Source organism: Apodemus sylvaticus, chromosome 4, assembly GCF_947179515.1.
Source record: "Apodemus sylvaticus chromosome 4, mApoSyl1.1, whole genome shotgun sequence".
NCBI classification, from domain to species: Eukaryota; Metazoa; Chordata; class Mammalia; order Rodentia; family Muridae; genus Apodemus; species Apodemus sylvaticus.
This window is the reverse complement of record NC_067475.1, coordinates 100,928,966-101,000,069: the sequence shown is the minus strand read 5'-3', so window position 1 is coordinate 101,000,069 and position 71,104 is coordinate 100,928,966. Positions and strand designations below refer to the sequence as shown.

The 71,104-nt window shown below is 45.7% G+C and overlaps 1 protein-coding gene, 1 non-coding gene and 2 pseudogenes across 2 annotated transcripts; 1 reads left to right on the top strand and 3 right to left on the bottom strand.

Annotated features, from left to right (window-relative positions):
* Positions 1-5,492, bottom strand: part of LOC127683672 (60S ribosomal protein L6-like) — a 14,107-nt pseudogene extending 8,615 nt beyond the window's left edge.
* Positions 5,493-29,331: 23,839 nt separating this feature from the next.
* Positions 29,332-29,460, bottom strand: LOC127683925 (small nucleolar RNA SNORA17). Its single transcript, XR_007977702.1, has one exon. It is a non-coding gene; the product is annotated as a small nucleolar RNA SNORA17 (small nucleolar RNA).
* Positions 29,461-38,239: 8,779 nt separating this feature from the next.
* On the top strand, positions 38,240-59,732 carry Mfsd1 (major facilitator superfamily domain containing 1). Its single transcript, XM_052180386.1, has 16 exons — positions 38,240-38,448; positions 40,175-40,227; positions 41,121-41,233; positions 42,998-43,040; positions 43,610-43,677; positions 45,688-45,796; positions 48,574-48,676; positions 50,294-50,392; positions 50,648-50,759; positions 51,416-51,472; positions 51,864-52,020; positions 53,232-53,329; positions 55,202-55,314; positions 55,865-55,912; positions 56,775-56,832; positions 58,074-59,732. Exons 1-15 carry the CDS (start codon positions 38,289-38,291, stop codon positions 56,825-56,827), a joined length of 1,386 nt encoding a protein of 461 aa, XP_052036346.1. The 5' UTR covers positions 38,240-38,288; the 3' UTR covers positions 56,828-56,832; positions 58,074-59,732.
* Positions 59,733-69,606: 9,874 nt separating this feature from the next.
* On the bottom strand, positions 69,607-70,696 carry LOC127683671 (P2Y purinoceptor 3-like; annotated as a pseudogene).
* Between the last annotated feature and the right edge of the window lie 408 nt (positions 70,697-71,104).

Sequence of the window (71,104 nt, the reverse complement as noted above, 5' to 3'; positions counted from 1 at the left end):
CAACTACCTTTTGGTACTTTACTAGCACATGACTAGACTAGTACATTATAAACAACTCTGTTTGAACTTGACAGAATCATTAATGACATTGGCTTTGGTCATTAACTGACTCATCCAGAGCTGCCTATCCTGGATACTTTATTCTGTACTTGAGAAATGGAAAGGAGCTGCATTGGTTGTGAACCAGGGAGTCTGAAGATTTTCCTCTGGCTTAAAAGAAAACAAAAACAAAAACAAAGCAACACAAACTATATAATCTATGGAACATGGATTGTACAATTTTCTCCGCTGTGTCATTACACATTACAACCTGTTGAGCACACTGCAGCTTATCTGATCTCCTGGCATCCTCATAGGTGGATAGAAACTGGGGTGGGTCCCAATTCAGGATTATAATCACTTAGAATGAAGAAACAAAGTAACCACAATGTGCTATGTTTGGGAGAAGTAGGAATAAGCTTGGGTGATTTTTTTTTTTTAAATATAGAAACACAGGATTTCCCTTTGACTTCCTGATGAAGGCAATCATTTTGTGTGCTGAAGGCATTTGACTTCATCCTTACTACGGAGTCACACTTACTTTAGTTTAATCTACCGGAGCCCTGAACTCCACTTACCTGTTGACCCACTTATCCTTCTAAGGATGGGTGGAAATTCTCCCCAAAGCAGGTCAAAGGTGTTCCGTCTCTAGTCTGCCTCCCTCCTATCTGCTCCCAGCTTCTCCCCCTCCCCTAACTTGCAACTGCACCTTGTTGTTTTTGCCAACATTATTCCTGTCAATCAAATTAATCCTCAAGTGAATGAATTTTAGTGCTTGATTGGCAGGATTGTCTGCTTATCCTGACCTGTAGCCTCAGACACACATTCTTCACAAGGTGAGTGTCCCAACAGCTAGAGCAGAGAGGTCATATCACCAGAGAGAGCTAACATTTGCCAAGTATCTGTGCCAGGCACCAGACTAAGAACTTTGGGGTAGAGTCTGTGAGCTCTGAGCAGGTCACTTAGCCTTCATTTGGAGCTTGGCAAGGCCCAAGTCCTTATGATCTATTCTGCTACTTCACCCTGTGCAAACCATTTCTCACACGTTCAGCCTGCTCTGTTCCATAATCTTGACCTGGACATGTTTAGGGACTTGAGAGAATGATTCTTGGGAGAATCATTCTCTTGTGAGTGTTGTGAGAGTTTCAAATGCACCAGTGTTGAAAGTTGATTCAACAACTTTGGGAGATGTTACATCCTGAAGACTCTCCTCATGAGTAAACTAGGAAGAGGATTTGCTATGTGGGTGTTAGGTCTTCTCCACTCTCATTCTCTTCCATCCATCTGATGCCTTCAACGGTGTCACTGTAGAACAGCAACACCAACATCATCATCATCATCATCGTCGTCGTCGTCGTCGTCAACAACAACAGAACCAAATAAGTAAAACCCTGGATTAGTTAGGCTTCTTGTGATGGTTTGTATGTGCTCGGCTCAGGGAGTGGCACTAGTGTCACTGTGGGTATGGGTTTTAAGTCCCTCATCCTAGCTGCCTGGAAGCCAGTATTCTGCTAGCAAATATTTATATTTGAGTTGCTTATAGCCAAACAATGGCTGTCTACTAATGGAAAGACCAAGAATCCAGTAGTTGTTCAATCCATGAGGCTGGATGTCTCAGCCCAACTTCAGTAATGTCAGAATTCTGAAGAAGTAGGCTCTAGTGCCAGTGAAGGAATGGACTTGCCACAAAGAGTGAGGGCAAGCAGATCCCTAGGATTTTAGTTGATTCCATATGTAGTTGACAACGAAGAATAGCCACCGTAGCGTCTCATCAGATGGTGAAATTCCAGCCTCTATCACCGAGAGACCAATAGACTTCTGTTCACTCTAAATCAATGCTAATCGGACATAGAGCCAGCCTCTTTTCTATTGCTGAAATGAAACACCATGACCAAAAAACAAGTTGGGGAGGAAAGGGTTTATTTGGTTTACACTTTCACATTACTGTTCATCACTGAAGGAAGTCATGACAGGAACTCAGGCAGAGCAGAAACCTGGAGGCAGGAGCAGATGTGGAGACGACGGAGGAGTACTGCTTACTGGCTTGCTCTCCATGGCTTGCTTAACCTGCTCTCTTAGAACCCAGAGTCTTTGCTTAGTGGTGGCCCTACCTACAATGGTCTGAGATCTCCCATATCAATCGCTAATCAAGAAAATTCTCTATGAGCTTACTACAGCCTGATCTTAATGAGTCGTTTTCTCAATTGAGTCTCTCTCCCGTGACTCTAGCTTGTGTCAAGTTGACATAAAACTGTCTAGCACACAACTCAAACAAGCTTCACCTTTGTTTTTTATTCTCAGCTAGATGGCAGTAGATGTTTCATCTGACTAAAGGCAAGGATCAAGGCTCTAACTTGAGGAAACTCCGTCACACTAACTGGATCATTCAATATTTAGCTGACAGGCAAACTATACAGATGAGATAACCCTTTAATGCTGTATGTAACTCCGCATGGGTTATGATAATCAACATTTATTAATACAGTCTAGAGAACATTATGTAAGAGAAAACTCCAGCTGTGTTTAAGATAGAGGTTTGTATGATTCTCTCCTGTGCTGGAGTGTTTAGGAGTAAACTTGGATCCTCTATTTATAAAGGATGGTTTGTCACAGAAACATTTATCCACACATTAAGCATTTACTGAGAGATTCTGATATGTTTGCGCCAGGCATTAGGAAATAAGACAGTAATCAAAGCCAGGCAGTGGTGGTGAATCCCTTTAATCCTAGCACTTGGGAGGCAGAGGCAGGAGGATTTTTGAGTTCGAGGCCAGCCTGGTCTACAGAGTGAGTTCCAGGACAGCCAGAGATACACAGAGAAACCATGTCTTAGACCCCCCCCCAACAAAAGACAGTAATCAAAATACATGTGGTAGAAATCAAAGCTTAGTGTGTGTGTATGATATTAACAAATAGTCATATATAATTGTATATTATGATAAATTCCTGAAGGAAAGGCCATCGGTTCTAGGAAAGGCAAACTAATCTAGGGCAAGGAGTTTCCTGAAGAGAAGTGACATGTGCTTATGAGACTTAGGTAAAGGGCGTGGGGAAGGGAAGGGGTTGCAGGTAGAGGAGCAGCCTGGCTTCGTGTTCAGAAAGCAGCCACATGGAGTATGTGAGGGACTCACAGAAGGCTCGTGCAGGAGGGACAGGACATGGAAGAACCCAATAAACTGAATGAGTAAGAGTCACTATGACTGCAGGCTGAATGTTTGTCAACCACATCCCATTTCCTCCACTCCATGGAGCTGGGTGATTAGGGTGGGACTTTCATGAAAGCAGTCAGTGGCCTTACACAAGATTCCTAAGGGAGCTTCTTTGCCTGTATGAGATTAATAAAGATGCTTACATCTAGAAGGAAGCCTTCACCAGACAGCAGATCTGCTGGTGCTCCATACTGGGCTTTCTAGCATGCACAGCTGAGTGTAAAAGTGCCTGCTGTGTGTAAATGACCTAAGCTAAGGCATGCTGTTAGAGCGGAATGAATGGCTGGACAGACATGAAGCTGGGAAGATCCTGTTAGGATGTGACGTGGGCTGAGATCAGCCTGTGTCTTGAAGGCATCTCATGGGCTGCCCTGCAGTGAACATGCACTGCTTGGTCACAGTGAACATGCTGCACTGCCACTCCAGAGGCTGCTAGAGGCTCAGTGAGAACGGGACACTTAGGACACTCGGTGAGGGGGAAGAGGCTCCTTCCTCTCTATGCTCACCAATGTGGATGGCACCAAGCCACAGGACATCTGGAGAGCTTATCCTCCTCAGCAGCTTGTGGGTTTGCAGAAAGGGTTTGAGGGTCTTCTAAGGTTTCAAAAGCTCCACAGAGTGCTAAATATCGTTACTGCCTTATGGAAGTGAGCCTTCCAAATCCACATGGGCCCATGTCCTGCTTCCCCCAAGTGCTTTTGTGGAAGTGGTTTGTTTGAGATTTCTGCAACTATACTTTGGCTTTGCTTGAGAAAAATCCTATAGCCCAAAGGGGCCTGACCTAAGACCACATCTCCAAAAATCTTAGTACTTCATGGATTATGAAATCCATTCCCAGTCTCTGTTATTGACCTCCAGGGCTTCTTACATCTTTGGGGATTAGTTATGAATTTTCTGGAGACTGCCAAGAAAACTGTCTTTTACATTTTAATAGTGGAAAATGCAGTTATTTTATCTAATGGAATGGTTAGGTTATAATTTTTGTAGTGTTAGTTTTTAATCACTATTAGTATGGTACTTCTATAATTTAAAGTTTGTTCTAGGAACTTGATTTTAAATTTAAAGAGACTGTGATAACTATGTGTTGTATTCAGCAAGTAAGAATCTTATGTGAAGACACTTATATTAAAAAGCACTTTGCTGCTCTCTAATTAAAGGGAGATGCTTGTTGCATCCGAAGATGTCTCTTTGACTCTTTCTACCATTTTGGGCCTTATGGAGACCTCCCAGAGTAGGAAACAGCAAATGTATTTTGAAGGCCGTGGTCTGAGGCTATTTCTGCTTTTAGTAGGAGCTCTGGAAGCAGAGAAAACAGGAAATGGAAGAAAAATGAACAAGTGTCTCTTTTTGGAATGGAGATGACACTAAATTCTATCTGGGCAAAACATAAAGGTACAGTCACAAAGAAAAACACAAACTCTCAGTGGCAAATCAAACAAAACCAGAGCAACTGGAGAAAGGAGCTGAGCATGGATGGAAAGATCAACAGGATTCACGCTAAATTCCTAAGCTGCCTCCCTGCCAAGGCCATTGGGCACAGAAACCAGGCATCCTGTGTACGCCAAGGTCTCAAATTCACGGAAAAAATAAGCAAACGTGCAAACTCCCTGTCTTTTTAGGACGGTGTCCAATATCTGTGTTGAAAAGAACAAACATGAACCGTGGACCTGTAAGGTCAGGGTGTTAGACTAAGCTCCTCCTCCTGGTCTGTCCTTCAGGTCCTGTGGGAGGTCTGTCCCCAGGCCACCTGCTCGCTTTCCCAGTGGGTCACCTATGAGCTGCTTTGATCTAAGTGGCCTTTCATCAGATCTAAGCTGATGGTTCTGGAAGAGGTGAGACCCATCTTCAGAAAGAAAATTTGATCAGATGAAAATGTTAAGCAATTAGCTGCTTGAGGCCATGACAGTGAAAATGGATGCCCAGTTGTTTTTTTTTTTTTTTTTTTTTTTAGTTTTGTTTTGTTTTCAATAACCATTAACAGAACTGGGTCTCCTCAGGCAACGTCTTCACAGCTCTTCTGGAGCTGCTCCGGGAGCTCTTGCTCAGGGAAGAGCACACATACGCTCCTGCTGCTCCTTCTTGAAGTGTCTGACTTGACTACAGCCTCCTGTTACCGGCTGTGGCCTTTCCCATGATCTCCTCAAAGACGCTTCCTTCTGCTGCTGCTTCTCTTCTGCACTGCCACACCCGAGTCGACACGTCTTGGGGGTTCAGAGACGGCAATCTGTCTTGCTTATTTCCCATGTTTAGATTGTTTCATTGCCTCTCGTGAGGCAAAGCCTCTTCACAGGGCCGCGGGGATCGGCCCTCACTTCTCGCGTCTTACCCACACTTGTTTCCTGCCTTTGTATTCTCCCAGTTTTACTCCGATTCTGTCTCTGAGGGTCCTTGATACTCGTTGCTTTCTGCTTGTTCACTGTAGCTTGATGACTCCTTGTCTTGGGGTTTTACAACTGTGAACAGACACCATGACCAAGGCAAGGACCAGTTTACAGGTTTGAAGGTTCCGTCCATTATCATCAAAGTGGGGACATGGCGGCATCCAGGCATCCAGGCAGGCCTGGAGCAGGAGGAGCTGAGCGTTTTACATCTTCATCCAAAGGAAGTCAGGATTGGACTGTCTTCCAAGCATCTAGAAGGAGGGTCTCAAAGCCCACTCCTTCAGTGACACACTTTCTCCAAGGCCACACCTACTCTAACAAGGCCACACCTCCTAATAATGCCATCCCTTAGGCCAAGCTTAAACAAACTACCAAGCTCCTGGTCTAAGGTTTCGGCTCTCTCGGGTTACTTTGTAGCAGTCTGGACCATTGGCCTCTCTTTGTGTCTCGGTAGAACCCTGCAGCTCCCAGCTTCTCCACGGGACTATGTTTCCTGGATGTAGGGATTCTGAATGTCAGTTGCCTCTATGTGGAGGCTGGTTGGAGCAGGGCACATGGAGACTATTTTGCTGTGAGTTGAGACTATACAACAACATTCCTACACATCAAATCATATACCATAGAGTGTGGGAGAATTGTGAAAAATCACAGCTAGAGCCTCACCCTCTTGTTGGGTACCTCCTAGAGGAAATCGGAAAGAACAGGCTTCACGATCCCCCAGACCTGAGTCTCAGAGACACTACATTATCAGTTCTTAGGGCAGGGGCAAGCAACATATATGAAGTGAAAATATGCTGATGGAATGGACACACCCACTTAGAAAAGAACTCAACATAAAGCTTCCTAACTCTCTTCGAATGGAATAGGTAAGTAAGATATTGATGACCAGATGCAAGATTTAAAAGTTTTCTTCATTTTAAATTGCCTCTGGTGAGTCTACTGGTGCGTCTGAGGCATGCCAAGATCTCTATTTAGGATGCATGTAGGAAAAAAAAACAAACACATTCCAGCACATACATGTGCAAGTGCTAATTCTCTCTCTCTCTCTCTCTCTCTCTCTCTCTCTCTCTCTCTCTCTCTCTCTCTGTCTGTCTCTTTCTAGAGTTTACGAGCCTTGGAAAGATTGTGCTGTTCTTTCAGGCGCTTTGCAGAGTTCAGATGCTGGGATATACTTGCTAAAGAGAAATATTTATAGAACAGTAAGAACATTGATTGTAGCTCCTGATAGTTCAGGAATGGGAATGAAAGCAGAGCATAGAAGTGGGTGAGGTGGAGGCTACACCTGTGAGAGTCTGAACAATTCCTCATCGATACCGAGAGTTCTCCCAAAGAGCTGGACAGACCTGAACTGATGGGCCCGGTACTGAGTCTTGGAGACTGGGAAGGAGGTGGTGGTGGTGGTGGGCTGTTGTTGGTGTGTACCTGGGGGAGTTTGGGGGTGGGTGGATATACAACATCCCAAAGCTAGAGATAACCAAATGGAGCTATACAAATGAAGGTTGAGTATAGGCATTATCTTAGTGGAAAAACAAATACTCAATCAGCAGCCACTAAGGAGTGGACAGGACAGGCCGGCAGCAGGCAGGCGCCCTTCTGACGTCCATATGCTGGGAAGAACAGCCATTTCTCTGCTTCAGCTAAAGCACAAAATTAAACATGAGAAAACTTCCGGGATGTCAGCAACAGTGTCCCTTGGTGGAACACCACGTTCCCACCCTCGGCATGACCATAATCCATGAGAAAGACGCCAGATTTCTGAAGCCAGTTGTGGGAAGTCTACACCTTTTCCAGGCCCCACTGAGGGGACAAGGTCAAGGCCCACAGATGTTCCATGGCTGCTTGGTCATACGTTTATATTTATTCACATTTACACAGTACCATTGAGTTGTCATACCTTTGAAAGCAGAGGTACCCCTTGAACATTACAGATGCCTACTTCATATATAACATGCTGTATAATAGGCAAAGGGACTTGAATTGACACAAGATGCACCAAGATCAAGTTCTCAGCACCAGGAAGATTTTCTTGACCAAGAAGGACAAAGGACAGAGAACAAGAGACAAAGACAGGAGATACAAGACAAGGGAAGAAAAAAGAGGGCAGGGGAGGGGAAGGCTATTTGCCATGGAGGGACAAGGGACTGCCTCTGGATAGAGAGAAGAGAGCAGTGGTTTATAAAGGGAGAAAGGAAAACCCTATGTAAGGACAAGTTGGTTTGTTTTGATTGGGCATGTTAATTAGGTGAGCCAAAAGGGGGCTTTTGATGGCTGGGCTTCAATCCTTTGAGAGTTGGACCTTGGTGGTCAGCCTTAGAAAGAGGAAGTGGCCTAATAAGGGAATAGACCCTGGCGGCTAGCTTTAGTAATGTAATCTAGCAGTTTAGCAAGGCAGAGGGAATGGGGGAAGGGCAAGACCTGTCAGAACAGTGTCTGCCAGGCTCTGGCCTTCTAGGGCCCTTATAACCTAGTAATGCTCTAACCCAGGCCTTAGGTTTGAGCATTTCAGAGAGAATCAGAATGAATGGCTAGAGCCAGAGAGTGGGGACTTCGCACCAGCCAAACCTCTCAGTGTGGGAAGGAGAGTACCGTGGTCGTCCCTTTATCCCCTCCAGTCCCTCCAGTCCCTCCATTCCCGTCCTTACTTATTCCAGCTGGTAGAGAGTTCTCTGTCAGCAGACAAGGTGCCCACAGCTCATCAGATTGGTAACAAAAGCCTGTGGAAGATACCTTTGTACTCATCCCCACAGCAGTGCCCCCTTTCCTGTCTGTCCTGACACTGTTGGATTAGGAAAAAAGGATCGCCAGAGTTCATCTGGAGTTTCTAGTGCTGGTTGTGAAATCCCTAGAGCTTGAACAAAGTCCTCAAGGGAGGACTTGGACAGATCTAGGTGACTCTGAGGGAGAGACTCCCAGATGTGTGGGCTTTGTTGAACAAAACACAAAACAAAACAAAACTCCCCGTGGGCTGAAAGATGACCTTCTCCCAGCCATCGCCTTCAGAGAAACAAAACCAGTTTCAACAGCTCTGGCTTCTGGCCACTCATTTTATGCATGCATGCGCGCGCACACACACACACACACACACACACACACCCTCATTCCCCCTGCCCCATTGAATCTTCAGATTTACCATGTATGGACTCTTTGCTTCCTTCTCTGAAGGGTGAGATTTCACACCTTGCTTCTCTCCCTTCTTGCAGTGTTTGCCTTTTGTTTGTTTTTTTGCTAAACAAACCTTCCAAATTGACACACTTGGGGTTACTGTAAATATTTCCTAGCTAAGTCCTGAACTGAAAGCTGATACTTTTTTTGTCAACTAACATTTTCTTTTTCTCATTGGAGTTAAAACCACTGCTGTGCTTTAATTTCCACATCACCTAGCTCTGCTCTCATGGTTCCCGGAACCGTGGACGCCCTCTCCACAGTTCAAACGCATCAGGAAGCCCACCGGTGTTTCACTGGTTAACACTCCCCACTAGAGGCCCCTGGGCCTGTGGCTCCTTACTTTGAATCATCTTTGCTGAGTCCTGTGTTAACATTCTCTGCTCTGTTCCCACTTATTTTGGTGAGTTGTGTCTTCTGGTTCCTCCAACATGAAGTACACTTGAGTTCTATAGGGTTGTCCTTTGTTTGTTTGTTTGTTTTCTTCTGATATGCCTCTCCCTATGCCCCTATTATTCTCTCTCTCTCTCTCTCTCTCTCTCTCTCTCTCTCTCTCTCCCTCCCTCCATCCATCCATCCATCCATCCACCCATCCACAGATTGAGACACAGAATACCATGTATCCCAGGCAGGCCTCAAAGTCACTACGTATCCAAGGATGACTTTGGCTTGCAGATATTTTTACCTCTATTTTCCAAGTGTTGGATTATAGGTATATTCCACCACACCCCTCTTAGGAAATTCCAGGGATCAAACCCAACACAAGTGCCCACCTGCGTTCAGTACACCATGTCTTCCTGTACCTGTCAGGGCCCTCTGGGGCTAGCCTGTGAGCATTTGGAAACATTTTCAACACACCTGTGGGGCACATGAGAGTGGAAGACACCAAAATGGGGGTCTTAGTACCTCACACATGCAAATAATGCACACACCACATATGAACATAAAGAAACAAACGTGGATTTTGTTTTGTTTAACTTTGATTTCTGGTTTTAAATGGGAAAGATGCAGCCAAGTGGTAAACAGCACTACCCTGAATGCCCAGTAACTGCACAGTGGAAAAAGATTCATTTGGAGCATTCAGAGGGAACTGAAATAGGATAGGAAAGGCGGGGGTGGGGGTGAGGGTGAGGGTGAGTGGGTCCGGTAGGTGCTATAGGAGGACAGAGATCAGAGCTGCCACTAAGAAGCTCCCAAGGCAAGAACAGCCTAGGACCTCTTAAGAACAATGGCTACTGTTGTGATCATAAAAAGAGAAAGAGGTTTAGAGAATATAATATACGGTGGTGAGGAGGAAGGGGGTGCCTCAGCGGGCCGTGCCGAGGCATCCCTTCCCCCTGAGGGACCAGACACACACCAACATAGTATAGAACTGAGTTTATTCAGGGCATGGATGGGAGTTAAGGGGGTAGTAGAGGCAGAGAAAGGCAGAGAGAGGGAGAGAGCAGAGAAGCAGAGGCCAGCCATGACCGCGTGGAGAGGGGGCAGGGGAGGAGAGTCCAAGAGGGGGCAAGAGAGAGGCTAGGAAAGTGTGAGAATAAGAGAGGCAGGAGCGATAGGAGAGGTAAGAGAGAGAGAGGAGGGGCCGAGTAATCTCTTTTATAGTTGCCAGGGAACTGTGGGGCGGGGCATACCTGGCTCTTGCCGGGTAATAGTGGGGTGGAGCTTAGAATCCTAACAGCTACCATTCTTCAGTTTCAGATTTCTGGGCTTTGTTCTTTCCTCTCCGTATTACTCCAGAACCTACATGGAGAGTCGGCCCTATCTGGCGAATTTACAGAGGATTTACACATTTTGCACAGTGTGTCAGTTTTGAAGCGATTGCACTAGGCTCCTCCCAGGGACCTAGCAACAGCTTACGTCATCATCAGCTGCTGCCAAACCTGCGCTGGAGGTATGGGCTGCGGACTGTCCATGGCTCCAGCTCTCTCTCTCTCTCTCTCTTCTCCCCCTCCTCCTCCCGGTTCCCACATGTTCCCACGTGTTCTCAACCGGTCACTCTTTCTCCACTCTCCCCCTTTCTGTCCTCGGTGCTGCAACCTTTCTCTCCACCCTCATGGCTTTGCTTCCATCTTTCTGTCTACATGTCCACTTCTTTGCCCCCTCCCCCCATCTCCAGGTCAACATTCTTCTCCGTTCCCCCAGTAAACACTCTTTATACCATATCTCTCTTCCCTTCCACTCTGGTGTGGTGTGGGATGCAAGGCTGCACCAACTACGTGGCTGATATTTTGCTTTTCGCTGGGTGTGTGCCTAAGGTCAGACATGCCTCTCTTTTTCTTCCTTTCCACCTCTTTAAGAAAAAGGTGTCTACCTTCCACATTCCCGCCCTTCTGGCTGCAAAGGAATCTGGGAAGTGTAGTCTTTTATCAGGAAACTAGCAAGGAAAAGGGAGGGTATGGAAGGAGTCTTGGTCACTAGTGTCCATTCTTGCCCCAGGCTGCTCTGTACTGTACTGGGAAAGCTCTGCTCTCTTCCCTGGGAACATAAGTGGAGACTGGGCCTGATCTGAGAAATGTTCCTAGGAGAGGCCTAGGGCATTGAAAGGAAGTCAGCGAGGCAGGAGACCGAAGGGGAGGAAGGACATCTTGCAGGACTCAGACAAGAGGGGCAGTCTGGCTGCTAGGAAAGGGTGGATCATGTGAGACCCATGATTCCCTGAGATGTTTAGAGAAATAACTTAATAAAAGATCGAGTCTTGGGCCATAAAGGTGGTGCATCCTGGACTCATGCTGTTGTTTTACAGGCTGATGTGGGACCTGATTGGGAGTCAGAAGTTTTCAAAGCTAAACCATATATCTGCAGAAGTTATCCAGTGGCTAAATCTCTTTCATTTCCAATATTCAGGAGTGGAAAGATAGGACACGTCTAGGCCCACTGTTCCTCTCATGTTGCTCCACTCACCCCTGACCACGAGACTGGCTCATTTTAATCTTGGGCCTGCTTCTGAAGGTACCTGGATCATCGCATTGAAAGGGAAGCTCAAAAGCCAAGTGCATTGGGGTGCACTTGTGGTCCAGAGCTGGGGAGCTGGAGAGGGGACAGTTTCTGAAGCTCACTGGGAAGCAGCCTAGCTTGCTGGTAGACAGAATGATTCAGACCAAAAAAGAAAAAGAAAAAAAAAATAGGCAGTTCAGGCTGTTGAGGATGTGGAGTAAGGGGAACACTCATCCACTGCTGATGGAACTGCACGCTTGTACAGCCATGGTGGACATCAGTGTCGTGTGGTGGTTCCCTGGGAAGCTGAGATTAGATCAAGATCAAACTATATCATCCCTCTTGGGAATATATCCAAAGGAGTCGCCATCCTACTACAGAGACACTTGTTCAGCCAGGTTAATTGCTGTTCTGTTCATAATAGCCAGAACTTGCAAACAGCCTAGATGTCCATCAACGGGTGACTATTAATCAGGAACGTGTGGCACATTTACCCAATGGAATATTATTCGGCTGTTAAAAGTTGAATTATGAAATTTACAGGTAAATAGATAGAGCTAGGAAGACAAATCATCCTGAGTGAGGCAAGAGAGACCCCAAAAGCCAAATGTGGTATGCATTCTCTGAAATGTGGATGTTAGCTTTTAGTCTTTGAAGGCGCGGCACATCTGAATACTAGAGAGGCTAGAATAAGTAAGGAGATGAGAGGGGAGGACACGCGGGGAAGAGGAGACAGAATGTATAGCTGGAGAAAAATGGGGTCGATGGAGACTGGGATGGGAGTGTTAAGTGGAGATGGGGGAGAATGGGGTGTAAGGGGGGAAGTTTGGGAGGGACAGTCAACTAGAAGCCATTTCTGACAGCTTATATGGAAACCTACGGCAGTAGAAGGCTCTCTAAATATATACATATATGAAAGAAATCTGGATCTGTAGCAGGGCAAAGCTTTCCCCATCTTGCCTCAGCTGGAGCCATCTTTGGTTTAAACAGAAACTGACTTCCTCCCCTTTCTCATTGCACCACGAGAAGTCCCATAGGAAAGCACCCAACCCTGTTCTAGAAACCCGGGGTTGAAATGCCCCAGCTACCTGCATGCTCCCCCTGCCAAGGCCAACCAGGATGTCGCTTTGCTGTGTTCTTTGCCTTTAAAATCTCCCTGTAATATGCATTTGGCACTGCTCACGCTTGGAGATGCGTTTCTCTCCAGGCAGTCACTAGCTGGCTCAATACAGACTTTCAATGTGAACTTTGGTCATGCTGAGAGGCTTTGGGAATCTCTACTCCAAACAAATGGAGTTGCCAAGTAATGGGAGAGGCAAGACCCCAACTAGACATCTCTCGCCACCAAAAGAAACCTCCAGTGTTAGGAATGGGTTACACCTAATTAAGTTGTTGGCCAAAGGGTTCCAATGGAAACCTGCAAAAAACTCAAGTGAGTGCCAAGGCTTCTGGTTGTTTTCCGTAAACTGATGGTAAGGCTCTATTGCTAAAGAAGATATCTAACTAAATATCTCGATGACTACAGAGAAGCTGGAGCCTGACTAGATCCTTCACCCGACCTGCCTGCAGGATAAACTGAAGGAGAAACCAACCACTAAATGATTGGATTCAAGGCCCACTCCATGGGATGGATCCTATGCTGACACGACTCTAGTGGCCAAGAATCTGAGACTAGATAGGCCACGGACCTAGGAGAAAACCAAATATATTGTTCTGCCAAGGGAACACAGCAATAAAGTGACTCTTTAAATGTTAATTCAGCTGCACTCATACATCAATGTCTCATTCAGCCATCATCAGAGAAGCTTCCTTCCATAGTGGATGGCAACAAATACCCCTGGAGCATGTGCAAAGCCTTGGGACACTCAGTCCTGAATGGCCGGTCTCTCTCCATTAAACCCCTCCCCTCGGGGCTCAGGGAAGAAGAGGTGGAAAAAGCAAGAGCCAGAGGGGGCCGGAGGACCCCAAGGAAACAAGGCCCTCTAGACGCAGCAGGTCTCACACATATGAACTCACAGAGACTTTGGCAGTGTGCACAGGGCCTTCAGAGCTCTAAGCCAGGTCTCAGCACTGAGAGGAAGAGGAGACTCACATCCCCAACCAAGGCACTATCTCCGATTAACAACTGCTCCAAAGGAAATCAGTTTCTCCAATGGAGTCTCAGTGGGTATACAAACCACACTTCGGAGTAGGCCCAGCAGTAAACAGCTATCACCAAAGGAACTCAGTGGTGTTTTATAGATGATGATGATTATTATTATTATTTGCCTCATATTGCCTTGATTAGTCATTTAAAAGAAACAAACAAAAAAACCTTACAGTCTCTGCTTGTGTACTGTGGTTTCTGAATTCTTCATGTGCATGTGGACACGCATGATGTATACGTGTACACGGCACTCACACATACTCATACACAGGGTAGACTCACATAGTGCTGTTTGTTGACTTTTAACTCAATAGAATTTTTTAAAAAATATTTGGGTTATTTTATTTTATTTTGTATTAGTTTTAGATCGACACCATTCCTTACCCAATGAACTTTGCGCCCTTTACATAGTTTTAAGAAAAGAAGAATAAGTAGGTATACATTTCACAACTAGCACGTGACTGACTCTAAGCTAACATCCCGCTACATGCCAGCGTCCCTCAGCCTCGCGCGAGCCTTCTGGGCCCTAATGAGCAAGTGAAATTGCAAATGAATTGCAAATGAAGAAATCTCACCCAGGGGTGATTTCTTCTTGGGCTACCAATTAGGCTGAACAGACCTCGGTGCCAGGGGAAGGCCAGAACTTGTCATGGAAGGTGAAAGCTGGGAGAGGGTAAAGCGAGTCATTTCCTGTCCCTGGAGAAGGGGATTGTGCTGCGGGGTAAAGCGCGAGGGTAGCGAGCGTTAGGGAGCGGGCGCAGGCTCGCTGCGTACGTGCCTGGTGTGCTAAGAGAGCCTCCAGAGTCAGCTGCTGTTAAGGCACAAATTGCCAGTGACACCGTGGAACTGAGTGATGGTCTTGCTGGAAGGAAAGCGGTATTTATAAAAATCCTATCCATATTTATGAACCTTTTCACTCAATCCTGGGGTCTTCACCGTTCTGTCTGGCGAGGGTGCTTGAGTGGTAAGGAGCAAAAATGTTTATTCTAAAAGAAAATAAAAAAAATGGACTTCTTTTTTATTCTTGAGGATTTCATGCATTTATACAAGGAAATACCTTAGCCATCACCATTTCCTTCCCCTCCCCCAAGTTCTTCCGGACATGCCCGCCTCCCAGCCTCATGTCCTCTTTTTCCTTTTTTAAAACACCTCAAGTCCAATTAGTGTTGCCTACATACATATGGGAGTAGGGCCGTCCTCTGAAGCACCAGAGATCTACTAGTGGCTACACAACAAAAATAAAAGTCAAAGGGTCGGCTCCTTCCCCAGAGCTATCAACTGCTAATAGCTCTTTGATAACGGATGGATCTTGGAGATCCTATCTCCATGCACGCTGGAATTTTGGCTGGCTTGATCTTTTAAGGTCAGCACAGCTGGGCAGGAGTTTGCATCCACAGCCCTCCTGGTTGTCCAGCCCTTACCATCTTTCCTCTTCATGGATGTTCCTAGACCCCTTGTGGCGGGTGGCGGGACACACCGTTGAGAGAGATGTCCCATCCAGAGTTGAGAATCCAGTCACTTACTCTCTTACCCCGGGCGGGTTCGGCATCTCACCCTGACCGCTGCCCATTGCGAGAAGAGGCTTCTCTGACCACGGTTGAGTGCAGCCCGCGGACATAGACGTAGATATTTAGAAGGCTACTCGACAGCAAGGCAGTTTAGGAAGTGACAGCCGCAGTCTGTACTCTGGGCCTCTGACCTCCCAAGCCATGGGATTCTGACCAAGTTTACCGTACTAGGCTTCAAATTCCTACTGCGCTGCTCCCAGCCTGCCTGCCCATCACCTCTGGCAATCACTGCCAGGTATTCTGACATCGACTCTCGCCCTTTGGTTTCTCAGAATGATCGCTTTTGCCATATATACTCTTTTTTTTTATTATTTTATTTTATTTATTTATTTATTTATTTATTTTTTTGGTTTGTTCGAGATAGGGTTTCTCTGTATAATCCGGGCTGTAGGCCACCAGGCTGGTCTCAGAAATCCCCCTGCCTCTGCCTCCCGAGTGCTGGGATTAAAGGCATGCGCCACCACCGCCCGGCGCTGCTCTCTTTACTCCTGAGAGCTACATCCTGTGTCTCAGTTTGAGTTTCCAACACCATTGCACCTTCTTTCAATTCCCAGTCAATCCTTTGAAAGGAAAATTCCCTAATAAATTTAATTTCACCAGGTTATTTCAAGAGTCGGCGAACATAAGCACAATATAAGTAACTTTTTCCTTAATTAAAATATAATCACTCAGGCGGGAAAGATGGCTCGGCGGTTAAGTGGCTAAGAATGTACACTGTTCTTGCAGAGGAGTTTGGTTTCCAGCACCCTTGTCAGATGGCTCAAGTTCCAGGGCTCCAACGCCCTTGTCTACCAACACTGGCACCCCTCCGTGTGTGTGTGTGTGTGTGTGTGTGTGTGTGTGTGTGTGTGTGATACACATACTTTATGCACACTTTAAGTCTGCACACACATATTTAAAACTAGAAATGAATCTTTAAAAAATGATTACATCATCGCTTTTCAGCCTTTTGGCTAAGATCAAGTGTAAAAACCAATTACATTCTGCCCACATCTTTTTTCTTCAGTTCAGGGGATTCAGGTCTTCGCACACTCAGGCAAGCATCTGGCCAGGGAGGGACTTGCTCAGCTCCACTTGCTTCCTTGTTGACGTACTAGCTATGATATTTTCAACTACAAATAAGAGGAAATCCAACTTAAAGTGATTTAGGTAATGTTACATTCCAAGAGTCCAGACCCAGAGTTTCTCTAAGCATGGTGAAGTATTCAGCAACAATGTTTATGATCCAGGTTTTCAGCTCTGCCATTCTCAATGTATGTAATTTATCCAACATCTTCAAGTCTCGTGATTGCAAGATGGCTGCCATCCATGATACCTGATTGTACTTAAAACCAGCAAAAAAGTAGTTTCTTTTCAGAGAAGTTCCTTTGATTAAGGAAAAAAAAATTTAAAAAAATGTTTTAGTTTTTCTATAGAGCCATTACTCAGAATTAGCTCACATGTCTTAATTGCAAGAAAGTTTTGGAAATGAATGTGTTTTTAAATTTTTCATAGAAAGATGTTTCATCCAGCAGGAAAATAGTATTTGGGAATATTGCAGCCCATGGAGGAAGTCCCTGTGTTAACTACTTTTTGTCTTCTCGTCTTGAACTTGGATTCATAGAATTATTTGCTTCCGAATGCTGCACTTGAATGGCATGTGTGCAGATTTCCAAACAAAGGTAGCTGTCCCCTCTTGCTGCCTGCTGTCCCTGGCTCTTTTCTGTTCTCCATCTTAGGAAGAAGCACCACTGTTCACACAGACGACTCCAGGAATTCTGCTCTTGTGTTTGGTTTTTTTAACTTCTCCCCCCTCTATCTCCTGTAGAGCCCTCATAGTGCTTCTACACCTAACTTCCCTGTCTTGCCTTGCCCACTGCAGAACTGCAGAGCAGAACTGGAGACAGGCAGAGTTCTCAGTGAAGGAGAACTAATTTGGTTTGGGGAGGCAGAGGTGCAGAGGAAGACTATACAAGGCTGAATGTTTTGACCTTGTGGGGTCCTGCAGGAGCCTGCCCTCTGTCCTGTGCACTTCTGGTAGGAAACAGGTTCTGTCTTGGAGGTCACAGTCAAGTCACTAAAATTCTGAAGGCCAATTTTCATTCTCAAGTGCATTGGCTATGGAGAATTTCCAGTGGACGTGATGGATCAGAGTAATGCAAAAGACAGGACCTCCAGCCCTCGGCTTTTATGGCGCCCATAAAATACCTTTTACAGTTTCTGCTCAATTTTATGCTGTTAGGCTAAACATTTGACATCATATGGCACTTTGAGCACATTGATGTATGGGTAGTCGGCAATTGCATCTGTAATAAAAAGTCCGAAGTACGGGCTTAAAAAGTAATCTACTGTATTTATTATTGACATAAACAGTTACCTGTAGTTCATTTGAACACCATCTTAGGTTTAACTCATGTATTAAAGATATTATGCTTCGCACTCAGCAAGGTCACAGCCAAGGTGAAAACTGCATGTGGTTGAAAATGAAAAAAAATCAAATGTATAATGATAACTATGTAAAAAGTGATATATATATATATATATATATATATATATATATATATATATATATATATATATGATTTTCATCTCTGGAAAGCCTCGATTAATAATAGTATTCTGTTTATTCCTCTTACTGCCACCCTTGACCCCCAGATCTTCAAGCCCGGTGAGCCACTAATCTATTTTCCATGACTAGAATTTTGTTCTTTCTAGGGTGATATATAAATGGATCAAATAGGTTGCAGCCTTTGAGCCTGGCCTCCTTATTATTTTAAACTCGGTATAAGTCCCTGGAGGTCTGTTTAGTTTTGTGTGGTTTGTCTCATAACCCGTTTCAGTATCATGGTCACAGCCAGGGCTGAGTAATTGAACTAACTTAAAATTACTTCAACACAACCCAGAGCACTGAAGTCAAGGTGGTTTCCTAACAGGAGAATGCTACAGTAAGTTTTCACAAGTTTGTAGCTGGTCCAGCTGAGCTAGCAAGCGGGAGGCTTAAACAACACCTATTTTCCTAACACTAATTTAAGAGATACTTTAGTCAAATATCGAACAAAAGTTTGGAAAAAGATTGTTCTCATTTTGCATTTGATAAAATCTATACATTTCCCATTATAATCACTTACTGATGTCATCCGTTTCCACACAGTAAGTCCAAAATTGATGGAGAAAACAAACCTGGGTGGCGAATGGGTTAAGTGGTCTTTTGGTGTATAAGAACGATTTTCTTGCTACAGTTCTTGATATATTGCATGTGAGATTAATGTTTTTCTAGTCACTAAAATGAAAGTTGACAAAGAGAATTTCTTTCAAAAAACCTCAGGGGAGGAAGGTCTGAAGTTTGGCAGATGTTTCTGGGGAGGGCTGGCAGGTAGTGTCACAGGTCCTTAAGGCCATCCCAGAGGGTCTCCAGGGGGCTCCAAGGGGCCCAGCATAAATTATTCTTAGGATTGTGGTGGTGGGTTACAGAGGGCACATGCTGGCTTCTGGAGGAAGCAGGCAGAATCCCCACAAGTTCTTTTTGGTGAAGGACGCAGGACACCTCCAACTTTCACAACAGCAATTTGCAACATGTGTGTAAAAAGCTTCCAACCTATCTCCTTGGATGCCCCCGACCACGGTCTTCACTGGAGGCTGTCACATAGCACCCCCAGTCTTACGTATGCCTGATCCCACACTAACACAAGGAAATCGGGTGTTCAGTATAAACTCAAACTTCACAGAAAGTGTAGCCACAGGAGGTCAGGCTCACCAGTCAGCAGTGGCAGCTCTCTGGAAATCTGCATCAACAGATGCCATCGAAGGACAGACACTCAGGAGAGCACCCCAGGCCTGTGGTGTAATGCTTCCCCACACAGCCGTCCAGCCCTCACTTTGCTCTTCTCTCTGCCTTAGTTAGATTCAGGAGGGTGTCATCTGGGATAAGTGAACAAAAAGAGCACCTAGGCAAATGTGTGTGTGTGTGTGTGTGTGTGTGTGTATGTGTGTGTGTGTGTAAACACAATATCAACACCAAAACCCCCACTGCACTTACTGACTAGGTCTGTGTTGTGGCTATGAGACATTGATAATGACAAGACATTCAATTCTTTTAATAATTTATTTTATGTGCATTGGTGTTTGCTTGCGTGCATGTCTTTGTGAGGGGTCAGATCCTGTAGTTACAGACAGCTATAAGCCGCCATGTGGGTTCCTGGAATTGGACCCAGGTCCTCTAGAACAGTCAGTGCTTTTAACTACTGAGCCATCTCTCCAGCCCCAATAAAACACAGAAAATGTTGTTTATTTAGCTTACAATTTCACTTTCAAAATTGTCTTATCTATGTGTGCTTCATTGTTACAATAGAGATTAGTTATATAGGTACCAGAATAGATTTCAAAACTAAATAAATACATGGTTTAGGGATGTGTAATCAAACATCTCACAAAGACTTCCATTCTCAAATACAGAATGTATTCATTCTCGAACACCAGTATTAGCCTAATAGCAAAGTCACACAAAGATTTGGCAAAAAAGAAGACAGTGGACCGGTCTTTCTCATGAACACAGAGGAGAAAGCTAACAGATCACTGGCAAGCCAAGCCCAGAAATGCAGAGGAATAACTACACACCGTGTACAAGTAGTTCGTGTCCCAGCAGTGTGGGATTAGCTCAGTCCATGAATTCAAGTAGCACACTATACTGTAATAACAGAATAATGGGAAAAAAATCAAATGATCATTTCTACCAACAATAAAACATTCTTTCAAAATAAAAATATCACCAAAATAACTAGGAAAAAAGAGTTCTTAATACAATAAAGGGCATGTATTACCAACCCCCCATGGCTAACATCTTACTGGATGGTAATATAAGATGCTGCTCCTTTGTGCAGTACTGTACTGGGTTCCAGCCAGGGAAGTCAGGCATGAAAAAAGAATAAAGGTTTTCAGATTGAAAGAGAAAGCAGAGCTAGGGAGATAGCTCCGTGGCAAAGAGCACTTCTGCTCTTGCACAGGACAGGGGTCATTTCCCAGCTGGGTACTCTTGGGTAAATAAAAACAAACATCAAAACCAAAACACTTTGGAGGGATCACAATAACTTATTCAAAAATTTATTATAAAACACTGTAAGATTGTTAAAATAGTAGGAATATCTATTAATGAGATATGATTGACAGACAAGAAATAAACTGTGTTATTTATAGTTTACTGATTTTTGACAAGGGCGCTTCGACAACACCAATGGGAGAGAACAGCCTTTTCAACAAGTTGTTCTGGGTAAAGTGAACATGCAGTTCCATGCATGCAGAACATGCATCAAGAACCACAATATTTTTTTTATATAAATTTTATTCTGAACCAAAAGAATCCTAAAAGCCAGCTGGGAAATCTCCAAACTCTGCATCTTCATGTCTAATGTCAAAGCATCCTTCAGATCTCCAACTCCTTTCTCTTTTGTGCACTGCAGCACAATTCTTTCTCTTTGGCTGGTTTTATTCCCTGAAACCAGTTTTCCTGAGCAGGTACCCCACAGCTCTGGCATCTCAAAATCTTGAGGTCTCCTAGGTAACTTCAATATTGCAGCTTCGTGTTTCAATGTCTGTGATCCAGCCACAATAATCTTTCTAGAACTTTGACAATGTTTTTCAATATGATGGACTTCCCAATTGTAGCCTATAGCAGTAAGGTTCGTCTCCACCTTACGTTTCTGAATATTTTTTGTGCAACAGTCTACATAATCGAGTAGACTGGTTGGCTAGCATTCTCCAAGCATCTTCCTCTCTCTGTTTTTTAGTAGTGGGATTACAGGCACATCACCACATCTGGCTTTTTACTTGTACAGTCTTTTACTTGTGTAATGGTACAGCAAATACTTTACTCATTAAGGTATCTGTCTAGCCCCTATTACTTGTATTTTAAACAAAGAGATTTATATTATTAGTAAAAAATATGTGTTCATGCACTTGTGAATACAGGTGTGCCTAGAGTGTAGGAGAGGGTGTTGGATCCCCTAGAGCTAGAGTTATAGGCTGTTATGAGCCACCCAACCTGAATTTTTGGAAGAAAGTTGAATCTTCTGTAAAGGCAGTATGTACTTAACCATTGAACCATCTTTCCAGCTCCTGATAGCATTAAGAACCACAATATTAAAGTCAAATTCTCTTCCTATACACAGTAATCGACTTAGGCTGGGTATGGTGGTGTGTTTCTTTAATAGTACTGAGGAGGCGAAGGCAGGCAGAACTCTGTGAGTTTTAGGTCAGCTTTAGTCTATGAAGTTTGTTCCAGGACAGCTATGGCTGTGTTCTGGGGGTTGGGTGGGGGCATGCAATTTTTCTTTTGGGGATGGAACTCAGATTTGGTGTCAAGTGCCCTCTCTCCCTGATTCAAACTTCTGGTCCCATGTTTACCTTTCTCCTTTAATCAATCAGGGCTTTAGAAATCTGGTCAAAGACCAGTTTTGTTTGTTTGTTTTTGTACAGTCTTGTTAGGGGAAGGACTGTAAGCCCCACGATCTTTGCTTGTTATCACTGACAGCTCTTCTTTCTCTGAGATGGTGGAGAGTGGTCTGGAGGTGGGTGCCTATGTAGATCTTTCCTCAAAGGACAGAAATGCCAAGCTGTTAGTATTACAGATGCTGAAATCACACGATTATGGTTTTAGTCACAGCACCACGGAGTTTGCTCTTGATTTAGATAATCTGAGTTATGGAGGCAAGGCCACCACACACTTTGTGAGGCGGTGCTCAGCGGGGCTTCCTCCTTTGGCACCGCAGCAGCCCTGGGCTCCTCAAGATACACTCAACCCTCGTGGAGTCCTGCCTTATTTGCCTACTGAACATGCGCATTTTATTTAAAGACTTTTAGATTGAAATATGATTACATACTTGCCCCTCTGCCGCCCATCCCTTGTTGAATGCATGGGCTTTCAAAGACAACGGTTATCTTAAAAAAACGAGCCAACCGAGAGGACTGTAGCTGAGAAAGTAGTCCTAGAGTGACATCCACTGGCCACAGGACCTTAGTGACGGGGTGACAGTGTCAGGACTCCAGTGAGCATCCCAGGAATGCTCCAAAGATCTGAGCATGTCCGTTCCAAGCGAAAAACTTACAGCTATTATTATTGTCCCAGGTAAGACAGAGGCTGATGGAGCCCTGGGGCTCCCTAGCTAGCCAGCCTGGACGACTTGGCAAATTTCTAGCCAGTAAAAGACTCTATTTAAGCCAGGCAGTGGTGGGGCTAGCCTTTGATCCTAGGAGAGGGAGAGGGGCAGGGAGAGCGAGGGGCAGAGAGGCAGAGAGGCAGAGAGGCAGAGACAGAGTCAGAGGATCTCTGTGAGTTTGAGGCTAGCCTAGTCTACAGACTGAGTTCCAGAACAGCCAAGGAAGGCTACACACAGAGAAATCCTGTCTTAAGCAAAATAAAAGAAAACCAACCAACAAAACAAACAAAAAAAGCAAGAGATTCACCTTAAAAGAAGAAGAAGAAGAAGAAGAAGAAGAAGAAGAAGAAGAAGAAGAAGAAGAAGAAGAAGAAGAAGAAGAAGAAGAAGAGGAAGAAGCCTAAACATTGTGAAGAATGTGAGACCCAGCATGGTCTCTGGCCTTTATGTTCATGTGCACATATCTATACACCCAAACATTTACATGTGTGCACATAATCTTTATCAGTCATTACAGATATCCTCTTTACATTTGGAAACGTATACCACATGTGCATTACGATTAGCAAACATTCAAAAGCATCATGTTCTCTTGCTTTAGATTGTGGGAAAACAGATTTTCTTTCAACGTGTCATAAGTGTAGTGTTTTAATTTCATAATCTGTTAGTATGCGAGAGTAGCTGCTTGAGCAATTTATGTCCCCACCAACAGCTCTTTTCCCACACTCTTGGTACAATTTGTTGTCATTGTTTCCTTGTTAAACATACTTTATTTTTAATTAGATGTCTATGTGTATATGTTGGGGGGGTGTTTGCACATGAGTTCAGCATCCTCGGAGGTGAGAACAGGGCATCAGAGTGCCTGCAGCTGCCACTCCAAGGGCTCGTGAGCTGCCAGGGTTGGAAACTGAACTTTGGATCATTGAAAGAGCTTGGGCCTTTCTGAACTTTCTGCTGCCCAGTTATTGTTTCTCGGTGATAACCACTCTAACTGGGATGTGATGGAGTGTGTATGTGTATGTGCGTGTGTCTGTGTGTCTGTGTGTACAACCTAGGGTGTCAGTCCCCACCTTGAGGCAGGGTCTCTTGTCCACTCCTGTGTGAGCCAGGCCAGCTGCCTGAGAGCTTCTGTGACTGTCTGCCTCACATCTTGCCGAGGTAATGTTGGAATTACAGATGTACACATCGCGTGGCTTATGTGAAGGCAAACTAAGTTCCCCGTGTGTGTGCGGCGCTTAAGTGGCTCAGCCACCTCACTGGCTCCGTGATGTAATTTTATTTTTCATCTTCCTGACGGTTAAAGTGTTGAACTCTTATTTTTGGGATTATTTGTTGGGCATTTGGACTTGTTCTGAGAACTGCCTGTTCTATTACTTTTCTCATTTATTGATTTAGCTCTCTCTCTGTCTCTCTCTCTCTTTCTCTCTCTCTGCACCCCTCCCCTCTCTCTGAGTGAGTTTGAAAAATAAACGTTCTGAATACTAATCCTGTATGAGATAAGATAAACACCTGGCAGAGATTCTTCCCCCATTCTTGGACTCAGCACTATGGTGATGGTCCCACAGACGCTGTTTTATTTCATGTAACCTCCTTTGCTAAATATTTGAAATTACTTCTTGAGCAAATTGAAGTCCTATTTTAAAAGCCACTATGTATGGAATACTTCCCATATACGTTCCTCTAGTGCTTTCAAGGTTTTGGGCCTTGAGGGTTCTGATTTATTGAATAATTTCCACATAGGGAAAGAGATAGGAATCGAATTTCAGTATCATGCATCTGGCTGTCTAGCTTACCCACCACTGTCTGCCAGAGGGACTCTCTTTTCTCCAACATGTTTTGGGCCCATTTGTTTCATCTCAGGAGGCTGCAGCTGAGTGGGCTTATTTTATGGGTTTTCTAGCTAATTGGTCCACCTCTCTTGTTTTTGTTTTAGTACCATGCAAAATGGTGGTTTTCATAACACAAAAATGCTGCAACACTTCCAACAAGCAAATTTGGCAATATTTAGCAAAGTTCATTTTTACTTTAATGTATGAAAAGTCACAAGCCCTTCAGATAACAATTATAGTACTCAGGATTATTGCAAAACAAATTTTGTAATATCAGAACACTGGAGATGTACTAAATGCACCACAATTCAGGACAAATGTGCTTGATGATATATGATGGGGTGGAAGAATAAGGAAGATTATATAAACCGGTAAGAGTGAGGGAAATCTAGGTAAAATCTTATAGAACATTTCTCAATAGAAATTAGGTAGACAACTGATACTGCTGCTTTTGGACAGGCTTTGATACACAGCCCCGCCTGGGTTTAAACTGCCGCTCTTCACCCCTCTCCTCTTTAAATGCCTAAAGCAGGAATCAATCACGATGTTTAGGTTTGAAGCTTGGGAGTGAGGAATGGTAGAGGTGAGGCTAGGTAGGTCACCAGCCTTTCTGACATGCTCACCAAATCAGGTCACTTAATATGTACATATGCTGAAATACAGATCAGAGCATGATAACCACGAGTGTGGGTTGAGGAGGAGGAGGAGTTGAACCACATGCAGCTCTGCACGGTTGCAGTTCTTGCTGGACAATTCCTGCCGGAGAGGGTGGCACCAGTGGACGGGGGCTAGCGAGTTCCTTGTGCTCATCTGCTGATGGGGTGTGTTGGATGTTAAGGCGGGTGTCATTTCTGAATAGTCCTTCTCTGTTCTGACAAGCTAAGAGTTGGCACCACTTGGGGAATGTCCCAGTTGTAAAATCTGTACTGTAGAGGAGTGTTCCTATCTCCTCATGCTGACATTCCAGAGGCATTAAAAAAAAACAACTTCTCATCACCAGGTGTGTGTGTGTGTGTGTGTGTGTGTGTGTGTGTGTGCGTGCGTGCCTGTGAATCGGAAAATCTGTATACTATACTCCAGTTTAATAGCCTTTTGGCCAGGGAGGAAGGTGGAGCCCCTCCCTCTGAATGTCTTTCCTGCGCCATCTACTGGCACAGGTGAGCATCGTACCGCTGGCAAAGGAAAATAACCCTTCAGGCAGCTTGGGAAAGGGTAATGTTGGGAGCAGACAGTAAATGCAAAACCCACGTGGAGTGTGATTAATGGCACTCCCCATAGCTGTTCCTGAATCAGGTTTGTCTTTCTCTTCAGTTGTGAGTCACAAATATACGTGCACAGTTTTACTATTTGATTTTTAATAATGCATTTCTGTTTCTAAGCTAAAAAGGTTTCTTAAAAATTTCCCAGTTAGGGTTTGGCAAAATGGCTTAATGGGTAGAGGAACTTGCTGTCAAGTATGACGACCTGGGTTTCATTGATAGAATACACACGCTGGAAGAAGAGAACCGACTTCTGCAAACTGTCACCCTGCCACACACTCATGAGTAACTGTAAACATTCAAATTAGAACCATTCATGATTACCTGTTTTTCTGATTCTCTCATCCCTTATTGGGGAGGAAAAACACAATGTGTATATTTTTTTGCAATTGACTTTAATACTTCCATGCCTCTGGGTAGAGAGACCAGCTGATAGCCGTATCGATGAAAACACGGAAGGATACATGCAAAAACAGGAAAGAAAACAAATCCTAGCAGATGAGAAGGGGACTGTGAACACAGAGCAGTCATAAAAGACATTTAAAAAGTAGATTTATTAAAATTGAGTACTGTAGAACATACGTTTAGTCACTGATGTTAGACATGTAGGGTGCTATTTTATCCTCAGCATGCTAAGTAAGGGACTGACTGTGAAATGCCCGCCCCCCGGTAGGCTCATGTGTTTGAAGACTTCATCCACAGTTGTTGCCACTGTTTTGGTTCTGTGACATTTCATAGAATGTTTGGAGTGTGTGGCCTAGAAGCAGACGTGAATGGCTGGGGAAACTTTGAAGGTGGTGACTGTTTAGGGTTCCTTGTTCTTATCATGAGAAGCTGCCAGTGTCTGGCTGACCAGTGCAGACACCATGTCTTCCTTGCCATGACAGACTGCGTCCCTTCAAACTGTGAGCCAAAATAAACGTCTCCTCCCGTATCATGTTTTTGCCAGGCATGCAATAAAGAAAATAACTAACATGGTACCTGTTCTTATTCCCAACATGCCAGCCTTTCTGTTCTTCAGAACAAACCTATTGTGTATCTTCCAGGGTAGATAATTTCTCTTCCTCTTAAAAGTTCTTTCTTCTTCTTCTTTTTTTTTTGAAATTTATATATGAGTGTTTTGCCTACATGTCTGTATTGGCCATGTGCATGCCTGGTGCTGAGAGGGGACTGAAGAAGGCACTGAATCCCTAGAACTGGAGTTACAGAGGGTTGTGAGCCATGATGTGCATGCCTGGAACTGACCCTAGGTTCTGGTGAAGAGTGCCACGTGATCTTAACAACTGGTCCCCCTCCCCGCCACCCTCCCCTCTCCAGCCTTTCAAACCAGATAATAGGAACGTGCTGCCAGTCTGGAGCTCGCTGCATTCAAAATATATATTCCGCCATACATATCAATCCCATGTATGTTACACAAGTCTCTGTTGCTGTGAGAGATTCGGTTGGACAGAGGAACAGTTTGCTTTGGGACAGCTTTCATGGCCGATTTGCTCTGCCACATTGCAGTGTGCAACGAGGCTGAAACACTGTCAGGGGAGAGTGAGGTAGAGGAAGGAGAGTGGCTCAACTTGTGGCCAAGAGTCATGGGAGAGGGAAGGGGGGAGGGGAGCAGAGGAGAAGGGAGGAAAGCAAAGGAGTCGGGGGCTCGAGATGTATTTCCCAGGGGCAGAACCCCAAGTAGACACTCCCTTAACTACGTCCGTGCTGTTCCCCTGCATGTTTCCCTGCAAATGTCACCATTCCATTTAGCTTTAAGACCGAATACATTTCCATCTGATGCATGTGTGCTTTATTCATTCATTCACTCTTTGATAGACATCTAGGCTTTCCCCATGTCGCCGCTATTATGAACAGAGCAACAGTAAACACGGATGTATAAGCACCTCTGGGGTGTGCTGAGTTAGATTCCTTTGGACATGTGCCTAAGAGTGCTATAGTTCGATCACGGGGTAGTTCTAGTTTTATTTTTAAAAAATTCCCATATTGGTCTCTATAAAATCTTTCCATATTGATGCACTCCAGCAGTTCATCCAGGGGGCAGATGTTGGGGTGGGCGGATTCAAGACCCTGGATCTGGGCCTGAGAGGTCTCTGAGCTGGTCAGCAGGCTCACACTGTCAAGCCTTTGGGGTCGGCCCACGAGTAACCCCCACGACCAGAACCAATTTTATCCCGCTGTCCAGACAAGGTGCAGGACCAGCTCCCTCGAGTGCTGAAGCCAGGAAGGGACATGGTTAATATCCACTCTCAAGATCCCAGGGTAGCTTTCCTGCCTGCCATAGGTGGTGAGGCCAAAGGGGAGGGGTTTGACAATGCAGCCCCACAGCAGACAAGAGGCAGGACCTGCTCTCACATGCTCTTGCCCTCAGATTAGCTTGCCCGAGCTCCCGACACTTAGGGTCAGTTCTATCGTGCAGGTCAGGCAGGATGCAGGGCCCCCAACTTCCCAGTGCTGGAGCCGGTGAGGGGCGGGACCGGTTCTGCTCTCATGGCTCTTAGCATATTGGGAGCCATTTTGGCTGCTTTCGTCAGAAGCAAGGGCCTGCTGGCAGATTTCCTGGCCTGCTGATGAATAAAATGATAAGGGGGATATACTTGAAGCTCAAAACAAGGGGCTGGATGTTCTGTTGATCTTGGAGGAAGGAACAGGGAGGCCTCTAGAGGGGTATAGATATTTAGTGTACATCAGCCATTGTCTGTGCTGGCTTGTGACTTTGCTTCCCGCGATACTATTAAGTATATAAAGGCTATGAGAAATACATTTGGGGCTGGCGTGGTATAGATCTGCAGCCCTCTCGATTTCTAACCTTTGTCTCTGAGTCTTTCTGTCCTTCCTATAATCATTTCACTCTCCCCTCAGAGGAGATTGTTCTACTCCTCACCAGCAGGGCGGCACACTCTCCCACCTGACACAGGAAAGGGAGGAGGGTAGCTCTTCCTTGTCCACACCACCACATAGAGAGCAGGGCTAGCTCTCCCACACTCATTTCCCTAGGGTCGGCTCACCTGAAACTCCAGCACTGGGGAGGGGGAGGAGGAGGGGAGGGAAGGGGAGAGGGGGAGGGGAGGGGGAGGGGGAGGAAAGCCTCTCCTGAGGACTGCAGCTGGCTAGGGGCAGGGCCAGCTCTCCTGCTCTCATGTTCCCAGGGCCAGCTATCCCAGGTCCAGGTGAGGGGTGGGGACAACATGTCCCCAGGTGGCTGCACAGACCAGGGACATCTCCCAGGCCTTGGTAAGGGACCTGTGGTCACAGACACCAGTTGCTGTAGGGCCACACGTGTCCCCTGCCCCCTGTGGCAGCATAGGTCAGGACCCCCTCATGGTCCCAGGTGGCATCTCCAGCCACTCCTCACTACTCGCCAGTCTCCAGTTCTGCCTCTCTTCATTGTGCCCATGTCTTTCTGTTTCTCTTTCTCTTCCATTTTTCCACCACTTACTTGCTCCTCTTAGTGGCACCAGGGTCCTTGAGGGTCTAAGGTTATCTCAGAAGTGGTTTCATAAGTGCTATGCCTTGCCTGTGCATTACGGCACCTGGTAATGGTCAATTTGGGCATGGTCTGTGCCACCACCCCCAGGTCTGCCTGGTGTCAGACTGGTGCTCCCCTCAGGCTAGCTCCCTGTCCAGGCCCCCTGGTGTTGGGCTGGCAGTGGCCTCAGGCTTGCTTTTTCTCAGGGAACGTCAGGCTACTTACTAGTGATTCAGATGTTCACAGGTCAGAACCCTGAGCACAGACACAGCCTCTCCTCTACCACCTACTGACGCACACGAGACACAGCAGCTACACCTGCAATGCCTAGGGAAGAGTGTTTCCTTGATAGTAACCTCAACATCTACAGCTGAGTGTGTGTGTGTGTGTGTGTGTGTGTGTGAGAGAGAGAGAGAGAGAGAGAGAGTGAGACAGAGAGAGAGACAGAGAAACAGAGACAGAGACAGAGACAGAGAGAGACAGAGAGAGTCCAAGTAGTTTCAATTTGCCTTTTCATAGTGGCTAAAGGGGTTGAAATCCCTTTTAAAAATTTATTGGTCATTTTTGTTTCTTCTTTTTCAACCTGTCCATTCAATAACCCTTTTTGCAACTGGAAAGCTTATGAAGCTGTTAAATTCTTGCTGTTCTTTATATAGTTCTGTCCTGTCTGATGCAGAATCGACAAGGATTCCCCTCCCCCCTTGTAGGCCGTCTCTTACTTGTGATCGTTCCTTCTTGTTCACTGAATGGAGCCCCATTTGTCAGCTCTTGGGGGTGACCTCGTGGACCACTGCAGTCCTTTAGAGGAAGTACTTGCCTGTGTGGAGACCTCGAAGTGTTCCCCAATTTCATTAGTCAGAAAGTTTCAGGTCTTATTCTTAAAGACTTTAATACACTTTGAGGTTTTTTTGGGATGTGTATGTGAAAGATATAAATCTAATTCCATTCTTCTGCATGTGGATACCCACTCTTGCCAGCATCATTTGTGAAAGAGTTCCCCTCTTTGCAGAGCTGGGGATTGAACCTGGGGCTTTGTGTGAACTAGGAAAGTACTCTACTACCAACCCAAGTCCCTAGCTCTGCAATGTATGCTTTTGACACCTGTAGAAGAAAAAGCAGCAGAAGCAGAAGAGCAGAAGAAACAGAGGAGGAGGAGGAGGAGGAGGAGGAGGAGGAGGAGGAGGAGGAGGAGGAGGAGGAGATGACACACTTTGGTGACTGCAGCTGAGTGGTTTTCTTCCTGGGTCCTCTGCTCTACTCCAGGATAAGTTGTGCCAGCACAATGCTTTCTTACTGCTCTGCTCACAAGTTCAGCGAGGCCTGGAGGAAGAGCGACCTCTACTGTCTTCACCTCCCCAGCACGGGAACTATGGGTGCAGGCCACAGTCAGAGCTTGATGTAGATGCTGAGCACTCTGATCTTCATGCTTACAAGTGCTTTTTTTTGAGGGTCCTTACCAAAAAAAAAAAAAAAAAAAAAAAAAAAAAAAAAAAAAAAAAGTAACTTTGTTTTCTAGTCTCACATATTTGATGTTCCAAATGCCTCTTTTCTCTGGATGTCATCTTTTCCCTCAGACATGTGGAAATTTCTGCTACTGCATCTGTGCAGTTTTATTGCTTTATCCCTGTCCTGGACTGACTGTGTGTTCTAATTGCCATGTTTTGTCTTCCAGCCCTAATATCCCATTCTCTCCATCATCCATTCTACTGATGAGGCCTCCCACTGAACTTTTTATTTAACTTACTGAAAACTTCATTTCTAGAATTTCAGATTTTTCTTCACTATTTCTATCTCTTTATAGAATTCTATTTTCATATCCTATATAAACTTCTTTATTTTTTGTCTTCTCTTGGAATTCATTATGAGTTTGACTCCTCTGTGATTTCTTTGAACATATTTAAGATAATTATTTTGAATTCTTTGTTTTAAATTTCATCTACTGCACTCTTATTTGGGGCCATTACTTTGGGATGGGGAATTATGGAGGACATACCTTATCTTGCTTTTCCTATATGTTTTTAAGCTGGGGGTGAAAGGATGTTCTAGAAGGATGGATGCTGTTTGTCTGCTAACTCTGTCTTGACCAGGTACTTTGAAGGGTACAACATCAGAAATGAGTGTTTATTCTTTACCCTTTGTCCTGTTACCAGTGTTGTTAGGTCAGATCCAGGGCTCGGGCAGAACTCCAAGCTGGACTCACCCACCTTCTTCAATGAGCCAGTTAAAGAGACAAGCAATCAAGCAATGATGAAAAGCAGAGAGAGAGAGAGAGAGAGAGAGAGAGAGAGAGAGAGAGAGAGAGAGAGAGAGAGAGAGAGATTTGGAGTGGTCACATTGGGAAGAGGAACAGAGAGGTTCAGTAAACACCTCCCTTGTCTACCTTTAGGTTTAAGTAGAAGGCTGCTGTGCATAGCTAAGTGGTCCTGGTCAGGGGGCTTCCACCCCCCATGGACCCATCAATGTCTTTGCTTTAGTCTTTTCTGCAAGACTAAATGTGTTGTGTTGAAGGAATGGCCTAAAATCGCTTTTGTTGCAGTAAATCTCCAACCCCAATAAGCTTGTGTAAAAACACACAGCCCTGTTATTATATTTATAAGCTGCATGCCTAGATCTGGCAGATCTACCACCACACTAACCTATTCCCTAGCTATGAGATCCATTGCTACTTGCAGCTTCTCCAGGCCATGCAGTTCTGCTCCATCTTCCTTCTGCCTCTTCTTCCTCTGACCTTCCCCTTCCCTTACTCCACTCTCTAAGACCTCCAGTCCCACCTTTCCCTTCCACTGCCCAACCACAGGCTCTATCCAGTTTGACCAGTTAGAATGGGGAGAAGAAATCACCTGATCCACTCCTAGTAGGGACAGCCCTCTTGAGGAAGCAGAATTTACATCAGAAGACAAACAGCACCAGGGCAGCCCAACGTTTTTCCTGGAGTCGCTCCAGATGCTCACATACTCCCCACCCCTGCTTTCCTTTTCCAGCATGAGATCCAAGGGAAATGCCAAATCCTTGTGGTCTTGTGCTCAACAGTTGTATAGTTAAAGAGATGGACACAAGTCTTTCCTCAGGATATCTTCATTCCTGCCAGGACTGTTACAGTGCCTTCTTCTTGGCCAGACTATAAGAGTTCATTTCTTCAGATTCAGTCAACCAACAGCAGTAGTCAGAGTATGCAGAGTGGCTGGTGGTCTCACTAGTGGAGAATCCAGACTGAAGCACAAATGATAGATCGTCTGAATTTGGAGTCTGACCACAGCTGCTGGTCCAGAATCCTGGCTCTATTGAGATCATGCACTATTTTCCTTACATGACATATAGGGACTTTAGACTTTAACTGGACACTACCAGCTACATTAAAAAACACACTAGCCACAAGCAGTCCGAACAACAGATGTGCTCATGGCTGCCATTTGTAGTGTCTGTGTGAGCCATCTTGTCAGGGAAGCCAGCTCTGAGGAAAGCCTTTCTAGTCACCTCTCGAATCTCTGTGCAAAAGATGATGCAATGTACATCCACTTCCTCTCAGACAATGGTCTGTGCTGCAAAATTGGAAGTGCCACTGTAGTCACCGATGATGGTGGCAGGTCTCTGTGTGCGGTTCCCAGGACACGGATGCCACCCACCCTTGCATTAATACCTTGTACTGGGCTTGCTAAGGTCTTCTTCCACTTGGTCTGGACAGTAGGGCAGCTCGCAGCTGTGAGGAACAGCATAGGCCCCATAGGAGGTACTGGGAAGACTTTTAAAAGTGAAACATAAGGTAAACATCATTCTTCTTCTTCTTCTTCTTCTTCTTCTTTTTTTTTTTGGGATTTGGTTTTTTCGAAACAGGGTTTCTCTGTGTAGCCCTGGCCATCCTGGAACTCACCCTGTAGACCAGGCTGGCCTCGAACTCAGAAATCCGTCTGCCTCTGCCTCCCAGAGTGCTGGGATTACAGGCATACGCCACCACCACCCAGCTGGTAAACATCATTCTGAAACCTTCCTGAAACCCTCCCGGATATTCATGTTGGGTCCTGCACCCAGCATAGTTAGCTACACAGTTACTATTAAGATTAAGCAAACAAAAACAAATGAACCAACAGAAATACACATTGACACTAATTTCCAGTGGGAAATAAGCAAGAACACCCAGGAAAACACTGAAAAGCAAAAGCTGTGCAGAGGACTTGGATTAGTCAGTGTGTCACAGCTAAACGCTTCTGAAATAAGAACAGTAAAGAGACAGAGAGGCCAGTAGGACTGGGACAAAATCCTCAGAAGGGAACTGAATACACTCGGGAGTTAACTGCAAAATAAAGTGTTGTCCCTACTCACCCAGGCAAGGATAAACTTTCACTAGATGGTGTTGGGTTTACTGGTGTCTGCCTTCCTCTCATTATACAAGTGAATACATTAAAAATAGACTACGTACTGGGTTTGGATAATAACATCGAATACACTCTAGGGGAGAAACAGTGATATCCCCTATCATTTGGACATGGAAGATTTTTCTAACTAGGTTCCAAACCTCAGATTCAGAAACGGTGAAGAGCCTGGTGTGGCGGGCGGTGCACACCCTCAATCCCAGCACTTGGGAGGCTGAGGTAGACGGACTGCTGTGAGTTTGAGGCAAGCCTGGTCTACAAAGTTAGTTTCAGGACAGCCAGAGCTGTTACATAGAGAAGCTCTATCTTGAAACAACAACAAAACAAAGAACAAAAGGAGTGCTAGACATGATACTACAGGATGAGGGAAACAAACCAAGCCGTGATATCACTGAAAAGACAAAAGCCAACTGAGACGCTGGGACACGGTCTGGTTAATGTATAAAGCTGAGGAGAGATACCTCATGTGTTTAGGATACAGGAAGTCACGATGAATGCCCGTTAGAAATAATAGGGACGTCAGATGCACTATGTAAACACTATACACATCCAACTTTGACGGAAGCCACTATGTGCAGTTTTGGATACTGCGTAACCGAGTGTCTTAGTTAGGGTTTTACTGCTGTGAACAGACACCATGACCAAGGCAAGTCTTATAATGACAACATTTAATTGGGGCTGGCTTACAGGTTCAGAGAGCCAGTCCAGTATCATCAAGGCAAATATCATCAAGGCAGGAGCATGGCAGTGCCCGGGCAGGAATGGTGCAGGAGGAGCTGAGAGGTTGACATCTTCATCTGCAGACCTCTAAGAGGAGACTGGCTTCCAAGCAGCTAGGATAGGGTATTAAAGCTCACACCCATTCCAGCAAGGCCACACCTCCTAAATAATGCCACTCCCTGGCCCAAGAATATACAAACCATCCTACTGAGCCACCTGGGTGCCTGTGTAGGGCAGGCCTTTTTTTTTTTAATATAAGATTTTTTTAATTAAAAAAGATATTTTTATTGGTTATTTATTACATTTCAAATGCTGTCCCCCTTCCCGGTTTACCCTCCTCAAACCCCACCCCTCCTCCTTCCCCTGCTTCTATGAGGGTGCTCCCTCACCCACTCACCCACTCCTGCCTCACTGCCCTAGCATTCCCCTATGCTGGGGCGTCAAGCCTTCACAGGACCAAGGGCCTCCCCTCCCACCGATGCCTGCCAAGGCTGTCCTCTGCTACAGATGCAGCTGGAACCATGGGTCCTTCCATGTGTACTCTTTGGTTGGTGGTTTAATCCTTGGGAGCTCCGGTTGGTTGACATTGTTGTTCTTGCTATTAGACTGCAAACCCTTTCAGCTCCTTCTGTCCTCCCCCTAACTCCTCCATTGGGGTCCTCGTGCTCAGTCCAATGGTGGCTGCAAGCATCCTCATCTGTATTGGTCCGGCTCTGGCAGAGCCTCTCAGGAGACAGTTATATCAGGATCCTGTCAGCAAGCACTTCTTGGCATCAGCAATAGTGTCTGGGTTTGGTGTCTGCAGATGGGATGGATCCCAGGTGGGGCAGTCTCTGGATGGCCTTCCCTTCACTCTCTGCTCCGCTCTTTGTTACTGTATTTCCTTTAGACAGGATCAATTCTAGCTTACTATTTTTGAGATGGGTGGGTGGCTCCATCACTCAACCAGGGGCTGTGCCTATCCTCTGGATATGGTCTCTACAGGTTCTCTTTTCCCTCTGTTGGGCATTTCAGCTAATGTCATCCCTGTCGGGTCCTGGGAGCCTCTTGTTTCCTGGCATCTGGGACTTTCTGGTGTCTACCCCCAGTTCCCCAGCCCCCACTGCTACATGCCTCTGTTCAATTTCCTACTCTCTGTACATCTCCCGTCTCCTCCCACACCCGATCCTGCCCCTGTTTTTTCCTCCCCCTCCTCCTCTCTCCTTATGAGGAACTGTTCTTACCTCTGGAAGCAAAGAAAGCCCCCTTGAGTCCTTTGAGTGCACAAGTCAGCGGGTACACTGTTGTCTTGTTACTCTTTGATTTTCTCACTTAGACATTTTTTGGGGTAGTCTGCTGAGTATTAAATCCAGGATCTCTTGCATATAATATGTCACTGAATTTTTATAATAACTAAAAAGACAACTCTTGAATTGAAAGCAAGTTGCTGTCATTTTAAAAGAAACTGTTTTATTTACATTCCAAATGTTGCCCCTCTTACTGATCCCCCTCCAAATTGATTTGGGATGAAAAACTATATGGCAAAATAAGTGCGGTCAGAGGAAATGTCAAGCCCTACACACACTGCTGATTCTACTTAAGCAATAAGCGAAGGAACAAACTCTAGGAGCCCTTCTGAAAATATGGAGTAAAGAACAGAAAGAGAATTTGGAGACAACTGAAACACCGCCATGTGAGAAAAACAGGAACACACACTAACAGAAGCAATTAAGATTGAGTCCTTTAACTGATGGGCTACCGGCCCGCGCCTCGAGTCTCTCAGTGCCAAAGCTCAGGTGTATAGCATTTTAAAAGGCAAACTCACAAAGATCATAATTTACATCAAAGTTAGATAAGGGTCAGAATAACCTCGAAATTTTTATTATTATTATCGCAGACATAACATGCTAATTATTTTTGACTTACATCTTCAGTTATTTTAGTTTAAATTTGTATAAACATTAATTAGTTTTGTGAATATATCAGACCTGGGTCAGGGGTGTAGAAACCGCAAATGTGTAGCTGGTATAGACACTACCCATTGGGACGCTAGATGGCTGAGAACTGTCTATGCAAACACAAAATGGGGTCAGGACGAGGGGGTGTTACTCTGGTCATTTCATTAAAAACACAAGTGACTATCATTTAAAAGAAGTTCAACCTCCTTCAACACAGAAGTACAAACTGTCTATACTATGATAGCTATTTTTACTTAGGTTTTCAAAGACTTAATAAAGGTAGATTAGAGCTAGTAGCAACCAGGCTCTCACCTTTATTGCTGATAGGCATGTAAATAGGGATAGCTTTTAGTATGAATACTATTTTAAAATATATAACGTTTAAAAATAAAGCTGCTGTTTGATTTAGCCATTAGACCATGGTTAGGGGTTCTATTGCTTTGATGAACCATTATGGCCACAGTAAGTTAGGGAGGAAAGGATTTATTTGGCTTACACTTCCACGTCTCAGCCCATCCCTGAAGGAAGTCAGGACAGGAACTCAAGCAGGGCAGGAACTGGAGGCAGCTGATGCAGAGGCCGCGGAAGAGCCCTGCTTATGGCTTGTTCCCCATGACTGTGCCTCCTGCTTACTCAGAGACCCCCAGACTAGCAACCCAAAGATAGCCGGGCCCTCCCCAACAATCATCAATTAAGAAAATGTCCTGCAGGCCCATCCCATGGAGGCACTGAGGATCCCTCCTCTCAGATGACTTCAGTTTGTGTCAAGTTGACAAAACTAGCCAGCACAAGACACGCAGTAACCTATCCTGTGGGCAAAGCTAAGGAGTGTAAAATGATGGTCTAGGCCCTTCACTGTAGTGCAGCCGATGCCGAGTGAAAGACTAAGCCCTACGTGTAGTATGACCACTGTGGTGGCCAAGCAGTGTTAGTCAGGGGAATGCAAGGTAGAAAGCGGGCTCTGCATAAACAGTCTAAACGGTATCTCTCTGACAGAGTCTCGCCGCTTCCCCATCTCCTATATTTGGATCTCTTTGGAGGGCCCGACCTAGAAATCTAGGAGACACTCAAAAGTCCTCTTTCACTTTCAAACGTCAGTGCTATTGTTTAAACACGTCCCCATTTTACTTTGTAAGCAGTCAGTGGAACACTCTTTGGTGTTATACCCATTGACCTTTCAAGACTGGCCTTGAGCCTCTCACTCTCCTGCAGCGTGCTTCACGACTATTTAGCACCTAGCCTGGCTACACTCAAAATTCTACTGCGAAGACTCGGCACACCTAGAAAACTGAGGTAGGCTGTGGTGCTAAATCAGTATCTCAAAACAATCCCAGTGGTCTCAGTACTCTGCTGGGCATCTTTGAATGGCTCCTTCTGGATCTCTACTCTCCACTTCCTCCTTATTTTCAAGATCAGTATAAATGTGTAGTAGAAACGTATAAATCCCAGACCAGACACTTGTGAGATATTCAATGCCTATTTCAGCCGTATTTATCCACCCACCCACCCACCTATCCATCCATCCGCCCGCCTACCCATCCCTCCACCCACCCACCCATCCATCCATCCATCCACCCACCCACCCATTCATCCACCCACCCACCCATTCATCCACCCACCCACCCATCCACCCACCTATCCATCCATCTATCCACTCATCCATCCACATTATTAGTTTCTATCCATCTAAGTAAATTCTCTCACCCATATTCTGAGGTGAGAGAATTTGTTTTCTTTTCTAGTACAGACGTGCTAGCTAGGTACATCTGATGCTGTTCCTTCAGGTCTGGGAGCATGAAGAGTTGGTGAAGTGAGAGAGGGGAGCACTCAACTGTGAGACGGACCCTAGCGGCTCTGGTCAAACCTTCCACCAGGACTTCTGCACCTGCACTTCCTACTGGTCTTAAATCAGATGCTAATGAGGACCATGCTGTGCCCGACTCAGTCGCCTGCTTCCTTTCCCGTCTCTATCTCCAACCCATCAGCAGAAAAGAAAGGCAGCACAGGAGCCCGGACACCACGTGAGCAGCCATTCACGTGAGCGCGGGGAGGCGTGACCCGAGAGGGTCACGTGAGCTCACGGGTCACATGAGCGCTGCCGCCCTGTCTTTGCTTCCTGCTCCATTCCGGGCTGCAAGCTGATGGAGGACGAGGATGGGGAAGAACGGGCGCTGCTTGGGGGCCGCCCCGAGGCGGACAGCGCAGGCCAGGGCGCCCCTCGCGCCCTGCCCGCGCTCTGCGACCCGAGCCGCCTGGCGCACCGGCTCGTGGTGCTGTCGCTGATGTGCTTCCTTGGCTTCGGTGAGCCGGGTTGGGCTGGGACGGATGATAGAGGGACTCTGGGGTTCGCGTCCCCGGATCCGCGCTGCTGCCGAGGCTTGGGAGCCTGCTTTTTCCGAGTGTCGCGAGCGAGGTGACATTTGTTCCTGCCAAGGAGTACAGCAGCTCCTCCCTGGGGACGCAGATGAGAAGGAATCTCAGAAGTTTCCCCAGGAGTCCCGTGCTCCGGAGAATTTTATAATGTTGCTGGGAGAATTTCAGAGCGTGACTAAGTCCCACTTCCTCCCTCCCCGGGCGACCCCTCCCTCCAAAAGGAGTGCTCTCCTTTGCATTCCTTTAGAGTTCGGATTGCTTAGTGTTCACCACTAAGTGCACCTTAGTAGGTTTTTCTTACCTTTCCCTCTGTGAGGCAGTCTTACAGGACCGCACTTGTTAAGTTGGTTTCACTTATGAAATCTGATTCCTCGGAAAACACTTTCATTAGATACTTCTAAAGACATCTTTCCCTCCTGTGTTACAGTTTCTAGTTTACATTGAAACTGTTCAGATTCGTTAACTACTGGCTTGAAAGTGTTTTCAGAGGATCAGATTCAGAAATACATGCTCCTGATGTATAAAAGATACTTTGGGCTTTGGTTTCTAGTTTCTTTGGGAAGATGATACACATTTACTTTAAAACGTGGTATTGAGCTGATAGTGGTGGTGCGGTTTAATCTTAGTACTGGAAGACAGAGACATGTGAGTCAGAGAGGTTAGCCAGGTCTACAAAGTGAAATCTTGTCCCAACTAACCAACCAACCAACCAGCCAACCAACCAGCCATGGTATTGAATTTCTTATAAGCAGTTAAATCCTGAAGCAGAAGTTTCTAGGTTTAGAATCAATAGCCAGTAAGCACAGATAAAGCACTGGAAGAAATCGTGCCTACTCAAGCTGACAGTTTATTTTTGGTAGGTAGATTGGGCTGAAAGTTTGGGTTTGAGAAACCAAAGTCCTGCGTGTTTATCTGCCTTCCCCACCTTTGGACCGAGTTGTGTATTTACAGAGTTAGTCGGGGAAGGGACAATGTTGCCTCGGGGCCTGCTCAAGCCTGATGGTCCCCCCTTCTCCCCCCCCCCCATACGCCCCAGCTCCCAGGAGACATTGCTACTTTTCATTTGATCCCTTAGACTGGGGACTGTGTTATTTTTGTTTCTAGCACCATATTCACTCAGTCATTTGCTCCTGGGTATTTTTTGTTTTTGTTTGTTTGCAGGATCAGAACTTATTTCAAATAAGTTCTGCTATAAATTTCAGCTATTCAGACTGGTTTGGTCTGAATAGCTGAAGTTGAGTTTGCTTTTGAGAAAAGTGAGGACCTTTTTAACATGCACCTATAGGGGATGCTTGTAGAATTTTTTTTTTTTTTTAAGTAAGGGAAATGCAGCCATTTCAGGAAGATGTCAATACAGTAATAAGCATGGGAAGAATGAAAAAAAAAAAAACTAAAATGATTAAAACCAGCCAGTGTTGACCTCTTGACCAAGTTTCTGGTGTTTGCTGTGTATGCACACCACTAAATTGTGGAAGTTCTTTCCGGTGGTAGATTAGGAAGTGGTATAAAACAAACAAGCAAAAAATCCATTTTCATAGCGTCAGCCATAGCAAACCTTAAACACCTCGGGGGAGTGACTAGTTATGAGTTGTAACTTGAAACTTTTATGTGGACATTATCTTTCTGGATGAAATATGCACTCTTCCCTTTCTAGGCAGCTATTTCTGCTATGACAACCCTGCTGCCCTTCAGACTCAGGTTAAACGGGTGAGTTGATTTTCTAGGTTCTTGTACTGCTTTGCCTTGGAGCACTGACTTACAGATGCCGAGATAGAAGGAGCTTTCGGGGTGGTCCATCTGAGATGTCCACTTTCTCTTCTAGTGTCTTATCAGACCCTCAAGCTGCAGAGTTCCTGGGATCAAATTTGCTTTCCTAAAGAACGCATGAATAGCACATACATGGCGTGAGATGGTTTTCTTCTTTAGGTAGATGATTATGGGCTCTGCCCTCGGTGTTTCCAGACATGCTAGTGTGGGTTGGAACTTTACACTCCTCTGAACCATGAGCGAGGGGTGCGACAGCTTTGGCCTTCTTAGATACTTGTTTACTGTTATTTACTTTTATAAATGTGGATACTGGTTGCTGAGTATTGGCCCTATCTGCATTCTTTCGAATTGTAAAATTATATTTGATATTTGTCGTTTCTTGGGCATTTAGACCATCATTGTGTGCATTTTTAAAAAGCCATTAGGCAGAGGAAAAATGCACAGGTTGTCCTTTGCATTCTAGTAGGAGTTAGAGGGTAGCATCTATACGACTAGGCAACGATGATTCTTTATTGTTTGGGAGGAGTCCACAATGCAGCTGGAAGGGAAGAAGAAGGAACATAGGAGACGGAAAAGGACTGAGTTGGCCCCCATAGCAGTGACAGGTCCTGGAGTCCATGAGCCTGAGGAATAGTGTGTGGAAGTAAGATGTTCCAGGTGTGGCCAGTATCCTAAGGGCAAGGGTTGTAGCTTTCAGAGTCTCAGGCAGGTCAACAGTTCACAAATGGTTAAGGAACGTACCCCGTACAGAAACACAGCTCTCACCGCCCTTTGTTTTGATTTGTTAATTGCAGAACTTGTATGAAAAAAAATTTTCTTTTCTCCCTATACAGGACATGCAAGTGAATACCACGAAATTCATGCTGCTGTATGCCTGGTATTCTTGGCCCAATGTAGTTTTGTGTTTCTTGGGTGGCTTTTTGATAGACCGCATATTTGGAATACGGTAAGCTTGCAAAAAAGTTAAATTGTGGGTAAATCTAACCTGGTTATTATAATGTGGGTTGAAGTTTTTCTTCAAAGAACTGAATAGACTTGTGAATGAACTGATGGTGGACATGAAGTTTTTTTTTTTTTTTAAGATTTATTTATTTATTTTATGTGAGTACACTCTCACTATCTTCAGACATCCCAGAAGAGGGCATCAGATCCCATTACAGATGGTTGTGAGCCACCATGTGGTTGCTGGGAATTGAACTTAGGACCTCTGGATGAGCAGTCAGTGCTCTTAATCGCTGAGCCATCTCTATAGCCATGGTTTTTTGTTTTTAAAGATTGGTTTTGGCTCTAGACTTGATCCTTGAAGTCTGGTTGGTTTACTATGATCAGGCCTGGTAGATGGTGCTGATGGGGTGAGGTCATCAGTTTCCAGAGGTAAATTATGTTCTTAAATTGGCTTAGACGAACCATGAACACATGCGAGAGTCTCTTGCTGCCACTTGGTCAAGTCCCTGCTGTGCGAACACTTAGCCCTTCCTCAGCTTCCCATCCCTCCCTGCTCAGCAGGGGCAACAACTCCTACCCCACAGTGTCTACAGGGAGGAAACGGGAGATGGAGTCTCTGCACTCAGGTGGGAATACATCCCTCAGCTCCGGCAAGATTTAAGAGTTTCCCGCCTCTATTTCTGCCCATCTTTGGCCATTGAACTTTTTGTGGCCATGGTTATTAGATGCTGAAGAGTAGTCCCATGAACTTTGTCACTTTTCGTCTCTCTCCTTGGCTGTGTGTCAAGTGGAGACTTGGGGAACACCGGCTGGGGCTCTCTCCAGAGGGCAGAAGTGTGGAGCTGCTGAGTGGTTTTAACCCTTTCTGATGGATAAGGGTTGAGACACACCCTTGTGTGCTTAGGTTTCGGGGTTTGCTTTTAAGACTCTTAAGCACTTGAATATTAAGGAAGTGTTTAGATTTTACTGGGTCTCAAGGGATAGAATTAGCTGAATTTTTAGGGAAACTAATTCCATTTACATGGAGGTGGAATTCCTTTTCATAAAGGTGATATAAGCTTTCTTGGGGCGTTCAGTTTTCCAGAACATTCAGGCCATGATTTTCTAAGGGTTTTGAGTGAATTTTAGTTTCAGAAATGCAGTTGGCTCTGCTATTTTGTTGCTCTGGTGGAATATTAATAGACTGTAGTTGGACCTGTAACTCCATTAAATTGGCATAGGCATGTCTTCTAAAGGTAACTTAGTTACCAAGAGTTATAGCCGACTTAGAAGTATCTACTGTAGAATTTCCTGGAATTGATTCTAAATTAGTAAAATAAAGATTTATTTTTGTGCACACACACGCATGCCACATGTGGAGGTGCCCACAGACGCCACACAGGAGTCTGATCCCCTGGAGCTGGAGTTATGGGCAGTCGTGAGCTGCCTGAACCTGGGTCCTCTTCCAGAGTAGCACGTGGTCTTGGCTTCTTACTAGGCTTCAGCTCTAAACTCTGAGTAGAAATTCAATAAAGAATTTCCATTTGTGAATGAGAACTTGGTGAAGATTATTTAAGTTTTAAGAGGTGATAATTGTGTAAATGAACTGGTGCCATTGCTGGAATCCTGCCAGAACTCTGGACTTCTGTGTTAGCATTTGTCCCTGGAAGATTGCAGATGAGCGTTCACCTTCTAGTGGACAAAGAAAACCCAAATTGGTTATTAGTATAGGATGCTGTGATCACCAGCAATAATGTGAAGAAATGACATTTTCTCTCTCACACAGATGGGGCACAGTTATTTTTAGCTGCTTTGTTTGCATCGGACAGGTAAGCAAAGCCAAAATATGTATCCATTATTTGATAATGACTTTGAAATCTTATTTAATTAATTCCCTTAGCAAAAATATGCTGAAGGAATGAATGGGTTAATTTGTTAGTTAATCAGGCCCATGAATGGCCACGAGGACTCATTCACTTTAAGCCTTAAATTACATTGTGTTAGTCACCTCCTCATCACTGTGATTGGTAGGAACCACTTAGGAGGGAGAAGGGTTTGTTCAGCCCTCTGCTTGAGGCGTGATGGTGGGAGCATGAAGCAGCTGGTCACGTGGCGCCTGCAGTCAGGAGAACAGGAAGTGGCGGGTGTGCGCTCTGCTCGCTGTCTTCTCTATGCTGCTCAGCCCTTAGAGTGGTGCCATGCACACTGGGGTGGGTAACCTAACCCAAAGGTCCTCCCAGATATGCTGGAGGTCCTGCTAAATGCATGGACATTAACATTTTAATTTCTCAAATGTACTAGTGCAGGCTAGTGAAACTGTTGTGGAAATGAGGATTTGTCATGCTACTTACTTATAAATATCCCAAATTTATTTATTTTTTTACTGTTCAAATTACAGGTTATTTTTGCTCTGGGTGGTATATTTAATGCTTTTTGGCTGATGGAGCTTGGGAGGTTTGTGTTTGGGTAAGTTATACCTAAATTTCTTGGTATCTTAGCATGTTTATTAAGGATCTCAATTTAACCATTCAAAAGGAGGGTTAAAGCTAGGGCCTTCTATATTCCAACCAGTCTGCTGACCTGTCCTTCTAGTGCTTTATTAAGGATTTAAAAGACATACTTTATTGTCTCTTGTGAGGCGTTAACTGCTCTAGATGCGGTGGGACCTGAAAGAGGGGAGCCCACAACTGAGGTAGACGAACGTGCAATAGCCGACTTTATTCAGAGCATCAGACAGTTTATACTGTTAGTCTTAAGAAGATTCACATGTGTTAAGTGACAATCACAAGGACAAGCCACATGTGGCCAAAGCATGTTTTTCCACTGAGGCGTGTAAACAACAGCAGCCGGCTGTAATGACGTGAACTCGCTCCTATCCACCACTCCTGGGAGGGACGCGGAAACACACCCCCAGAACGTGTTTGTGCTTTTGAAGAAACGGAGGTCACAAGACTCTCATCTTCTTTTCTCACACACTCTCAGAATTCTCCTCTCTTGGATGGACAGTGGGGAATTATTTCAGACCTGTGAAATGTAGCCTATTTGTGTTAGTGTGCTTCTGAGTTGATTTAACTAGGACGTAGTTTTTTGAGTGGTCGTGGTTAGCTTATAGAGTTTGAATATTTTAAGCTTCTTCAGAAATGCTTTCCCGCCAGGCGGTGGTGGCGCACACCTTTAATCCCAGCACTTGGGAGGCAGAGGCAGGCGGATTTCTGAGTTCGAGGCCAGCCTGGTCTACAGAATGAGTTCCAGGACAGCCAGGGCTACACAGAGAAACACTGTCTCGAAACACCAAAAAAAAAAAAAAAAAAAATTGCTTTCCTTGAGCTTTTTAAACTTGATTATATTGAAAACTTACTGAAATCTCATTCACAGAAGTATGGCCCATCAGTTTCTAGGTTGGTTATACTGGGCATCTTCCTCTTCCTTAGTGAGTGGCATGCATGTCTTTCTGGTCGCTGTTGAGATGTCTTGAAGTAGCACAGAATCTCTGGGGTGACTTCCCTGTGAACATTTCAGTGTCTGTTCACAAACCTGTTCTGAGTCCAGCCTTGGGCATCCTACCCTGACGGATGCAGTACGCAGAAAGAAGTCATTTTTCCCCAGAACCCCAGGGCATGTGGATGGATGTAGCAGATCCCCAAGGGGGACAGAGTAAATGTAAGGACATGAAAGATTAAAAGGCCACATGGGTGAAGGGGGGCGGGGTAGAAGGAAGTGTGGGGACGGATGTGTAGATGAGAAGGAAGATGCCTTTGCTAGGATGGAGCTGTGGCGGGGCTAAGGGTTGAAATGGATCCCGGGGGTAGTGATAAGTCTGTGGATCTAAGTGAAGGAAAATGAAAACCCAAGTAATAGAAGAACCTTCTTGGCTCTGCAGGAGCCTCACACATTGGCCTGAAAATGAGTTTCCATCAGTACAGGATGTGAACGGAGGCCTCTCCTCCGTGTTGGTGCTTTGCATAGGACACGTGGTGTAGGTCCTCTCATTGCCGGTCATCACTAATTTAGCATGCCGAGTCGCTCCAACACATCACAATAGAAAATAGTGATTGCATCTTAGAGTGTGGGAGGGTTGTCTGTGTCCCGATGTCTGGGATCTCTGCTGCAGAGATTCGTGTACGGCTGGAGGTGGAATCATCTGGAAGCTTGTTGCTCTGCATGTTGGATACTTGGGTGGGTGCCCTGAAGAGCCTGCTTATTTTCAAGCGATGCGTCGTGTGGCTTGTTTTGGGGTGCTGTGGAGTTGGTTACACTTCCTATAAAGTAGCTTAGGACTCCAGCTGTGGGAGTTGGCTGAAATGGCAGTTGCCATCTTTGGGATGGGCACGCAGACTTGCTTCGCGGTGTCTTACTGACTGAAGCACTTAAGCCCCCCTCCCTTCAGGAGGAGACAGAAATCCCACTTCTCTCAGGGAGGAAGAAAATGGCTAACTGGGATTTCTTTCAAAGCTGTGACTTTTCTTCTATATTTAGGATTGGTGGAGAGTCCTTAGCAGTTGCCCAGAATACATATGCTGTGAGCTGGTTTAAAGGCAAAGAATTAAACCTGGTGTTTGGGCTTCAGCTCAGCATGGCCAGAATTGTAAGTATGGCGACGGACGTGGTGAGGCCCAGTAGGAAGCACGAGACTGAGTCTCGTAATGATCTCTCAGCCATAGAAAGAAGAATGTAGGGCACACTTGGATGTGAAGAAGTAGGCAGTGATTTCTATGGACCCCTTAAAAATACTTACTTGTGTGTCGGTGTTGGTGCCTCGGCATGCAGAGGTCAGAAGAGGACCTCCTTCGTCACTCTCCACCTGTTCATTTGAAGGCAGCAGTCTGTGTCATTAGGCATTCAGGGGACAGTCGGCTTGATGCGTGGGAGCTGTGATCTGAAGTCTTGTCTTCCTGATCACACAAGCACTCTGACCATGGAGCCACTTTCAGCCCTGGTTTTTATAGATTTCTGTAGGACTTAGATTGACATTTGTATTCAGTGAAGCACTTATAAACATTCATTAGTTCAAAGCGTCTGAATAAAGCTTGCCTAATTTCTTACCCATTTGGGTGCTTTGCCTCAAAAAATTTTCCATCCATCAACCCCCCCATCTGTCCATCCATCTGTCCGCCCATCTATCCACGTCCGTCTGTCCATCCGTCCGTCCATCCGTCCATCCGTCCATCCGTCCATCCATCCATCCATCCATCCATCCATCCATCCATGTTCTGCTTGTACATTTCCATTGGTAGGAAGCTCACTCTGTAGTGGGGCAGCCCACTCTCTCTCAGTTAACTTTTATTTTTCAAGACTTACTATGGTGTCCTGTCTGACCTGAATCTTGCTGTGTAAATCAATCTGGCTTTGAACTCACAGAGGTCTGCTTGCCTCTGCCTTTAGAGTGGTTGGTTTAAAGGTGTGAGACACCACAAACTTCTGACGCTCCACCTCACACAGATGAAGCCTTTTCCCACGAAGGGCCTTTACTGCACCCCCCCCCCCCCTTGCCTTCAGCATTAGTTGTTTGCAGTTGACGTGCGATGGCTCTCCAGTTCCTGATCAGGCATGGTTCTCTCCAGCTCTAAGCCATCTGACAGGAGGGTCTGCTTCCTCGCCGTGATGCTCACACCTCATGGACTTATTTCTGTCAGCCAGACTCCTGGTGTTTAGACCTAGAAACTAGGTTGTGGTGTTTTATATTTTATCTTAGGGAGGGTACCCAGGAGATCTAAGAGTTTGGTTAATGCGTTCTGTGACACAGGAAATCTTACGTATCCGTACCCGCTCTGGCTGGGGCGGGGGTTGGGTAGTTTTGATTTTCCTTTGTAATGGCTCCTTTTAAGCTGTTCCAGCAAGCATGGAGCCAGGTGACAGCACAGCAGCAGCTCTCCTGAGGAGTTAGCCATTGTCGGGAAGCTCGCTTTGTTTCCCCATCTCCCTCTACCCTCCTCCTGTTAGTTTCTGGGACTCAGGCCCCATCTCCTGTCTCTGCCACCTCTCTGTCAGATCCTCCTCTCTCTCCTCATGGCTGACAGTGCTCTAGGCTGAGACTTTGGTATCTCTTCTCTTTCCGCTCTCAGAGCCTGGGAGATCTTGCCTAGTTTTTCAGGATTGACTAGCATTGCCTTACTTCTGGGTTCATGACACCTGTCTGGGCTTTCCCTTGAATTCCTCACGTGCATTCAGTGCTTCCCTTGGCTGTCTCCGTCCAGGCCTTTCTCCCCAACTCCTGACTCACGCAGGCCTGAACTGAACTTCCACTGTTCCCAGTTCTTCATATTCTCCCCACCATTCCTCAGATCGGTTCTTGTGGAGTTTCTCCTCAGCGAGGGCTACTCTCTTCATGTGGTTCTTACACAGAACATTGGTGTCATCCTGTGTTCCAGCTCCTTCCATCCTCTGACATACTTGTCAGCACACGCTATTGGCTGAAATCCACAAGTTCTCTCATCTCTAGCCCACTGTCTTAAGTTCTTTTCTATTGCTGTAACAACCCCATGACCATGACCAAGGCAACTTACAAAGGAAAGTGTTTAATTAGGCTTATGGTGTCAGAGGATTAGCCTCTGATGGCAGAGTGAAGGCATGGTGGCAGGAGCAGTGAAGAACTCACATCGTGATCTGTCAGCGGGAGGCAGAAAGAACACACTGGGAATGGTATAAGTCTTTAAATCCTCAGAGCACATCCAAAGTGTCCTAGTCAGGGTTCTAAAGAGTTACAGAGCCAGGCGGTGGTGGCACACACCTTTAATCCCAGCACTTGGGAGGCAGAGGCAGCGGATTTCTGAGTTTGAGGCCAGCCTGGTCTACAGAGTGAGTTCCAGGACAGCCTGGGCTACACAGAGAAACCCTGTCTCGAAAACCCCCTAAATAAATAAATAAATAAATAAATAAATAAATAAATAAATAAATAAATAAATAAAAGAGTTATAGAATGAATCTGTGTATTTAGTAGAATGACTTACAGACAGCAGTCTAGCTAATCCAACTGTGGCTCTCTGTGAATAGAGGGTCCAGGAATCCAGTAGTTGTTCAGGCAAGCAGGCTGGGTGTCTCAGCCGGTCTCCAGTATATGCTGGAATCCTGAAGGCATAGGCTCTGACACCAGTGAAGGAATGGCCTTGCCAGCAAGGAGAGAGCAAGCAGGGAAGAGCATGGCCTTCCTTTTCCATGTCCTCACACTGGCTTCCAGCAGAAGGTGTGGCTCAGACTGGAGGTGGGCCTTCCACCTCAGAGCTCTAGATTAGAGGTGGGTCAACCCCCCAGCCCCAGTCTCACCAGATTATCTTCCGTGTACTCTGGATTCTGCTTACACTAAGCCACTGTGAATAAACTTCCCCAGTGTTAGTAACTGAGAGACCGTTGTGTTTCCTCCCTCAGGGAAGCACAGTGAACATGAACCTCATGGGCTGGCTGTATGGGAAGATCGAAGCCTCACTGGGCTCAGCCGGCCACATGACCCTGGGCGTGACACTTATGATTGGTGAGCGATGCCTTGTATCTCATGTCTTGTCCCTTCCCAGGGCCTATGGTAGGAGATGTACCAAACAGGCAAGAACTCCGGACTCAGTGCCAGACTCCCGTCCTTAGAGGTTATGGCCTGCACTCCGCAGTTCATTAGTTATTTTGACTGTTTAGAAAAAGATGGTCATAGACCTTGTTTGAGCTTTTATTGCCATTTCTGAAGGAGGATCTGATTCTCTCCTATGTTCCTCAGTGCGACTTCCATATTGTATATTCAAAGAGATTGTGGGTGTGAAGGCAGGTCAGCCAGGGAGTGAACCCAGGTGACTCACAGGAGCAGGCAGCGAGGTGAGGGGTGGGGAGTGGGGGGCTTCGGGGGAAGACTTGAGTCCTTCTGCGCATGCTCAGCCACTGGAGAGATGATATGTGGGGCAGTGCAAAGTCCTGAGTGGAGAGCAGGAGCCTGCCCATAATAGTTCCTTCATCTCAGACAAGAAAGTTTATCTCAATTTCCTGAAAAGTTCTGGGTCTTTGCACACTGTGTGTCTCCATTGTCCCTAAGTTCTATGAGCCGAAGTGTCATGGCGCCACTTGCTGAGTGGCGAGTCACGGAGTGGGAGGTGCGGCTCCGTGTGTCCCTTTCAGGCTGCTCTCAGCAAAGATTCTCAGACACTGTGGCAGCATCTGTCCCTTGTATCAGTGGCTTCTCACAGGACTCCGCGGTGGCTTGCAACACAGTGAGGCGAAGGCTCCATTTGCGTATCTTTTATCCCCTGTATTGGCTGGATGCACACAGCCTGGTTACAAGAGGGGGTGGAGGGGCAGTGCTAACAGAATCCCACCTCAGGGCTGTCCGGCCCAGACCCTCCTTCTGAAACGCTTAGTCTCAGGTAAGCTTTTCTACTTGCATTTTGTTTTTTCCACACGTGGAATTATGTAGTGTTTTAGAGGTAGAAAAGGCAAGTCAGTGAGTGAGCACTTCTCGTGTTACACACGGGGAACTGAGCCTCACAGAGGCCATTGTACATCCAGAACCATCATTTCAGGGGTGGCAGTAGAGCCCACGGCTGCTGGCTGGCTCTCTTTACAGCTGCTTCTGTAGTGTACAGGTCAGAGAACCATTTCTCCTCTGCTCTTTCTTTCTGTGATGTATATGTGTGTCCACATTGTTCTGGGCACATGTGTGTACAGGTGAACATGTTACATGCATGTAGAGTCGAGAGCTCAATGTTAGGTGTCTTCCACGACCATTCTCTACCTTGGTTTTAGAGACAAGGTCTCTCAGTAAAACTCACTGATTCAGGTAAGACCGGCTGACAGCGAGCCCAAGGGTCTGTCTGTCTGTCCGTCTTCACCTTCCAATGGCCGGTCATGTGCTCCCCAGTCTACAAGACTGCAGTGTTTGGTTCTAGTGCTTTCCTTCTAATTGCTAATCTTCCGTTGAGAAGCAGTTGGGATGAAGTCTGCCTGCTGGGTGTCTGCGTTCTGTTCCTTGTGTTGGCGGGCGCCGGCCGGCTTTCCTTTCCGGTCTCTATCCTTCCCTCTCGGGCCACGCGGCTGCTCCTTGTGCAGTTGCCGCTTGCCCCAAGCCCCTGGGCCGTCCTTTCTAACACTCCTCTCCTTTTTTTCTTTGTAGGGGGCATCACGTGCATCCTTTCACTAATCTGTGCTTTGGTCCTTGCTTATTTGGATCGGAGAGCAGAGAAAATACTTCATAAAGAACAAGGAAAAACAGGTACATGATGGTGAAAGTGGAGAGGGACTTAGGGGACCGTTCCTGTTTTTGTTTTGTATATTAGTAAAATGATTCTAGTTCTATAGTACCAGCTTCTGCTTTTTTCCTCCTGGGACTTGGTAACGTATCTCACAGACGATGTTTGTGGGATCTACTGGAAAAATGTTTTTATTATTATTATATGAATAAAAATGATGACTAATAATGACTGGAGGTGCTTAGGTTTATGAGATAATGTGTCTTCCTTTTCTGAAGGTGAAGTCATTAAGCTGACGGATATAAAGGACTTCTCCTTACCCCTGATACTGGTCTTCATCATCTGTGTCTGCTACTACGTGGCGGTGTTCCCTTTCATTGGGCTGGGCAAGTGAGTGTCCCAGCATCCCAGTCATAACCGTAATGAGCGCTGAATACATCAACGAGGGGGTGGCTTTTGCAGTTAATTTTCCTACCTCGGGCACTGTTTACTTAGACTGATTATCTCACTTTCTGGGATCCAGTGGGCGGGTTTAGCTCCAGGTACAACACTGTTTTACTACTTTATCCTCTTGAAGAAAGACTTTTAAACTTCTCTTTCTGTTCATGCATCAGGAGGCCACCTGCTGTAGTGGAGGCTGCGCACTGTCTGCCCTGGGCAGGTTCTGCCAGACTTAGAGTCAGGGTTCAAGGCGGGCCCTTGCTTGTCTGGCCTGCTTCCCTCCACAGTCAATGGCTGCTGTTGTGTGAGAGTCATATGGAAGGATGTGCTTTTGTGTCTTTGTAACCTTCGAGACTAATGTTGGTTGCATTACTGCAGGAACCCTGTTCCACAGGCAAGGACCTCTGCACTCCTGCTTTTAGATGTGCTGTTCGGAGAATGTGTCAGCCAGTCTCCATTACACTGTAGCAGATCACTTTAGGGTGGATAGGAGATAACAGTGGAAGGAAAGCTTATTCGATATCAAGAGTTATTTTAACCCTTTCTTTATTTCTTTAAAACAAAGTAGTTATTTCTAATGTGCACGCTTTTCTTTTTAATTTTAGAGTTTTCTTCATGGAGAAATTCAGATTTTCTTCCCAGTCAGCAAGTGCAATTAACAGGTATTTGGTGTAATCTGTAGGTGCTTGTTGCCGTGTGTGATGTATGAATGGGCAGAGGCCATGTGTGTGATGTGTTCATAAGCAGAGGCCACATATGAGAAGCCATGAAGATCCTGTGATTGCAGCCCCCCCCCTCGCCACATCCCCAACACGCAGTGCCCTACCCCCACCCCCAACACCGCAGACCCAGATCCCAGGAGCCTGGCTTTGCGTAAAGAGAAAACCCAAAGAATTCTTGGATTATTTTTATATTCTTGTTCTCTGGTGCTTATTTTGGAAGGGTGCTAAATTGGAGGAGTGAGGGTTTGCTTTGGGGGTAGTTTTAGGGAGTACTTTGATGCTTAGTTTCTAATGGTGTTGCGTTCTATTCACTTTTTATCTCTCTGGGCAGTATTGTGTATATCATATCGGCACCCATGTCCCCAGTATTTGGACTCTTGGTGGATAAAACCGGCAAGAACGTCATCTGGGTCCTGTATGCGGTAGCCGCCACCCTCATGTCCCACATGATGCTGGCCTTTACCTTTTGGAACCCATGGATTGCTATGGTAATTTCGAGAGAACCCCAAGTCCATGTTTGCTGCACCCAGCAAACCCAGCTGGCAGCTGAGGGGGGCGTGACTTGACTTTCATTTTGATGAAGTAAAAATTTATTTAAAAAAGAATGGTCCATTATTAACTTATAAAGTTTGCTTTTTCAATTGGCCTATTTAGTAGGGAATCTTCAATGCTGAAGTAGAATTTGAAATAAAATAGTCTCATGATTAGAAAGCTAATCACTTCCAGTTATTTTTCTGAACTTCACTAAAATACGTTATTTCCTTAAATGTGGCCAGTCTTCTGGCCCAGTATCTGTTCGTTTGACTTTGACTCTTAGTAGGTTTAAAAGGTGGCAGTAGGTCCAGGGAGGACAGGCCCAGTGCTGTGTCTCTTATTTGTTCTTAAAGGAACATCTTGAGCTTAAGTAGTTAAAGACCTGGTGGCCAGTCCCATGGAAGTCTTCCTATGGGGACATCAGGTTCTAGAAGTAGCAGTGCTGCTGTAGAGGCTCTGAACAGTGGCCATCTTGACAGATGTGATAAGAACTTGCCAGCGATGCACAGATCTGCCCGTTTTCCCTGCTGGTATTGGTGTCAGCATTATTTCATATTTACCAGTTTGATGGGTACACGTCATACGTAATTTCAATTCAAATCATACTTTATTTTAAACCTTTGAGACCTATTCTTGCCTGTACATAGCTAAAGTGACCTCCAGATTCTCCGTGCAGCCTCGGCTGCCCTTGGCCCACAGCTCTCCTCCGCCCACAGGCGTGCCGCCGCCTCAGTGCTTGGCTAGTTAGTGCCTTTTGTATTGAGGTAAGGCAGTCTCACAGAGTCTGACAGGTGCTGGTGATGGCCTTCTGTCCCCTCTGCTTCTCAGTTCAGGCAGATCATCCAGAGGCAGCAGCAGAATCAGACCGCTCGCTGCCTTGATTACTTCCTTTGTAATTAAGGAAAATCAGGTTGCCTGAAAACTTGGGTAAGAGCTTTTTGCCAGGTAGCTGTGCCCTTGACTGGACAGTGGCCCAGATACTTATGTCTCTTTATATCACAAGTGAAGATGATAAGGACAGTGGAGGGTACGGAGAGAGGCCCACGACTGTCCTATTTAAAGAGTTAGTCTGAGTACAGTGACTAAGGGTGTACTGTGTCTTAGCTAGTATGTCATTTTCACCGCTCACCCGATGCATAATGCAACAATCTGTCCTCCCGTCTAGTGTCTCCTGGGGTTCGCCTACTCATTGCTGGCCTGTGCGTTGTGGCCAATGGTGGCATTCTTAGTCCCTGAGCACCAGCTGGGAACTGCATATGGATTGTGAGTATTGCCTTCCTACCACAGATCTTATATACGCCTTCTGCTGTGTTATCAGTTTACTGGAACATCCTGTGTAACATGGTGTGTGTTCTAATGTAGTTACTCTGTGCGCTCAGGGCTGGGACAGCTCTGCACCTGCACATGACTAGAAGCATCAGTTAATCCACTTAAGCAGGTGTTCTGTGTGGTGTTTCTGGTCGCTTTCCCTAATTGTGATCTGAGGAGAACAACCCAATGGAGGAGCACTCTTTAGCTCCCGGTTTTAGAGATTTCAGTCTTCGCTCTATTGGTTCTGGGCCTGTGGTGAGGCAGACCCATCCTGGCAGCCAGGAAGCAGGCAGACAGAAGTGCACGTATGTGCGTACTCACACATACACGTGTCTGCACTAAGGCCTTCCTTCCTTCCTTTCCCCCTCCATTAGTCAGGGTTCTCTAAAGCAGCAGAATTTATAGAATGCATCTCTTTATATACAGAAACAAACTTATTAGAATGACTTACAGGCTGTGGTCCGGCTAATCCCTTGTCTTAGGGTTCTGTTGCTGTGAAGAGACAACACCATGGCAGTTCTTATAAAGGAAAGCATTTAATTGGGGCTGGCTTACATTTTAGTTTATTCTTGCCATGGAGGGGAACATGGCAGCATCCAGGCAGACATGTTACTGGAGAAGGAGCTAAGCGTTCTACATCTTGATCTTTAGGCAGGAGGAAGACAGCTGAGACACAGATGTATTTCCTCCAACAAGGCCACACCTCCTATTCCACTTTCTGTGAGTCTGTGGAGGCCATTTTCTTTCAAACCACCAAGTCCAACAATGGCTGTCTATGAACAGAAGGTCCGAGAATCCAGTAGTTGTTCAGTCGACAAGGCTGGATATCTCAGCTGGTCTTTATTATATGCCAGAATGCCAAAGAAGTTCTAATGCTGGTGAAGGAATGGACTTGCTAACGAGGAGAGAGATAGGCAGAGACCAAAAGCTTCCTTATGTGGGCTTCCAACAGAAGGTGTGGTTCAGATTAGAGGTGTGTCTTCCCATCGCAAAGATCCTGATTAGAAGTGGATCTTCCCACTTCAGATTAAGTGAATATCCCTCCCTCGTGGTGTGCCCTCCATTTGGGGGTTTTAGTTAGTTCCAGATGCAGTCCAGTTGACGACAAGAACAGCCTCATGCTGCCCTTTTATTCTATTCGGGCCTCCAGCCTATGGGACGGTGCTGTCCATATTCAGGCCTTTCCCACTTAGGTTATTCCTCTTTGGACATGACCAGCAGTCATGCCTAGAAGAGTGCTTTTCTGTTAGGTGCTTCTTAGCCTAGTCAAACTGTAGTTACGCTTGGCCACCAACCAGGGTAAGCTTCTAGCAACTTAGGTGGAGTAAACTATAACCCATAAGATGCGATTACAGACATGGCCACTCCTGTTCCTTGACCTCAGTAGGAGGTTGATTCCTGTCCCAGGCCCCCAAAGGCAAAGGGGGCATCTGCTCCTGTGGCTGCTGTGCACACAGCTCTCTTCATTCAGGAAGGCATTTTGTATTTCACTTGCCTTAGAGCAGATGGTCGAGTAGCAGGACAGTCTAGGATAAACCCCAAAATTTGCTGGGTGTGGTGATGCACACCTTTAATCCCAGCACTCTGGAGTCAGAGTCAGGTGGATCTTGGTGACTCTGGGGTAAGCTTGGTCTACCAAGTGAACTCCAGGCCAGCCAGGGTGACAGTCTCCTTGTCTCAAACCAAAATCTATCAGTCTGCTCTCTGATTAAAAGTCTTTCAAAGCACCAGTATCGTGTGGTTTCGGATGCTAATGCTAATAGCGAAGTTAGTCTGTGTATGAAGACTTTGACAATGATGTGTTCCTGTATCTGGAAATTGTAGCATGCAGTCTATTCAGAACCTCGGGCTGGCCGTCATCTCCATCCTTGCTGGCATGATACTGGATACACAGGGATACTTGCTTCTGGAGGTGTTCTTCATTGCCTGTGTTTCTCGTGAGTTTGCCGTGTGGCAGCGTTTGGCTTCTTATAATAGAGTAAAGTGTTGTTTTTACAGTTGGGCTTTGTCATACTGTTTAAAAGTAAGCTAGACAATGTGCCTCAGCAAGCAAGTGTGGAGAGTCAAACTCTGCCTGGGTCTTTGAGGTAGCTCTGGGCTTCTGGGAGGCTAAGGGTAAACTTCTGATTTTGTTCGTCTGTAAAGGCTCATGTTTTTTCAGGTGAGAAATCCCTTCAGAACCATTTTTTTTGAAATGACAAATGGGCCAGGAGCTACCAGGAGTTTTGGGGACAAAAAGGAGGGTCAGGGCAGGCGCTGGCTGGGGGTGTGGCTCCCTCTCCTGTAGGGCCTCTGCTATTCTCTGGTTCTGCCATTCCTGGGCTAAGAAGCAGTGGTTCCCTGTGGGGACAAACGCTGTGGCACTTCAGGGCTCTCGAAGCAAGGACGAACAGTGGTCTTTAGCTGCCGATTAAGGGGGATTCAGTCTGTGCTTGAGTTTGACTGCCCCAGCGGCATTATTTACAAGTGTGCCTTGTGTGTTTTCAGTGTCGCTGTTAGCTGTGGTCTGTCTGTATTTGGTGAACCGTGCCCAAGGTAAGCAGCTCTGTGGAATTCTTCTTCATCTTGGGTGGATTGTCTCGAGGGCCAGTGTTTTCTTCAGGTTGCGTGTGATTTCCCAGTCTTTGGGACAGGAACCTAGGTTTATAATCACACGCTCTGAACCATCACATCTGTTAGAATCGCCTTTATGCAATTCATTTCTAGGAAGACCAAATCTCAGGTATATATTAGCAAAAAACCCTAAGTCCCTCATATTCTCATTTCTAAAAAAGAAAAAGTAAAAATTTTCACTTTAATGTTAAACATGTTTGATTTAAAATTAGAAATAACCAATTTTTAAAACTAGTATATGCTAATATGTATTAGAGTTTTTTTTTTTTCTTAATAAGAATTCGATGTCACCTTTATTAACCTTTGACTGCCTGTTCTTAAAGGGCCTGGTAGAATGTAATGGAGAATGCCACACAGTGTTGCCTGTATAGAGTTCAATTTGCTTTAATTTTTCTTAGTTTTCAGTATTACCAACATTTAACACGGTGTTTTCATTGACAACACATACTTTCACACTTAAAAACAGGAAGCTAAAATTAAACCATGATTATAGGACATTTTTTTCTTTCTTTTTTTTTAATTCGATATATTTTTTATTTACATTTCAAATGATTTCCCCTTTTCTAGACCCCCACTCCCCGAAAGTCCCATCAGCCCCCTTCCCTCCCCCTGTTTTCCCACCCAACCCTTCCCACTTTCTTGTTCTGGTTTTGCCCTATACTGCTTCACTGAGTCTTATATAGGACATTTTTTTAACCTTGTACCACCTTATGCAAATATTTGTGTGTGATTGAATTTTAATTATTCATGTTACTTAAAGTGACTATGTTCATTTATGTTTTAGGTGGGACTCTAAATTATTCTGCAAAACAAAGGGAACGGATGAAGCTTTCTTAGCCAGAGTGAGTACTTAAGGGGGAGGTGGGGTCTTGAAACTCTTAACTAGGGGTGTTTATTTCAAGTTAGGTTTGGACTTTATAGATATTAGTTGCTTTCTTTGTTTTTAAGAGCTAATAATTAAGTCTGGAAAAAGCAGTACGAAATTCTTACTTCAGGAAATCTAAGATGACCGTGAAGGCACAAAAAGAAAGAAAGAAAAGGAATTGGACTTGTTGCCTTCCGGGCAGTGCAGGCCGCTGGGCTCCCTGGTGGAGTGTACGGCCCCGCCCTGTGCCTGTGCTGGCTGTGTGTGTGCCCTGCTCTCTGTCAGCTGGCCCTTTTAACAGTGGTTAAGATAACATTTCAACTTGCCTTGTGTCCTACTTTCATTCTGGGCTGGGTTAAAACACTCCGACCAAAAATCACCTTGGGGAGGAAACTGTTTATTCCAGGTTGTGATCCTATTTGTCATTGAGAGAAATTGGCAGGAGCTCGAAGTAGGAACCGTGGGGGAAGGCTGCTGGCTGCCTCCCTCTCACTGGCTCGTGCTCACCTGCTGTCTGTACAGCCCCTGCCCTCCTGTGCAGGAACGAGACTGCCTCACGGTGTGAGGGACTGTGTCAACTGACAATCAGGACAGTGCCCAGCAGACACGCCCACAGGCCAGTCTGATTTGTATTGCATTCTGTCCCTGGTGTGTCCCTAACCTGTCTAGGCTGTGTCCAGGTCACATCTTGATATCTGCATGCTGTTTTGTTTCTCAAGACTATAGTATAGGGTTTAACTTATTTTTTATAAGTATGCTCTAAAACATGATGGCATTTCTGTTTCCTGTTATTTCTAAAACTTTTAGCTATTAAGTTTCTTATGATTTAAAGATTTATTTGTCAATATGCCTATCATCTGATTATTGAGTTTTGAGACTTGAACTGGATGAAGTTTGGTATAACAGCCTGTGGATTTTCAAATAGGGTGGACTCTACAGTTTTCATGTTATAAAGTTGGAAATGAAAGGTTAAAGAGCTGGCTCAATGGTTAAAAGTGTATACCGCTCTTACAGAGGACTGGAGGTCAGTTCCCAGTGGCCATGTTGGGTGTGTCAGGAATGAGTAGAGCAGCAGCTCCAGGGACCCAGGGTCTCTTCCAATAAAATGATGCTACTTTACTCCATAGTTTATAACGTTACACTGCCATTCTGAAAACTGCACGGGGCTTCCTGTCTCTTTTACTGCTTTTTGATGATTTCCTGTGTTATGTTTTACAGATAAAGCTCTGAAATGACTACCGTGAGAAGGCGTAGCATTCTCTGCTGACTGGAAACCTTCAGGAAGAGTTTCTTTTTTAAAAAAGTCATGTAGAAAAATAATAGAGTGGAAAATATATTTATATTTGAAATATTTCTACTTAAAGTGGTTCATGCAGACTTTTAGCCTTTCGTAACCATGTGTTGTGAAAGATTTCTAGTCAACAGTGAACAGTTTAGGGAATCTGGAACATTCAGGCCAGGACCTCTGTAAGGGTCTGCATCATCTGCTGGGGTGATTTTTAATAAGAGCATCCTCCGGATGTATATAGCCTTTCCTTTGTATTATAGCAGGAAAAAGGGAAAAGCCCACAGAACGTGAGGGGCTGGGGTGGAAGGCTGTTACATAATAAAGAATGACATTTTAACCGAACTCACGGTGTTCTAGAGAACAATTCCTCCATATTTCCCACTAGGAGATTATGTGTGGATGTCTTAGTGATGGCTGCTGAGAAGCAAACCTTTGAAAATTTTTTTCCTTCTCCTTAAAGACAATAAAAGTGTCCTTCAATTTATGATGGCTGTCTATGTCCATGGGTACATAAAACCAATGCAAAAGGTATACTTGATGTCTTCCTCATATTGCAACACTGATTTCAAGTTTTCTGTGGAAGATAATCTCCAGAGATCAAATCTGCAAAAAGGAAATGTCCTAAGTACATTTTGAATGGTTTTATAGGTGTAGGGTAGTTGTGGTGCGTGGCATTATATGTTTAAAGCTTTGCCACCAAGGTCTGGAGAGACAACCCGGCGGTTAAGAACATTTACTGCTCATTGAGAAGACCCAGTTCAGTTCTCAGCATCCACATGAGGCCCCTCATGGTTACCCTACTCCAGCTCTGAGGGATCCAGCACCCTCTGATCTTCTCAGGCCCTTGCATGTGTGCACACATGTGTGTGCATACACACACATACACACACACACACACACACACACACACACACGATGATGAATCTTAAATAGTGCAGAAACAGTTTGAAAATGCATTCCTTTTCTTTGTGGTTTATAACTTGTTATGCATTCTTCACTTGTGAGTTTCGAGGCTTTGACTACATGTGGCTCTTGTAGCACATGTCAAGTGTACTAAGTGGCTCCTCCTCACTGGCCCTGCCCTTTCCACTGTGTGTCCACACAAGGTGTGGGAGCCTCCACATGTTGATGACTGGGTTGCCTGCCTGCTCATCTCACAGGGTGTCCATTGCGATTTCCTTCTCTAGAGTGTTCTCTAGTGCACACTCTAACCTGGCTTCATCTGACGTCAACAAATCCCTAGTTTCCAGCCCAGAATCATCCTAACAGAGAAACGTCTCCAGCCCTCTCAGGCCGTATACAATTTATGATACCCATGGACTTGAAAACCTCATACTGTGCCTTTTTAGCTCACTTCGGTTTGTCAGGAATTTGTGTCCCTGTGGGTTTGGGGTTTATTTGATCTTCCTTAGATTGTCAGCTCCACGAGAGCAGGGCCATTGCCTGGTTTGTTAGTGAATGTATCGCAGTGCCTAGCATAATGTATGTACAAAACTTTTTTCTTTTTGTATAATGTATAAAATAAAAAGTAATTGGAATAACCTATTTGGAGGATAAATGGCAATACAAATAAAATGATCCAGAAAGGCTTGGAGGGCTGCATTCCTTCTGGCTTAGAAACCTTATATTTAATATTTACCCTTAGGGAACTGTTGGCCAATCATGTATATTCTATAAGCAGTGTCTTCTTTGTGGGCTTTATAATGGCCTGTAGATGTGAACTGCATCATTTGAGTTGTTTTTGTGGTGCTGCAGTGTGTGTGTGTGTGTGTGTGTGTGTGTGTCTGAGCCAGTGCTGGGCCATGCATGTGTGTGTTAGGCACAGGCTTCTGGCCAGGGGAGCAGCCTCAAGCTTTGGGAAGTGCATTCTGTGGAGGTTAGAGAGCTCACGAGTATGGGTAGAGTTCTTCCTGTTAATGCTGGCAAGTGGGCTGAGTTCAAGAGACACCAAGAACTGCTTCAACTTACCTACAAGCTGGTTGAGAGAAGGGGTTGGGGTGGGAGGAGTGGGGGGAGGCATGCTGGAGTTGTCAACTTTAGTCTTAATACTGTGCCAAAACAAAACACAAGTGAGAGTTTTCTTGGGGAGGTGCAAAACACATGACTATTCACCCTGGGAGGGGACCCCACTACAGACCAAAGTATCAGTTACACTGAAGTCCAGCTTGGCTAAACAATGGCTAACTTCCCCCTCCTTCCCTCCTCCTCCCTTCTCCCTTCTCTTCTTCCTCCCCGTCCTCCTCTTCTTTTTCATCAAGGTCTTGTACGGAGCCTTGAATAGCTTGGAGCTTGCTATGTAGACCCTTTGAGCACTAACGCAGATTTCCACTAGGATTAAAAGTGTGTGCCACCACCCTCCAAGAAACTGGGGTTTTATTGGTCTTACAGGAGCAGGAATGACTCACAAGGTTGCATCACACATGAACTCAGACTGATCACACACACACACACACACACACACACACAAAACCTGCACAAATGAGGGTAAGTAGACACTAGCTCTCATCCCTAACCAAGAAGCTATCTGCAGTTGGTACCTGTTGGCAAAGGAAAAATTAGTTTTCTCTCTGGTTGGTGGTGGCACACGCCTTTAATCCCAGCACTTGGGAAGCAGAGGCAGGCAGATTTCTGAATTCGAGGCCAGCCTGGTCTACGGAGTGAGTTCCAGGACAGCCAGGGCTACACAGAGAAACCCTGTCTTGAAAAAAACCAAAAACCAAAAACAAAACAAAACAAAACAAAACAAAAAACCCACAAAAAACCAAAAAACCCAAAAAACAAACAAACAAAAAAAAACGGGAGTCTCACTGTAAGATTTGGTTAATGAGATTCAGGACATTTGGGACTGCCATGTTATAGGAGTTTGTTCTTTGAAGTGGGTTCTGTGCGTGTCTACAAGTGGCTTTTTGCACTTCTATTTCCTAAAAAAAAAAATTGCTTCTGTTCCTTGTCACACTTCTGTTTTTGAAGTTTTATTCTGAGTTGAATTTGAGAAACAGGCTTTGCTGTGCAGCCCTGGCTGGCCTAGAACTTACAGTAATCTTCTTCCCAAGTGCTGGGATATGGCCACCAGGCCTGACCCACATTTATTTTTTGACGTAAAAATTGTTCATAGGTATGGAGTGCTGTGTGACATTTTGATATTTGTGGCTTCAAATCTGAACTGTCTTAGGGTTCCTATTGTAATAAACACCATGACCCACACCAAATAGTGGCGGAAAGGGTTTATTTTACCTCACAGCTGCAACTCCATCACCCAGAGAAGCCAGGGCCATAGGAGGAGGCTTCTCAGGGCCTTGTTCTTTGTGGCTTGCTCACCTGCTTTGTCATAGCACCCAGGTTCTTCTGCCCAGGGGTGGTGCCAGTCACAGTGAGCTGAGCCCTCCACACCAACCATCAATTAGTAAAACGCACAGGCTTGTTCATGGGCTAATCTGGTGAGGTCATTTTCTCAGCTGATGTTTCTTTTTCTAAAATGACTAACTTGTATCTAGTGGACATAGAATTAGCTAAGGCAATGTTCTCTTTAGATATAATTCCTCACAGCTAAAAAGTATTGAAAATCTATTTAGCTTACATTTATTTATTTATTATTTATTTACTTATTTAATTTATTGAGACTGGGTCTCACATGTAGCTCTGATTGGCTTGGAACTCACTATGTAGACCAATCTGGCCTCAAACTCACAGCGATTTGCCACCCTCCACATCCTGAGAGCTGTAATTAAAGGCACATGCCAGCATGCTGGCTTGGTTAGAAAAAAAAGAAAAAAACCAAAAAAACCACCCAACAACAGCCATACACAGTACACCCCAACAACACCATACACAGTACACCATTCTTACGTACAGCCCCCCCCCCCACGTGGACTTTTCACCATCATTCATTCGTGAGATCATTGGGCATAAGGCTCTTTACTAGAGCTGGTGGCTGTCTTGCTCAGTGACAAGTGAACCTGTGTGCCTGCCGGTCAATAGCCCAGAGACTGGGACCTATGATGAGTGTCTGTGGACTCATTAGACAACCTGAAAGCGCCAAGATTCCTTGAGAGGATGGATGGACTTTGAACCTCATTATGTAGGTGAGGTTGGCTGATTCATTTAGTTGGAGAAAGAGCAGTGCAAGAGAGAGCAGGAGAGGCAAGCTAGCCTGCTAGGTTGTGGAAACAGTAGAAGCTGCGTAGGAGGGTTTGTTGGAAGGGTTGGTGCAAGGCAGACGGCTAAGGCCTCTTCTCCACGTTCATCACTGGGGTCTTTGGCTTAGGGAAGAATTTTATGTTGGGGATTGGCAAGACTTACTTTGCACTTTAGAACAACTGGAAGCAGTAGGAAGGGAATGAATTGTAGTTAGAGGAAATGGATATGGAGGCAGGGAATGGTTAGTAGATGGTAACAGGATGCTGGAGAGATAGTATATGAACTTCAGCTGCAGCAGGATGGAACAGAGAGACAGAGTCGGTGATGGTTGGAAGCTCCAATTCAATTACGGCCATTCAGGGAGGTGCAGTGAGAAACAGGCTCAAATGAAGGTTGCCTTCTAGATTTCTGGCTTGGATGGAAGGTGCTGCCCATTGACCAATGAGATCAAAGGACAGGGCTACAGTTCAGGAGGCAAAGGAGTTCAGCGCTGGTTCTGTGAAACTTGGAGTAAGTACCCAAGGCACTTAGTTTTTGAGTGGACATGGGTGGGAAAGGTTCCTAGTGGGACAAGGTTTAGGTTTGGCCGCATCAGGGAGGCAGGGAACCGATCCTGTAAGAGGTCAAGATGCAGAGCTAATGCAAGACTGTGAGGGGTGAGAACGTCACAGTGCTAAGGGCACACCCTCTCCCTCTTGCAGGACGTTGGAAAATAGGAAGCAGAGCAATCTACAGAAGCCAAACGAGCTAGCTGAAGGGGTTAGGTAGGGAGAAACAATGTGCTGATGTCGAACATGGGATGATAGGGTTTGTTCTTTGTAACTGGAAGGTCATAAGTGTGCTGTTGAAGCAGCTGGGGACTGGGTGGGGGCAGCAGGGGTGGGGTGGGCATGGGGAAGCAGCCACAGCCAGGGAGAATGATTTAGATTATGAAATCAGGGTAGAATTGCAAAAGGGACTGTAGCCTACCCTTGAAAAAACCAAAGCCCAGGCTATAAAAGGGAGGCCATAAAGAGCCTTCAAGCGCAGCTGCATGGTCGGATGGGTAACGCTTTATGAAGATCTCTTTCCTAACGCGTTCTTCTACTTGCAGAGTGGAGCATTCTCAGACTCCTCGATTCTTCAATTTTCTTGAAATGGCACATTTTGCTTTGTGTTTGTGATTTAAGCACTATAAAAATGTCCAGCTACAGCTTGCTTCGAGAACGTAAGTTCTGCTTCTTCATGCACATTTCTTCACGAAGCCATTCCCTTTGAAGTACTTTGATACATTAACAGCAACAAGTCCATAACAAACCCAAAAGCTCGGAAATTGAAATCCTCGTGAGTCTTAGCTTGTTTATAGGAAAGTAAAAGATAATGAGAATACACAAGTTTATAAGCCCAGGTTATGCTTAATTGCAAGGGATTTTTTCCCCCAAGAATTTCCACTTTTTACTGTCTTTGGAAGATAGAATACAAAGGGAAAGTGAAAATTCATGCAGGTGGTTCGTATTCTGGATTTTGTAACATTGAAATTGGTGGGTGTTATTAAAAAATGGGATACAGAGCTAAACAAAGAATTTTCACCTGAAGAACTTCCAGATGGTTGATCTTAAAAAATGTTCAACATCATTAGTCATTAGGGAAATGCAAATCAAAACAACCCTGAGATTTCACCTCACACCAGTCAGAATGGCTAAGATCAAAAACTCAGGAGAAAACAGGTGATGGTGAGGATGTGGAGAAAGAGGAACACTCCTCCACTGCTGGTGGGGTTGCAAATTGGTACAACCACTCTGGAAATCAGCTTGGCGGGTCCTCAGAAAACTGGGCACCTCACTTCCGGAGGACCCCGCTATACCACTCCTGGGCATATATCCAGAGGATTCCCCAGCATGTAATAAGGATACATGCTCCACTATGTTCATAGCAGCCTTATTTATAATAGCCAGAAGCTGGAAAGAACCCAGGAATCCCTCAATGGAGGAATGGATACAAAAAATGTGGTATGTATACTCAATGGAGTACTATTCAGCCATTAGAAACCATGAATTCATGAAATTCTTAGACGAATGGATGGAGCTGGAGAACATCATCCTAAGTGAGGCAACCCAGTCTCAAAAGATCAATCATGGTATGCACTCACTGATAAACGGATATTAGCCTAGAAACTTGGAATACCCAAAACATAATCCACATATTAAATGATGTCCAAGAAGAAGAGAGGAGTGGCCCCTGGTTCTGGAAAGGCTTGGTGCAGTAGTGCAGGGCAAAACCAGAACAGGGAAGTGGGAAGGGGGAATGGGGGAACAGGGGGAAGGAAGAGGGCTAATGGGACTTTCGGGGAGTGGGGAGCCAGGAAAGGGGAAATCATTTAAAATGTAAATAAAAAATATATCGAATAATAATAAAAAAGAAACCAAAAAAAATTGGTGGGTGTTACAGTTTGAATCTGAAGTGTGTCTCCTAGGGGCCAATGCCATGACTGTTGGGTCCCCAGCTGCTGTGTTACTTTGAGAGTTCTGAAAACTTTGAGGGGGGGGCGATCTAGCTGGAGGAAGAAGGGCAGAGGGTGGGGCAGGAGGAGGGGCGTGGCTGATGGAGGCTCTGCTATCCCTGATGACTTTGGCTTCCACCTTTGCTTCTCCTCTCTGCTTCTTGTTGGACTGTGATGTGAACTGCTGTGCTCCAGTGTGTCCTCCCCATCGTGAGGAATTGAACCTTCTAGAACCCAAGTCAAAGGGAATCCTTTATCCTTTTAATTTCCCTAACATAATATTTTTATTGATAATTTGGGAATTTCACATCATGCACCTCAATCACACTCACTTACCAGGTCTCTGCTGTTCCTCATCCTGTTGACCTCCCTCCCTCCTCCCAAAAAAAGAAAGCAGGAAAAAAATAGGCGAGGACCAATAGCTGAGGTTGTCCTCTGATCTCCACATATGCACATGTGTGCCATAACATACAAGTACATGGCTGTGCGTGCACACACCCCCACACACCCACGCACACATGCACATGCACGTGTGTTCGAGCATACAATTTAAGTGTGAGGTGACGGCAGTGAGATATAGCCCCGTTGGTATAATGCTTGCCTAAGAAGCACAAAGCCATGGATTTTATTCTCAGAACTGCACTGAGCACTGTGGGGCAGGCCTGTAATTTCAGCAATTGGGCACAAGAGGAGTGGGAGTTCAAAGTCACCCTTGGCTACATTAACTTTAAGGCCAGCCAGGAGTACATGAGACCCTGCCTCTAAGGAAAACAAAACAAAACAAAACAAAACAAAACAAAACAAAACAAAACACAGAGGAGGAGGAGGAAGAGGAGGAGGAAGAGGAGGAGGAGGGAGAGGAGGAAGAGGAGGAGGTGGTGGTGTAGCAGTGGCAGAAGCAACAGCAGCAGCAGAAGAAGAAGAGGAGGAGGAGGAGGAGAAGAAAAGGAGGAAGAGGAAGAGGAGGAGGAAGAGGAGGAGGAGGAAGAGGAAGAGGAAAAGGAGGAGGAAGAGGAGGAAGAAGAGGAGGAGGAAGAGGAGGAGGAAGAGGAGGAAGAGGAGGAGGAGGAGGAGGAGGAGAAGCAGCAGCAGCAGCACTTTCCTACACCTCAGCTGCCCCCATTTCCAGTCCCCTCCACAGATCTCCCTTCCACAGATCTCCCTTCCACAGATCTCCCCTCTACAGATCTCCCCTCCACAGACCTCCCGTCCACAGATCTCCCCTCCACAGATCTCCCCTCCACAGATCTCCCCTCCACAGACCTCCCCTCCACAGATCTCCCCTCCACAGATCTCCCCTCCACCTGTGCCCATGGTCCCCAGGCTGGCCTACCAGCCTCACATGCTCTTTTTCTCGCCTCTTCAACTACAGCACTAACAGGGGGCTTCCTTCCTCCCTTCCATTCTCCTGAGCCCAGTATCTCCTACTCTATATCCAGAGAGAACCTTCTCCAAACCTCTAAGTTTTCTGTTCCCACAGACCATGGACTCCGGGTCCTCCAGCCCCCCGGAGGCTCTTGACAGCTGACTCCAACCTTGGGGCTGATGCAGGATCCTTTCTTGGCTTGGGTCTCTTTACTTCCCTCACGACTCTGTTTTCAATCCACAGACACAGCAACATAGCAGCACTACAACCAGAGCAGGAGGAAGCAGGGGTGGGAAGGCTGAAAACGAAGAGGAGGAGGAAGATGGAAATGCTGAGTATCAGAAGGCCATGGCAGGGGTCTAAGACTCGGACCACGGGCAGGACTGAGGTGGCATTCATCACATTACAAGACTTTTAATACACTAGGAAGAATGAAACTAAGTAAACCAGTGGGAAGGGAGACGTAGCAAAATGACTCAGCTTCAAGCATCAAAGGAATGATAAATTGCGGACTGGAGATATGGCTTGCTTGGTAGGCTATTTGCCTAGTATGCATGACAGCCCCCAGCACCACCCATACGGGGTACACTGTACCCCATAATCCTAGCAGTGGCATTTAGGAGGTAGAGGCAGGAAGATCAGAGGCTCAAGCACACCCCAGCTGTGCTTTCTACCTTATTTTTCACATGCCATTTGTTGCTGTGTATGAGAGGCCCTCTGGTCTTTGATCTCAGGGGATTCCCTGCCTACCATTTCACCACGGGTGTGCTGGGATTAGAGCTGTGTGCTAATGCCTTTCCATAGCTTTGGAAATCTGAATTCAGGCTGTCGCCACTTCTGCCGCAGTGCTTGACCAACTGAGGCATATCCAAAGCCCCTTGGAAATACTTTTTTTTTTTTTTTAAACGAAGGTAGAGGTGCTATGTATGATGGCTTTGAAGGGAAGGAAAACCAATTTAAGGGACCCGGTAGGTCTCTGTCTGTGACATTTTCATTTCACTTAAGGTCTGGGGCTGCTGGGCTGATTGTCATCAGATGGCCCTGCTCAGGTGCAGCCAGCGGTCCTCCATGCCTTGAGGAGGGAGGCCTCTGCTGGCTTTGGGAGGCTCCAGGGCTGCATTTCACACTGCCCTTCCAGCCAGGTCTCCAGCTCCTTCCTGTTAGAAGCCAACTGATGGTCTCCTATGAATTCACCCATAATGATGCCACTTCCTGTTTTCTTTGCTGCTTGGAAAAGTATTTGGACCTGAATCACACTGAGTTTTCTGCTCTGCATAGTCCCTGCTGGGCTCCTCTCAGGCGAGTGCTCCCACTGCTCCCTGAAAACCTGGCAGCGTGGGTCTCTGTTTGACTATGAGCAGCTGACAGGGCTTCCTTCCATTGTTAATTAGTGTTCACTCATTACTTGTATGCTTTTAAATTTTATTTCTCCTAAGGCCTATGACCTCCTGAAGGGCTGCGGTCATGATTAGCCATCTTGGTGACCATAGTCATTTTTATCCATTATGGGTTTTTTGAACATAATACTTGCTGACCTTCAATTTTATTTTTTTAACCTGTCCAAACAACCAGAAAGTCTTCTGAAGATGCTGAGGAGCTGAGGTCTAATGGATTTGAGGGTCCCAGCTTTTCCTTCAGAGGTGGGCCTTCTCGAAAGGGACATTTGGTCTTTTTTGGTTTCCTTGTGTAAGGAGTTTTCCCTAATCCTAAAGGATGTGTAGTATCCTCCTGTGTTATAGGAGCCACAGTTTCCTTCACAATGGGAATACACTGGCTTGATTCTAGTATCTGGAGATATGATTCCTGGAAAACCAGGGATGTGGTATCAACTAAGTTAGACATTTTTCATCCTAGGTTTTCACAACAAGGAAGATTAATACAGCTGCTTACACTTTTGTATTAAGTAGGTAAAGAAACTCTGCAGAATCAAAATCAGCTTTATATGTGTCAGAGAGACCATTGCAAACACGTGGGCTAACGGGGGGGAGGGGGGAAGAACTAATGTCAGGAAAGCATTGTTAGGAAAACATTGTCTGGGAGTGTGACATACTCTTGAGTTGAAGGCGCTGTGTGCTGAGGATTCTAGAGGAAGTTCTTTTCCACTTTAAGCATCAAAAGGAGGGGTTTGGCGGTGGATAGTAGGATAGTATGACATGGGATGGCTCCAAACTTCCACTGGGGACCTGGTGCTTGAATTCTGCAGTGATGTGGCTGTGTACTAAAATGTGGGTGGTGAAAATCAGAACTGGTAAGCTGGCTGATTCTTCCTTATGTACTGTGCAAAGAAACTACTAATGAGATGAGGGGATGGAGGGGGTGGGGGAGAGAGAGAGAAAGAGAGGGGGGAGGGGAGGGAGAGGGGGGAATGTGCAAACAAACAGTGTGAAGTCCCCTCTGCTCTTGTAGAAACATTTACATGGAGACAGCTGACCTGCTAATTAGAAAGCATCCTTACCTGTTCCTTAGACCAATTATCCTGAAGAATTCTTCTAAGCAGCACTTGGTTCTGAGCTAATTATTGTGTGGCCTTGGAAGCAAGACTCTGTACTTTCAGAATGAAACTTTATAATTTAGACACAAACATGGTTTATACTGACATTTCCCGTAATTAACATGGTCCTGTACGGGTGTGTGGGGGAGGCTTGGCTCTTAGGAAAAGGATTTGTTCATCTCTTCCTGGGAGATTATAATGAAGTAGTAGATGATTGCTTAGATCAGAAAGGTCCTTGGGGGGACTGTATTGTCTAAAAGAAGAGGGCTGTGTATGTGTGTGTGTGTGTTGTTGTTGTTGTTGTTGTTATCATGAATGGAAACATCATGCTTAAATAAAAAGAAGAGAAATGGTCATTCAGGGAGATACTTGACACCCTATCTACCATTTTATCTAGTAGAATTTTTCCCAAGTGTGGCACTGTTAAGACATGTAGTAAGAGAGCCCAAAGGTAGATGCTGTGATCTGTCAATAGCCAGCCGGAAATGGGCCAGATGGCCTTTGGGGACAGGCTGTGTGGCTGAGCATTTGGGCACTCCAAGGCTTGGCATGCAGGGTCACAGGTTTCACGGGCCTCTGCCTTGCTTGAAGTGTCCCTTCCATTGTGATCAGGGCAGCTGTTCTCCAGATAGATGAACTTGCCAATAGCCTAACGTGCTGTGCCTGGCTTTCCTTACTGTGAACAGGTGACAACAGCACCCACTTCTAAGGGGCTGCTGTGAAGTGTGGGTGTATTGCTGTCACACAGTAGGAGCTTCATTCACTCCTCTCTGGGGGCTGAAACAGAGGCCTCTGAGGTGCTAACTTTTGACCTGAGACCAGAATGACAAGATATCAATGTCACTTCACTTTTGGCTTGGTGACTCCCCCTGTAGTCTTATTTCTTGCCATTTCTGTAAAATCCTTTTTACTAGGTCCCCGGTTGGAAGGCTCCAGCCCCTCTCCCACTAACGAGCCCCAGGTCCATGTCCAGCTCTTCCCTTCGAGACTTCATCCTGGCAGTGCCTGGCTCTGCCTGGCTCTAGGTGCACCTTCCACACCAGTGGGGTGCTCACCCACCTTGTTTTGTCTCAGCTTCTGGAGGAGCTGGGTTCTGTTATTGCCCTGTGACAAGAAGTACAGGACCGGGTTGAGGCAGCTGCTCACGCTTACCAGAGGCCTACACATCTTGTAGGCCATGCTGGCTGCCGACATGAGCTGGCAGTCCTGTGACTTCAGGAAGCAGATGACCAAGTAGAAGGATCGGGCAATGTGAAAGGGCACGAAACAGAGTGTGAAGAGGCTACACACCAGCAGGATGGTCCGAATAGACTTGACACGGGCTGTGTGGCCTGTCGTTGGGAGTTCCTTCACTGGATTTGTCAGGCTCTTGACCATCAGAGAGTAGCACCCAAGAATGACCAAGGAGGGGAAGACAAACCCAGATAACGTCAGTACCACGCTGTAGGCAAAGAAATGATCAAAATTCTCGGGGCTGGCTGTGTCATAGCAGATCACCTGGCCATTTACATAGTCTGTGTGGGAGAAGACCAGAGTCGGTAGCAACTGGAGAACTACCAGGGTCCAGGTGGCCGCAGCTGCTTTCCAGGCGTGCCGGTGACTCCGGTAGGACAGTGAGCTCAGGGGGTGGCACACTCCTAGAAAGCGGTGTATAGAGATGCAGGTCAGCAGAAGGATGCTGCTGTAGAGGTTGGCATAGAACAGGAAACGGACCAGCCTGCACGGCATCTCCCCAAAGAGCCAGGTGTCGCCCACTGCGTATGTGATGATGAGTAAGGGCAGGCTCAGCATATAAAGCATGTCGGCCACCATCAGGTTCACCAGGTAGATGGTGGCACAGCTCCAGGGCCTGGTTTGGCGCCAGGAGAGCCACAAGACAGCCCCGTTGAGGGGCATCCCTAGCATGAAGATGAGACTGTAGGTTAGTGATAGGTAGACTCTCTTGTAGCTCTCTGAGAAGTGGCAGGTGCCATGATCCTTTGAGACATTCACATCTAGCTTCTCCATCTCCAAAGAGGCTTCCTTGAAGATGGCCTCGACTTCTTCTGCTTCTCCTGAAAGGAAATAAAATGCACAGCATTAGGACCTCAGCTGCATGTTAGCCTGTCCTGACCTGGCATCCAGCTTTTCTCCTCATCCTGGAGTCCTTATTTGAGCACAAGCATATCGAGGTGGGAAAAAATGAGTTAAACCAGATCTTTAAACTCTCAGACTCTCCGAGCTCAGTGGTCCTACCTTGACTTGTCTGCTCTCTGCTGTTGGGAGATTTGTATCATGGTGACTAGAAGGCAGCACTGTCATTTAAATGGGACATAGAAAGCTGCCAGTTTCATGACACTCCCAACCCTTGTAGAACCCTTTGCATAGATCCAGGAACTCTCCTAGGGGAGTCACTCCAGCTGAGAGGATGATACACCCAGAGGTGACCTGATACTGCCCATAATCCGGTGCTAGCCTCATATACCATTGTGAAGGAGAAAGTGACTGG

What these genes read in the sequence shown, in the direction of transcription:
- Mfsd1 (XM_052180386.1), top strand. Translation starts at nt 38,289, where the DNA reads ATGGAGGACGAGGATGGGGAAGAACGGGCGCTGCTTGGGGGCCGCCCC. An exon ending in GCTTTGTTTGCATCGGACAG is followed by an intron (nt 43,041 to 43,609) that starts GTAAGCAAAGCC and finishes TTCAAATTACAG; the next exon opens with GTTATTTTTGCTCTGGGTGG. An exon ending in TTTGGTGAACCGTGCCCAAG is followed by an intron (nt 55,913 to 56,774) that starts GTAAGCAGCTCT and finishes TTTATGTTTTAG; the next exon opens with GTGGGACTCTAAATTATTCT.